This window comes from Manis pentadactyla, chromosome 4 (assembly GCF_030020395.1).
Source record: "Manis pentadactyla isolate mManPen7 chromosome 4, mManPen7.hap1, whole genome shotgun sequence".
NCBI lineage: Eukaryota > Metazoa > Chordata > Mammalia > Pholidota > Manidae > Manis > Manis pentadactyla.
This window is the reverse complement of record NC_080022.1, coordinates 74341715-74412500: the sequence shown is the minus strand read 5'-3', so window position 1 is coordinate 74412500 and position 70786 is coordinate 74341715. Positions and strand designations below refer to the sequence as shown.

Here is a 70786-nt window from a genome sequence, read left to right as displayed (position 1 = left end):
CAAGACTTGAAGACCCAGTTTGCAAATGTTCATGATCTTCGCCTGCCCTCCCTGCAAAGGCCACGAGCAAATTCAGAAGAGACTTGTATTTGTCCAAAGCAACATGAAGAAAAGTGGGTCAAACGAAATTAAAATATGTTCCAGCCAAAGGTTTCTCTCATAGAAAATGGGAAAAAAATAAATGCTACAGATATAGTGAGCCTCCTTTGATAAATGAGAGGGACTCACAATTGTGGCCATTTTTAGAAAATGTAAAGAAAAAATATGCTAACCAACCCAGGGCTCAGCTCACATTATTTTAACAGTGGTTAATAAGATTTGATAAATCTCTAGATGGTGAAGGAAAAAAAGTGCTCCTAAAGACCTCTAAGATCGAGGACACAAACAGTCCAAGTTTTAGACATTTCCCCACAGTTTATTCTATAAATGAGCAACACAGGTTCAATAGAGTTGACCAAAGGCAACACGGTTCTGGGTCACACACAGGTTCTTGAACCAAGCAGGTAGACATGTTCGCAGGACATCACACAAACCCTCAGAACATCCACTTGCATACCTATAAAATGGCAATAATGTCACCTTCTTTGATGGTGCTGTCACAAAATTCAACAGTGCCGGCACCTGAAAGCACATTTCAGACAGACCTAGGTTCAACTGTCAGTTTTCTACATACTAACCATATGCGGCAAGTTACCCAACCATCTTCAGCCTCAGTTTCCACATGTGTAAAATAGATTCATAAAAATGATTTTGTAGGTTTCTTATGAGAATTAAATGAGCTTTTGCATGTGGAATGCTGAGCTTAATAACAGTTAGCTCTAATTGAATTATTAGACAAATAGCAAATGATAACTCCTTCTCTTTCCACAAAAAACAGTGGGAAATAAAGGTTATTATCCTGTCTAAGCAAAGTGTACAGTCAAGAGCACGCTATGGTTATTTTTACATGTAAATGATGATATCTGGATCAATGTCTCCTTCCAAAGGCAATCAAACATTTTTAATATTCACAAGCTTGCTATGGTTTTAAGTGAATAGTGTCAACTCCATTATCTGATGGTAGACTAGCCAAACAAAGGATTAGCTGTGTAAAGCTTTAATCCTAACGTGCTTTACCCTGCAGGAGGCCATGGGACCCTATTGATAAGGCTCTGGGGTCAGATTCACCTTTTTCAAGTAACTCTAGCTCTGTGACCTTGACTGAGTTACTTCACCTATATCCCTGCTTTCTCAACTGCAAACATAGGAGTGGTAACATCTGCCTCCAAGTTGCATGTTGGGGATGACATATGAAAAAAATGCCCAGACTGTGTAACTGTTTAACAAATATTTATTCCTCTCCTGAGCTATCTTCTACCACCATTTGGTCTGAGTTTGTAGAACTGCAGATTTTGTGTAATATTTGTAATATTTGCCTACCAAAAAGCCTTATTATCTTGCTTCTAAAAATAACATAATTGAAAACTTACATCCACACAAAAAACCTGAACATGGATAATTATGGCAGTTTTATTCATAACTGCTAAAACCTGGAAGCAACCAAGATGCCCTTCAGTGAGTGCATAGAAAAATAAACTGTGGTACACCCAGATAATGGAATATTATTCAGCACTGAAAGACATAGAGGAACCTTAAATGAATATTACTAAGTGAAAGAAGCCAATCTGAATGGGGTACATACTGTGTGATTCCAACTTTATGACATTCTGGAAAAGGCAAGATGGAAAGAGTAAAAAGATCAATGGTTGTCAGGGTTGGTAGGATGGGGGAGGTTGAATAGGTGGAGCACAGAGGATTTTCAGGGTGGCAAAAACACTCTGCATGACACCATAAATGACGGATACATGTCATTATGCACTTGTCCAGACTCACAGACGGTCTAACAGTAAGAGTGAACCCTAATGCACACCATGGACTCTGGGTGATAATGATGTGTCAGTGCAGGTTCGTAACTGGTAACCACTGAACCCCTCTGGTGGGGCATGTAGAGGCTATGCAAATGGAGGGTCATGGGAAGTCTCTGTACTTCCCTCTCTATTTTTCTGTAAACCTAAAACTAGTCGAAAAAATAACTTTTAAAAAATTGAGAAATATTGCTTATTACATTTTAAACCAAAAATGAATTGTGTGTTATCCGTTGTTTGTATTAGTCTGCATCACCACTCCCCTCCATTAGAGAAGACAGGCAAGAATCAGCTACAATAATTTTCAAAGTAAACTTAAGACTTTGTAATTCACCCTTAATTGGAGAAGCCACTGTATTTTCCATTGTTTCAAATGTGTTAACAACCCAAAAGAGCACCACCCTCAGTACACAGAGCCCTTTTACCTTCTAATGACTCACCTAATCCATTGGCAAGTACAGCTGAGCTGTTCCTAGTACACTCCCATTTGACAGATGGGCAAAATGAGGTATTGAAAATAAATGATCAGCCCATGGCTAAAAGTTGATTGGAGAGATACACTTAATCATAGGTTCCATCTGACTTCCCTTTAGGACTACAATTAAATTCTAAGTGTTTCCTGACTCCCAATTTGGTGCTTATTCATACTACAGTGTAATATGTGCTTTATTACATGCCGTAAAATAAATGGGAAGGGGTGGGCATGAGTATCCTCATCCTAAAGATCACGAAGCAGAGATTACAAAGTAAATAATCTGCCCTTCACTTTCATAGCATTCCCCTTAAGACAACAGTGAGTGAGTGCCATCTCTTCCTTGGCTAGTGCAGAAACCTAAGCAAAAAGAGGTTACAAGACGCCCATAGATGCCGAAGGAATCAAAAAGAAAGCCCAGAATTGCCTAATTTCAGAATGGAATTGGACTTCACACCTTCTAGAAGGCACACAGTGCTATAAGTCTTTGGGACTGTGGGGGAATTAGAGAGCCTTTTTCGAGGGGAGGGGAAAGGCAAGGATAGTTTTATAGAATGTTTAGCGGCAACCTGAGCAGGTTGATAGTGTTTGGGGAAATATTTTTTTAACTTAGTCACCCAATTCTCTTCAGGCCCAACCAACCAACTGCCTAACCCCATCTTGTTTTGAAAAATAATGTCACAAATCTGTCCAGAGCTGGATAAAATGCACAGTAATGAGTTCATTAACATGCCATCTGCATGCAAAACAAGGGGATTCCAGAAGCAGAATCCTTTGGTGGGCCTGTTGGAAATCAAATTCTGGACTAAAAAAATACAAAACACAACTTAAGGGAAAAAATAGTACAGCCACACCTTTCACTTGGCCCACAGCAAAGACTGTCTGGCTTTCTAGAGCACCAAGCCAGCCGGAACCTTTCCTTCCCACTTCGTTTTAATTTACACATTTTACTACCTAAAGAGGGTAAAAAAAAAATTTTTTTTAATTGCATACAGCATGAGATAACCAGTGAATTATACACCTCCTCTGGAAGAAAGACTGAGCTAAAAGCCTCAGTGTCAGAAATCCATTTAGGATTGCCTGTCCTTTGAAAATCAAGCCTGTTTATCCACCTGATTCACTTAGTAACAAATCAGAAAACTCAAACCTGGCCTCTCCATCTCTTCTGGCCCCCCCTGCCTCCACTCCACTCTCAGAGAAGGGAAGGATTAGGTTTCCAGGGGCTGCAGCTTTAACAGACCAGAGGCAATGTTTTGTGCTGCAGTGGTACCCTGCCCCGAACTTCATCAAAAACACTGGAGTCTGCTTTATTTCTGTTGCAATTTTCATTTCACCTCAGCTCTCCCTGACACACCTGTGAAGTGTCACCAAGTGCTGTGTCATATCAACTTAAAAACTGCCGACACTGCTAATGTCTGCAACCTCCTGACGTCACAGCCTTGTGTGGGCTCGCAGCACACAGAAGCATATAGTTTGCCCTGCATGGTGACGGCATCCTGTACGGATAGGGCAGAAGGTCTTGCTGACAGTAGTGAAACAGGACAAACAAAACCACGTTAATGGGGCGTGTGGCAAACAAAACCACGTTAATGGGGCGTGTGGCAAAGGTGTTTGGGGAGCCCATAGTCTTCTTCCCAATCTGCAGCGAGACTCCAGCCCCTTGATCCTCCCTCAAAGAGCAATTTACTCAGGTAATTGTGCCTTCCATTCTCTCTACTCCCTTTTTCTCATGATAGAAATTTTCCCATAGCCTAAAATTTTAAGAGAAAGTATTTTATTTATTATAAATTCCATAAACATCTATTCCCATACCCTGCTGAAAACAAAAAACAAAGCAAAACTGATGAACACTATTTAGGCTACTTCTTGTACTGGTTAGGCAGCTCTAGGTATGGACGGCATTTGATGAATAACTGGAATGGGTGGTGGGTTTTGCTCACACTAGAGGGTAGTGTAACTAAGTGGTTGAGTGTATGGGTCCTGCTGCCTCACTAGCTGGTGCAGATACTGCCTAACCCTTGGCGATGTTACCAGACTTAATTTACTGATTTTATCATAATATATGCATAACAAATAGTGTCTTATTCTTTGCAATCAATATTCTGTAGTTCTTGAATCTATAGTGTGTTAAATCTATGCATATATTTCAGGCCTTAAAACCTAAAGAGGATGTGTGTGTGTGTGTGTGTGTGTATATATATATATATATATATATATCCATTCATATGCAATAAGGGTAATTTAGTCTGTAGTGGAAAAACATATATTGGCTAACCTAAGTTTCATTTTGCACATAGCAGAATAAAAGATTAAAAGATAAGTTGCAAAGAGTCATCAGGCTGAAATACTCCATGAAATAACATGCAGACATTACGGGCTTTGAGAAACTGGTACTTTGGCACCAAAATCCACTACACGTAGGAATCCAACCCCCCAAAAAATGTCTTTTTTTGCTTAGCCTTTCTATCAACATCAAAATAATGTTTTATTAAACTGAATAGAAAATTTTCCTTATTCTTCTCTTTGTAATAAAGGCACTTGGATTTAATGCTGTTATAGTAATTTACAAATTTTAGTATCTTTTTGGATTCTGGCAATTAATGGGAAATACTAAGTATAGCTGACAAAATTTGAAAAATCAGCTCAGAATCATGTCACATTTGGACGTGATTAAAGGTATCATATGTTCCATTTGAATACTTCAGTGCTCCCCATCTTAAAGGCACAAATACGAATTAGTTCTTTTGTGGTATGTCTGCTTTTTACATCATGCTAGAACATGTAAACATTTTCTATAAAAATTGTGTTGCATGTGTATTACCTTTTATATTTGTAAAAGCATGTATTTATTTATACAGTTGAATCCATTGCCACAAAGAGCCACAAATATTATCTGCAGACTCAAGCCACAGCATATTCAAACATTTTCAGCACACCACTTACTACTTTGTATGGGACATAGTTTAACCATTTTGCTTTCTGGGCTAATATGATGACTGAAGTCTTGCTCTTTTTCCTCAGAGATAACAACTTATAGACAGAGTTGTTATCAAGTATACTTAATTATTCATCAGGAAGTAGTTGAGATTTGTGAAAACTCAAAGAAATTTTTTAGAGCAGGCTACAGTTTGCGTGCCATCTAAATGAGTGGTCATTCTAGGTTGGATAAAAAACTACTTCAGTTTTTTAAGGGAGGAGAAAAAAACTAATCATAGCTCATAGAATAAAGTATATCATTGTTGCTGTCTGACAACTTATAAGGCAATTCTACCAAAATGCCCCAAATGCCATGGCTCACATAGCAGTTCTGGCATTTAGGGCCTTAATTAATGACAGGGCCCAGCCATGTTGGAGCCTGAGGTGAAAGGAAAGATAAGTGATCCTGCCTTTATGTAAAATTGTGATATTTTATTCATCATGGATGTTTTTGGTTTAACTTTTTAAAAAAATATGGCATTAAGATGTTATCTTGACTACTGATCTTTTTTGACACCCTCTTAAATTTTGTATCCAGAATCCCCCTTCACCTCACTCTAGCCCTGGCCCTGCTAAGTCACCTCCCTAAACTGTCCTGACCTCGCCTGTCCAAGTGAGACAATAATCATAATTAAGAAGCTAATTATGAGGACTAGGATAACATGTGTAAGTACTTATTAATTGTAAATGTTAACACATAAATACATTTACAAAGCCCTTATACAATTCCAAGATAAAGTTACTGTATTAAACATTACATTTAAAGATGTAAGGTTGATGGAAAGTGTTAAGTCCCATGAATGATGACAGAAACTCCATCTAAGGCCTTAGAGGGAAATGCAGAATTCAAGGCACACCCATCTCTACCTCTCCTTATTTAAATAAAGAAAAAGTTTACAATTGCAGCCAAACAAGCAATTTCCTTTCCAGCTTTCATGATTAATCTTCATTGGTAAATTCAGTTTGTCTTCGGATTTTCTCTTTTCAGTTCCTAAAAGCATTCAATTCACAGAAGTGAAAAATTAATTTAGGAAGAAACAATTTAATGTTTTCCTCTTTAAAAAAAAACCACAGCACAAACAACACAGGTGGAAAGCCTACAAATAGATGCACTGCACATGAAAATTGTTTTTGAAAAAGTTGAGGATATAAATCTTTTGATTCAAGGTAAGGGAAACTTTCTCGGCCGAAGGAGGTGAGATGCCTCCTGTTCTCCTGAGCTAATGATTGTTTCCAAGCTGGTTAGAATTCAGTGCTAATTGCATTTTAAAACACCACCTCTGAAATCCTTTCCTTTCAGGATCTTACACCAATGTTTCACATTTTCAGCAAAACCTTTGCACTTCACCTTTTCTCACTCATCAAATCCTGAACTTTAGATCTTCGGGAAGAATTCAGTTTCAGATCCTTTCTTTCCCCAGCAGGTTCTTCTCTGGTGATAGTGATGCGAATACCCAGGAAAGGCTGGCCTGCCCTGTTTCTGAGGAGAGAGAAATGATTAAAATAGGTATTTTGGGGGCCAAATTGAGGCTTGTCCATCCCGGCAGTCATTAAACAACTTTCCAGTGTCATTCAAAGAACTTATAACAGAATCAATTGATTTTCATCCCCTGCTTTACTAGTTGTGATTTAGGAGATAGAATGGCCCTGTTTACACAGCTGTAACATGTCAGGACCTGTAGTACATTATTGGCTTGAGGCCTCCGAGTTGCAGTCCATTCTCAGCAGAGTCAATCTGAACTTGAAAACATTCCCTCTAGGAAACAGGCACATATCTACTAGCATAAAGCACTTGTACAACTGAAAATAGTATTCACTTGAAGTAAGTTTCAAGTTCACCTTCCAAAAATCAGCCCCGACTTGTCATTGCTCTCAGCATGTTCACGATGGGAGCAGAGGGCTACAAATGCCTCTTAACTAGATACCCAACATGGGTGAATGTTGCACTTCACTGCTAGTCAGATCTCAGGCTCTGCAAGTGGGAGTTGCTATTTAACATGCGTTCAGAGCATTGCCAATCTAAAATGGCTGCTCAGTAATACTTTAATTGCAGTTTCATGGAAACAAATTGCTATTTAACTGCAATAAGCATTTCTGTGACTTGGCTGGACTGACAATAGGTGTCTTAGTAACAAAGCAACAAGTAACATCAACCTGTAAACGGTCTTCTTCCAAGGGCCTCTCAAGCCGAGTCAGGTGCGCAGGCAGGCACCCAGGATAGGATGTCCAGGGGAAGGAGTCTTCAGACAACCTCTTCGCAATTTTAACATAATTATTTAGGCTACGTGGAAACTCTTCACTAGTGTCTTGATATACAGCGCTTGGATTCACTACTCGTTAAATAGTTTATTGGCCCGAAGAAGTATCTTACATAAAAATAGGAGTGCATGTTAGAATCTTACTATATGGACATTTAAGGCCATTTAAATTAAAAGCTTCATTTCAGACGATTACTTGTTTCAAATATCAGTGATAAGGGCAAAATAAAGAATTTAAATACTGTTAAGAGGATGACAATTTCACAGGCTTCATTTTGGTGCAACAGTTCTCTCCTTTGATATTTTACATAACACAGTCCATGTCAAACTATTTCCTAATAAATCATCAACAGCTGGAAATAGTTTCTTGTGGCAAACAATTTGGTGTGGGAAGCTTCATTTGGGCTCTCCTGCCTTTTGGGGTGGGTAAATCTACCAAGACAGAAAAAAAAAAAAAACATTAAACTCTTTCAGAGAACAATCTTTTTACAAAATTGTTTCATTAGCAAGAGTGACAATTTGCATGATTGAGACATTTATATGTATCATAAACATTTTTTTTTAAATCAGGAGTTCAGGAGGGCTCACTAACATTTGCTTTTATCTAATTGCACTTGCTTGTAGGGACAGGGGGCCATCTTGCTCTATGATGTGGTTAATGTTAAATAAGTCCTTTCAAGAGAGTGGAGTACATCTCACTATCACAAATGCAACGGATGAAAGGTGAACGAGATCATGAATTTTTTTTTCCCTACAGGAAGTTGGGGTTGGGGGTTGGAACACAATCACTACTTACATCAGAATAAACTTGAGTGTGTTTAGCAGCTTTCCATACACATAGAGCATCCCCATTAGAGCAAGGTTTTATTTTTTGAAATACCTCTGGTTTCAAGAAAGTGTTTTACCTAAAGCAAGACTACTACTTAAATATGTTCTATTGTATATTCATAGCTCCATTAGTACTTCTCCAATTTAGCACATCAAAGAGAAGTCTTACCACTTGCATGTGGATTATACTAACATGAGTGACATTTGTAATCTTATAGGTCTGCAACTTAAGAAATGCTTTTAGAAGCTAGTTATTAAATATGCAGAGTGCTTGAGGAGCCAGTCTATAATAGTTCATTAAAAGTCTTTAATGACCTTAGCCCTCCACATCACTAAATGCCACACTGTATTACTTACTAAGTTATTAACTGTCTCCTTTGAATTTCTACTGTATGGGACATGAGCGCTTATGCCAAAAAGAATATGAAAGATGCTTGCATTCTTATTAACACATTTTCTTCTGTCTTGAAGCATCCAGAGGAAAAAATCATTAAGAACAGAAACTAGTTTGTAGAAATTCAAACATATAGCTCAAAGCAGGTATTTGTGATTTCATTATTTTTTTCTTGCATTTCCTTTTTATAACCCTCTTAACGACTCACTTTAACTCTCTGCCTTTAAATTCTCCTGCAGGTTTGCGCAGTTTGAGCAACCGGCTTTTCCTCCAGGCCTGGACTCTTAGAAATCAGGAGACCCCAAAGGAAAGCTGACTGCTAGCTGAGATGTGCTGAGCTAGACCTCTCTATATAACCTACTCCTAGTCTTGGAGAGAGGGTTTGTATCAGGACCTTTGTTGGAACAAGAGAAATGAAAACGTGCCATTTTAGGAAGAAAATTAAAAATAGTATTAGAAACACACCTGGTTTCACTAATCCATGATTTATCTCCAGGTAACAAGCCAGTACAGCCTCTCTGGTTTTTCCTCCTTCCAGCCTCAGCCCCAGGTCCGGAGTCCTTGGCCTGCCTACACATGCCTTCCAGCAGTGCCTCTGCAGCCTTACAGGCGCTATGAGGATACCCTGCCAGAACTAGTTAACTATCTCAAGGCTACTACTAAATGAAATCCAAATCCTCCCCCCAACATATGGAAAGGCAGAGTCAAGTCGAAGAGTGTAAGAGCAAACCAAAATAAACAAATCACACAGCAAACCACAGGAGTCTAAAAAGCTCACCAGGGCATAGCTGCTTCACCCAGTGCAGGTGACAGTAGAAGAACTCTAGGGCCCTAACCACAACCACAAATGGAACTTCAAAATACATCCAGGTATGGTTTAGAAATGTTATTTCCTTCCAAAGCTATAAACTTGGTAACAGAACAAGATGGTTATGCCACATTTTTTAACATGCTTTTCATTAATATTCAAGGCTCCCCAATTTAGAAAAGAGAATAAACGAAATAGCTGAAGAATCAAACATTTATATATAAACACAAAGATCCACTGTGATATAGAAATGTAATCAAGTGCTGTTAACAGAATATTCTGAACTTATAAAAAGGGCTCCAACATTGCTTTATACCCCTGCCCAAAAAAGCATGGTTAAGTAACTGAATACCTTATTGGCCCAGAGCTAAACAAATATACATCCCATCTCCCTCCCCCACTAAGATTTAAAGTGAGCTTGGTATCAAATGAGAAAACTGAATTTTCCCAAAACACAGACGAGATAAAGCGGTGTTTAAACCCAAACTCCAGTGAATATTTTTCTTTTAAGTTTTTATTATTTAAATACACCATACTAGAGCAAATGTCTCTGAAAATATCACAAATAAAAGATTTTTTTCTTCATTCAGCAAATTAGAAGTGGGGGAAATTTCTACACAGTAGCTGCTATGAGCCCGGTTTTTTTCCAATTTTTTTGTTTTTGTTTTTGTTTTTTTTGTCTTTGCCATGGGAATAGCAACATTAGGACGAAAACACTTACATGCATACATACATTGTATTTTACAGAGATACAATAAAAGTGTTTGTGATAGAATATCACAAAAGCCACATCTCTTTTCTTTATCTCATGTTCAGTTTTGATTGAAACACATTTCCTTACGACACTTAAATATACAAAGAGCAAATAGAATGTTGTTAAGGTAAAACACAGGGTACAAACTGGCCAGTGCCCTGCTAATTGTTAATGAGGGTAGAAAGCAGATTTGAATGCTTCTTTTAATTAGCTTCATTAGTCATCTCCCTCCTCCCAAGCTCCCTCCCCCCACAAAACAAAATGTCCTCCGGTGGATCTTTTTTCATTTTCTCTACAGTCTCCCATTAGCCCAGGTTCATGGAGTCCTTAATGTTCATATTCAGTCATTTTAATACACCAATAAATGCGGGAAGGGCAATCAAGACTAAAGAAGGTGCGCAGTGGCATGGAGCTGGCACTGGTGCTAGCTACAAAGGTGACTTGTCTACTGAAGACACATGGGATCCACCTGTGATGAACAAAATCTGAGATGAAGGCACGCATTCTGCATTACTCTGACCTTTTAGCAGACCTGCAAGAAATAAAAATGGGCATCTTAGCTAAAATACTAAATTCGAGTAATATTAATCTCAAACATGACAGTTTTTGTCCTCTCTATATTCACTAATCTTCCTTTATTAGATTACTTTCCAACTGTGACTTGGAGGCTTTCTACACTACTTCAGCAGTGAAGAACTAAAGCATAATATTTTCTGCAGTTTTACTAGCAGAGAAAATTCAACAATAAATGGACTTTCAGAAAGTTTCCAGTATAGTTTTACAATGAATTGCTTAACTCTGTTAAAAGCCAAGTTTCTTTCTGAAAAGAATGAATTATAACATTGGGCCTGGTAGTCATATCTTGAAGGCACATTCAGAGCCAAGTCCTTCCCTAGGAAGTTCTGGTTTAATATGCCCAACTGTGAAACACCTAGTGAGTTATTTAACCTGTGTGTGTCTCAGTTTCCCCATCCCCTAAAGGGGGCATAGTAAGGCTGTTATAAGGATTACATAATACATATGGAGCACTTTCAACAGTGCCTGGCACTTAATGAAAGCTAAACAAATATTAGCAATTATCATTATTCTGATTTCCCCATGTGACACTCACCCATATGTGAGTGCATGCATGTGTGTGTGTGTCCGTGTGTATACACATATACATGTATATTATATTCATAAAAAATTCAGATACTACTTTTCACTTAGTATTTCCTATAGTACATACATATTATAAATATATAAATCAAACCTATGTAATGTGTTAATGATGTGCTCAATTTAAGAATGTAGTTCAATGGAAGTCTAACTTTAATGTCTAAGTTAGAAATGACAATCCACAGTCATCAAATACAATCTGTTTGCAATTACCAAAATGAAATAATATATATTAGGTTTTTACGGTTTTAAATGACATTTTGAGCTTCCCAGTAAGTTTTTGTTTCCCTCTTTTCCTAACTTACTAAAAGCCTGAAGTCTATTAGAAACTGCAACCCCCCACTTCCAAGCTAATTAAAGTGGTGGAGGCTTAATTCCCTAGAGTGGAAGCTCAGTGTGAGAAAGGTAATTTGTCTGTCCAGAACAAAGATGCAGCAGCAGCCAGAGACAATATTTAATAAATGAGCATCAAATGTCCTTTAGGATGGACACATACAACACCAATTATGTAACTACGGGGAAATTGCAAAGTGATATATAAACTAGAACACTCAATAAATTTTTCTCCAACTAAAGAGATGTGGTATTTTATTTTACTGAAAAGCACAGATAATTCTAGATGGAACCCATCACTCTTAAAGCAAAGAAAGAATTCCAGATCAAAGATTTACCAGGGAAAAAAAAAAACAAAAACAAAACCGCCACAACTCCTGATTGTATATACAAAACTCTCCAGAAGGCAATATTCTCCTGAGGATACCCCAAGCCTTCTTTAAATGCTATAGGCTATAAAACTGTGTAGATCTTTCAACATCAGTATCTGAGATTTCAGTCAAGAGATTATATGATTTAAAAGCTTAAAATTATACTTTTCAGAAGATACAAAAACCAGAACATACTAAAACCAATTATGCAGAACAACTGAACTACACATCCCAGATGCTGAGAACAAATTTCAGAGATAAAAAGTTTATATGGACCAGAAGATGGTGGCCTATACTTCCCATACAATTAGGTGCCTTTAAAGAAGGGATATTCAAATAATTGACTCATTACTTTTAAGCCAGAGGATGCTTGGATATATTTATTATGCATCATGCACTAAAAACATAATTGGGTGTTCTGTGAATAGAAGGAAAATGGCCAAAATTAATGTCCAATTTTCCCTACCAAAAATATGGAGAAGAGAGAAGAAAATAATAAAATGGAGCTATTTGTCATTTCTCCACATCTCATCACCTCTTGAAAAGAAACACCACAGGGTTTGGGGAAGATAATTTCAAGGCATTCTTTGGGTCCCAAAAGCAGTTTATGTTCCACCAGGAAGTATGTTTTCATTACCTCTTCCCCCTTGCCATCTCATTAATATTTCTCAGGACCACGTTTAGCTTGCCCAAAACCTTTATTTACAAAAATTACCTTGTGAATTGACTGTGCTCCTGGTGAGCTGAGCACCAAGGGAAAAAATGTGAGACACTTATACCAACAGGGACATGTTCTTAACTAACATCACCCCCAAAACGCAGCTTCTCACCAATGCCTGACATGAACATATCCTTAAGTTCTACTTCCTTATGCTTTTTAAGAGCTCTTCAATTTTGAAGACCACCTGTCTCTTTTTGGCTTCCAACATTAAGAAAATACTACATTAGTAGGTCTTCTTTGTTACCTAATATATTTCGTGTTCCAAAATGAACACCCTACACCTCTCCCATCCAAGAAAAGGTGTGGAAAACAAGACTTACATGAAAGGCACAACACACACAATCTTGTAAACACGTAAACTAGGTTTGTCTCTAGTTTTCCTCCCTAACACCTCTCAAGTTACCTAGTCTTATACTCAGTAAGTGGGTACTTTTAAGATCCTGCTCATATTTCTAGCATGTCCTTTGCACTTAGTCCATAGCTAGCATTGCTATTGCCTATATTCAGTGCTTCACGATCTGGCTATATTTTCCAACTGGTCTCTACATCCTTCAGTTCTCACCATGCGTGTCAGTGGGCTGTAACAATCATTTCTTGTACTTTAGTAAGTCAGGGAAAGAAATGGTATAAAACCAGCAACAAGCTTAAGATGTATTTGTGGAAAAACTAAGCTTTTACATCACAGGCAGTGGAGAAAAGAGCAACCATTTCACTCCCAGCACTTTTTTTTTTGGCTACCAAGGAAAATTGCCAATGACTTTGTCTCTGAATTGAAATGGACATCAAAAAATATTTATGTGCCTCATTCACTGTTCTTAACTCTGCCCTGCAGATTCACTTAATTATAATTCAAACCATAAAAATATGCAAGTATTTATACATATTGGCACTCCCTAGAGAAGCCTGAAGTACCTCATCAATGCTGACTGGTTAATTTGCAATAAAAAATTAAACTTCTATCTTTAAAATGGGTGACCAATGTAGCTTCCCATATTAGTAAATTAAATAAAGAAAAGTGTGCATATTCTGATTAACACTTACTTAAAGAAATAGAAAATACATTTTTAATTATCCCATAAACTTGAGTAAGGGAAAGCAATAAAAATAAGCATTACAATATGGCAGTATAATTTTAAATGATTAAAAGTTTTCAAATATTAGTCATCTTCCCCCCACAGCATTAAGAAAATGCATTACAGAAGACAAAGACGCCTAATATTTTTTCCTGAGACTTCTGAAGCTTGCTAAATTCCTATTTGCAGATAAATGTTGTTTTTTTGTGATCCTTACAACAGACATTAATGAAGTTCCTATTGTAAATCCATAAAGAATTACCAAGTGAAGTGTGCACTTTTTGTTTCAATGCAATAACTCAGTGCTGTGTGATTGCCTGGGTTAATGATGAAAAAGTCAAACATACTATCAAAGCTGATGGAAAAATCTATCACCAATTTGAAATTAAAATTCATCTGTGGTCAATAAGATTTAATATCCATGCAAGTGGCGCTGTAAAGAGTAAATGAATCAATGTCATCAATACATAATCAGTATGAAATATGATGTGAATAAAATTATGTGCACGAGTCATACATTTCACTCTTTTCTGGGCCAGCGTGGAATGAACAGTCTCTTAACTGAAGGTTGACAGTAATTGTTACAAATTAGGCACAGCAGTTATCAAAATGCACTCACTTGCATAGCTACAGAACTTATTAAGGAGATTAAAATAGATCTGAAACTATGCAGTACTGGGGGTGCTGGACAACTGTTGATCACCAATTTTCCTTCTGAAGTGCCTTCTAATACTATGTGAGTTGTACACTTGTATATTTTCTCACTTCGAAGTCTGGTCCAAAAACTTTCCAGTTGTGGATCAAGAATCAAGATACATAATCTTTCAATGGAGCTTTTGGTGGCCCAAAGAGCTGGAACTTTGTTTTAAAAGTCATAATTTGGTTTAAATTTTCTAGGACTACCAATCATCAAAAATGCCCTCTCTCCTCTGGAACTACAGAACATTTTGTAGAACTGCCCTTCTAAAAAATAAAAGCACCATAAATTAGGTTTGGAAATAGGTGTCTGGATTACTATTACTAATACAGAATTTATTCTTTTATGGCAAGACATTTATTCCCTTTTCCTACCATAAGTATCCTGTTTCCTCCCACAATAACCTATTCACATCACATTCTGAATCTCAAAATTGTCAAGTGGGATTAAACAACTGGTTATATGGAAATTTTACATTGTTTGACTTTGTATGTGATAATCCTATGTTCAATATCAGTGAAGCTGCAGATATAATTAAATCAGGTTTTTTTTTTTTAAACTACAAAAGAGTCACAGTTTAATCAATCATTCTCCTATTTCTGATGTCTGCATTTCTTTAAAAGGGCACGCAGAAATACTACCACCCAGGAAAATTCCCTTGCTAGGTTCAAAGAGGTTGGACCTTCCAAATTGTACTAATCAAGCTTATTAGGAACTGCTGGGTATTCACCTTCTGGTCTGGCAGTAGTGGATTGCTCTGAAGTGAATTCAAATGGCCATTGATGAGAGCTGTAGGTCTATCATGTTCACAAAATAAACTGCCATTGATGTAGTGAAACCGATCTCCTGGGACCAGGCGATTCCGGCAGGTAGAGCATGTAAAACACTGAAAGGGAAAAAAAGCAAGACCACTGAAAACAAGTACAAATTAAGTCTTTTTTGTCACAAGTTTATAAACTGCTTTTAAGCAAGTATCTGTCAAGTACAGAACCACTTAGGGTTTAATGTTTTTCTTCCTTCGACATGATTCCAGAAAATAGTCGGCCAAAATACAATAAACTAGATTCAGCTAAAGGAGGAAAGAGACAAATACATGTGTGCTTATGTGGTATAGGGGGAGTGTGGTGGGGGGGGGTGTCTGTAGTAATCACTGCCATGCTCCAATTTCAAGAAATTCCTTTAGCGTTTGTGGCTTGAAAAAACAGACTTCATACTAAAGAGAAATGCTTTGTCTCCCCATAGGAAGGTTGAGTTCTTTTAAGGAGAGGAGGAAATGCTACCTTGAGATGATACACGTTGCCTTGGGCCCTCATGACGAGTTCGCTGGCAGGAATCGACTGTCCACAAGCACTGCAAGCACCACTATTCCCAAATAGCCTGAAACAAAGATGATGGGGACACCCATGAATCACCCTAAACCCCAGAAAAAGCGAAGAAATCTCCTGGCTTCTGGCCCTCCTTTTGGAATGCATTTGACAGAGGCTAAATTCTTTGGCTCAGGCCTCAAATTTTATGAGTGATTTACATAATATGGGAAAAATCCTTTATGGGGTCACAGCTAACTTCTGCCTACCACAGAGGAAGAGGATGCCCCCTGATTTAATCAAAATATTGACTTACTCCTCTAGCAAATACAAAACAATTCTGTTCTACACACATTTTATCAGATTACTGGGTTCATCATAAAAAAAAGATACAATTCATGACTGGAGTTTAAATGCATTGTGTCCTTGAAATTATATGAAGAACTCTTTTGTACTTTAATCATATCTTGAGATATGAGTCATCAAAAGGGTTAAGAGGATTTGATTGTATATCTAAGAAGACATCATGCTCAGTGTATTGAAACTCCCGTAAACCTCCATCAGTGCAGACTTTCCATTAGAAACTCTCTGCTATCCAGGTTGATATATAATGTGTATGGGTTAACCTTTTCAATCATGGTGTCAACACTTAAGATTTGCCTCTGCTCATCTCTTTCATCCTAACCTTCTCTCTCTCTTGATAATGAAATGCTTGCTCCAACTTCCCTCTATCTGCTCCTGAGTCCACAATTTAGATTACTTCATCTCTGCTAGCAACAAACTGAATGAAATTTCGATTTGAGCAGAAAGTAATTTACCGGGATCTGGACCCATTTGTCATCATATCTCTCTGGGTGTTTGCTGTATCACTGCAGTTTTCCTATGCAATCAAATGAGACCACAACATCTGCCATAGGGGGAGGAGGGGGAGAAGGAATAGGCTGCAAGGAGGGGAAGGCTCAAGAAAGTGTGGTGTACTGAAGAAAAATACATACATAATTCCTTGTATCGTTCTAAAGGCACAACAAAATGTTTTCACGGATACCAAAAACTCTGGCTTTAATGGAATCTGTAGACTCAAGCTGGGAAGCTTTATTTGCTTTTGGGCTTCCCTCTTTAATATCCACAAATATTTATTAAACAGACCAAAATGATTTCACATTGAAAGGTGATACTGGAACAAGTCAGCAGTCAGAGAGGCACTTTTTCAACAACGAAAAGCAGAGCAACAGGACTTACAAATTAACATATTAGTGTCATAACAAATATTAATATTTGCATTTCCTCCTTGTCCAGATGAAGTCATAAAATTCAGTTTGTGTCAAACCAGGAGACATATTCCTATAGAATACCCCGTAATCTGAATGATTGCGGCATGCCTCTATATAAAAATAATTGCTTTGTGTTTTCAGAATCTGGTCTTGCAGAAGAGGCTTGTCATGTTCAAACTACTAATTTGCTGTCGCCACTTTATTGAAAATAGCCTGTAAGTTGTTATTAAATGTATCGACTGAACGACAGGGAGAGTAGTAAAACTGCCCCTTAAGATGGCTTTTAATAGGAAGCCCGAGAAACAAATTTTGCAGCAGCATCGATTTGAAGAGTTCAATCAAAACTCCATTTCAAAACTAATTAGTCTGAGATCCACGACACATTGACACGTTTTTGCAGAATCAGAACAGTTACAGAGAGAAAGCTGAAATAATACACTGTCAGGACCTCTAGCCGCAGGACCGCGCTGTGTGGGAGCTTGGGCCACTGGCCTGCCATCTCCTAAAGCTGGACCGCTTCGGAAGCACTGATGAGGACCTCCTGGCATCTCACCTATAGCATCCTGCAATTGGCTGTTGAAACCACCTCCTCAGGAGGGTAGCATGGCCAGTGAGAGCGCAGAGGGGTAGGGTGGCCAGCAAACAGTACGGCCTCAGGGAAAGAATTTAAGGTCAACGGCAGGGCTATTCTAATTCCCAAGAGGGATACCAAATTCAAACGATTTGGGTAAAAATAATAAAATTAAAAACCTATCAATGTGGCCAAACACATGCTGAGGATGAAGCGGGGGAGGGTGTAGATAATGGCAAGGGTGAACAGAATCCCGCCAGAGCTCACCACCAAATATCCTTACAGCAAAACCAGAAGTATTTTAACGGACAAGAGTCTATATAATTACAGCTGCCACTACCTACAGGTACAGTGTGACACTCCATCTCAAAAATACCCTTTCACAGCACCAATCTGATTACCCAGCCTAAGGGTTCATTTATTTAACAATTCACCCTGAGTAAAGTCAATTGTATGTCTTCAAGATCCCAGTGTATTTTAATGATCGGGGCAGTCACATGTAATCCAAAAGCTTTTCTTACACCCTATTTCCTCCAATGCCACTACTTCCATAACCTTTCAGGGAACTTTCAACCACAAAATCATGGTATTCCTAAAGTGTCAGAAATTACAGTTCCAAAGTTTGAAAATGACCACGATCTACCCAGGATTGATGTGCTATTGAACAACATCATTAATGGGTTTAAGATCTTTCCACATCTACAGCTTTCAGGCTGCCTCAGAGCAGAACAACTTACATGTCTATACACATTTAAATCCCCTTTTACCAGAGTCGAAGGCTACCATTAGAATTCCACCCTTTTTCTGAAAAGTTGTGGGGGTTTTTTTTCCGTTTCTGTGCTCTGGAGAGTTAATTATCTAACCAGGGGGACTGTCCAGGACAGTGTTTGATTTAAAAGGCTCGAGGCTTTAGGTGCTCAATTAAGTAGCTATCGGTCTCAGACTGGACTATAATGGGCTCTTTTCTCTTTAACTCAAGTATCGGGGAGATATACCCCAGGTCAGGCTAATTAAAGCCAGGGGAGTCTTTAATTGTGATGACAGACTCGGTTTCAGTTTCCTTTCTTTGGGTCCTCAGACCAAGAAGGTCGTTAATATTTCAGCATTTGGGCAATGCAATCAATCAGAAACATCAAGCGGTTCCTTATATGGGAAAAAGGAAGAAGGTAAGAAATCCCACCAAACCTCTGTACTTTAAAGGTGTTTTGCTCCTTATTAGAAAATCAGGATGCAGTGCTAGTACTGTTTGCCCGTCCAGCTCCAACTCTCCTTTCTGACAGAGAGATGGACAGTAAGTAGTATTTTTAGCTTAGTAATGATGCTTAGCATCTCTCAGTAACTTCAGTGACCAATAGGTGGGTTTATTTTCAACTGGGTTACTACTTCAAGCAAAATACAGGAAATAACACAGTACTACCTGGCTGTTTTCGAAACTGCTTTCAGGCAAGGAGAGGTACGTTTCTAAGAGTGTGGCTGAAAGGTATACATTTGTACCTGAAAGTAAATATCAGCAACCTATCTGAGGAGAAAAATGTACATCCACAACTACTGATCCAGAAGCAATTGGTTTTCCAGCAGGTTCTTATATTTAATCTAAATTCTGCACCAGCTATATTAAATGTAACAAAGACATGCAACCCAGAAATTATGCCTGGAGCCAAGTCCATTAAAGGTACTTCGGAATAACTAGAGACCAAGAACCTTAAAAGCACCAGAAGCTATTGATACTTAAGAGGGGGGCTGTGAAAAATCTCAACTGCTGCATTAGAGAGGGGATGGAAAAAAAAAAAATCAGCCAAATTACGCTTGGTTAATTCAGAGTAACAGATCTGCCCCCAAGTGAATTGGAGGCCTTGAATTAATTCTGTTATGACAAATCAAGATAAACGTTCCCCCTAAATTGCATGCGATTTAATTAATTTTTGAGATCCTGGGTTTTTTTTTTCCTAGCTAATAGTTCACATGCTCCTGTGCTGTCATTGTGCTTGAGTGGGCAGACTTCAAAGTGATATTAAATAACCAACTATTAGATTTACCTAGCACGTCCTATTGGAAAAGTGCCATTTAATTACCTAGCCTGTTCAATTAAAGGGACAGCATTCTCCGAACAGAGCAGCTTGCTGTTGATTACCAGGGAAATGAACTCGCTGTCTGGAGGCGCCTACATCCCTAACGCTACCCCACTCCCCAAACACACCCTCCACCCCCACCCCCGCGCTCACTGCGGCTACAGGCGCCACGTGAACCGCCGGAGTGGAGCCCCGGGAAAGGAAGCACGACCCGTTCGCCCGGCTCCCGCCCTGCGCTCGCCCCCTCGTGGGCCCGACGTTGCTGGCCGGTTGGGCGCCACGATTGCGGCCTCGCACGGCGCCGGACCCCAGCCCTACCGGCGAGAAAAAGCTCGCCAGGGAGCGCCACCCAGGCTTCCGGCGCGTTTCCTCGTCCTCCCCGGACCTGGAGCCCCACCCGTCGGTCTCCGAACTTCCTCCTCTCGCTGCACTTTCCGCTCCAGTCTTAGGGCCGAGGTGGGAGGTGTGGGAAGAAGGGTTCCAGGAAAGAGAAACGGAGTTTCTCAAGCTACTCGGTGGCGCCTGGATTGAGCGGGGGTTTCGAGAGCTGGGGGTGGAGTGACGGACAATTCCAAGGTTCGCCGACTTTTGAAGGGGACGGGAGTCGGGCGTTGGCCCCTTTAAGATCCACCCTCCCCCTATTCCCCATTCCCCCTCCCCCAGTCTTTCCCTCCCTCTCTTAGAGGCCAATTTTGTTAATTAAATGTTTTGTTTGCGACGCAGCTCTCATTCATTGCGGACACGTCATTCGGAGCAGATCTAAGCCAGAGACCAGATCTCATTAGATAAAGCCCATCAGAACTAAGAAAATGGAGGAGCCACTAATTAAAGCTTTTAATTGTGCGGATTCGCTGCAGCAAGGCAGCCGCTTTATCTGAAATCTTGGAGAGAGAGGAGGCAAAAGCCCAACTCTGCCCAATCTGTACTTGGTCGCGCAGGGGGAAGGGGGCAGCGTCCCTTCCTCTACCAACCACCACACCGGCCTTTTCCCAGCTCTGCCGCAGCTTTTTAGCCAGATCTTGGTTGTTTAAAAAAAACACAACCTCAAAGTCAGATCGTTTAGAAGCCCCCTAATAAATCGCTCTGGGGCCCCAGATGCCAAAGGGTTCCCTTCACCTGGTGGCCCTCAATCCGATTACTCCGGTCTTCCGTGGCTGTCCTTGCAAACTGATAGGTCCTCCAGCAAGTGGACTGGGAGGGTGGGAGGGTGGGGTGGTGGGGGACTGGGGAGGAGTAACCGAGGTAAAGCAACGCGCCTTGCCACCTTCCCACACTTTGGTATCTTGATGGGCAGAGGGAGAAAACACTGAAAGAAGGCTTAAGAGATCCCTTAAAAACTGGGGCAGGGGCTCAGCTACTAAGGAACCCTGAGCAGAGTGTGAAGCGATTATTAGGTTGGTACTGAGTTAGACTGAACTTAGCTCTCCCCAGAGATCTAAGGTTCTCAAGGTAGCACGTAGTTCAAGAACAAAGCCTGCCTCCGATTTTCAAAATCAGAAGTAAAAAGAAAAGAAGTGAGAATATGGACCCAATTAATTAAGGCTCAGGGCTGGGCACACATTTCCCATTGCTGCATCAAGCTGCAAGAAAACGCCAAATGGGCATTTATTTTTGTCCCAAGAATAGAAAGGTTAATGGAGGCGATTCCCAGGAAGCCTAAACTTGTCCTGAGGGAGTACATGTGGACCCATCTTCTTTTTAATTAGTGATAACCAGAAGCGAAGGTTTTTTGAAGGCACTTGGAGAAGAGATGAATCTGTACCATTTGTTCACCGCATCTGAACAGCACTGTCAATTTTTCCATTTTAAACCACCCTCCCTTTCTTAACAGTTTTGCTCTCTATTTTAATTACAATACTGTCAAAGCTCCTGACATTGCTTGGAAGGAGGAGCAGAAAGCATTACACCCCTGTTCGTGCTGATTTTCCAACATTTACTTCTAAAAGAACACTTTAAGTGAAATTAATGCTGCCATCTTAATTTAAAAATAAAAGCCCTCTCCCTTTCTATATTTATTTTACTTGGCTGATATAGGATGCCAGCAGAGTAGACATAGGGTGCATTATTGGAAAAACCAAGTGTCATTACTCCATTTTATACTAATGATATCACTGGGGTAAGCACACACATACTCAGCTCTGAAGTGCACTGAGATCTTTTGCACTTTTAACTTTTAGATGGAGGGTGAATCACCGTGGAGCTAAACTTTATACAAGATACCTCATCCATTTATTCACCCGCATTGAAGAGCAAAATTTTTTACTAATCACTATAAAGAAAAGGTTTCAGGCAGTAATTTAAACAAAATGAAACTCTTCTTAAAAGTGAGCTGTTCTCTTGTACCACCGGTGTGCGTGTGGTTTTTTTTTTTAATTACTGGATGTTGAAACAGAACACCTCCTAGAAGCATTCATGTGCATCAGTCTATCAAACCATTTACTCAAATTAAATGTGTAATCCTTCAAATGCCTCCTTTCAAATTAATGAGTTTAAGTAGCTTGAGTTCACCTGAAAAGATCCTATAGGCACCTGACCTCCTGAATTCTTTCCATTAATTGCACTGAAACTTGTTGGAAAAGACTGCTAACACGGGTATATGAATGTTCTATACATTGCTTTTAAAATCCAAGATTAGTATAATTCTACAGCCTCTTTTCCTAAATCTCTTTTGGGGATCAAGGGTGGTGATACAAATTACAACAACAACAAAAAAACAAATCTGAACATTCCTCAATCAAAAGAATTGCAAATTCTTCATCGCAATCCACACAGACATTGAACACTGTAAGCCTCCAAATAATGGTATGTGAAAGGAAACATTACCACTAAGTATTTTTGGTGTTTTGGGTTTTCTGCTTCAAGAAGAATGACAAGTCTTTTAAATTGACAAGTAATCATTTTTTACAAAAAGCACAAAGAATGAGTCAGTTTTCCACTTGAAAAAATGTAAAGGTGCTCATGTAAATATCATAATTAATCATACCACAGGCAAAGTATTTTTTACTAACTACACTTATTTTTAAGTCAATCTTCTGTCTCCGGGACCCTGTGCAGGTCCCTACCTTGCTTTAAGATAGCAGCCTAACGCCCACTTGAAATGTTTATTTTCAGCCAAGGGTCCAGTTGAGGCTGACCACATAAAATTTTGGTCCTAAGAGTGCTCAGTGTCTGCATACCTAGCGGCCCAGTCCCACCAGATGATCAGAGTTTTTACTTAGTATGGCTCTGCTATTAATTTGTCATTAAAAATAGGATGATTAACACACGCTTTCTGAACCCCTTAAATCTGGCCGACCAGAAGGTTCGACGTGAAGGCTACAGTACTCTCATACTCCTTTCCTTCAAACCCTTGGTAACTTTTGGCCTTGCCACCGCTCTGCTCACCCATCTCAGGGAAAGGCAGCCACGGCTTACCTAATGTAGTCGTTTCTGCAAAGGATCATGCCACTCTTGGTGTAACAGGACGTGCCGATGTCGCCCAGCTGCGCCTGACAGCAGGAGCACTTGAGGCACCGGCTGTGCCAGTAGCTGTCCATGGCGTAGAGCAGAAAGCGGTCCGCAATCTTGCCCCCACAGCCTGCGCACCGCTTCCAGGAGAGGGAGCCGGCCGTCACCGGGGGCGGCTGGGAGCTGCTGCCCGGATTCACCATGGTCTGCAGAGGGCGGGAAGGGGACAGGGAGAGAAAAGACAAAACAGAGCCGATGCAAAAGTTAGTAATCACCGCGCGGGGGGGCGAGCCTGTCCCCCGCCCCAGAGTGGTTGGGAGGAAGCAGCAGGACGGCGGCGCGAAGGAGGGTGAGGGGAAGAGGGACGCAGGGAGGTTTGCCGGCAGCAGCCGCCTGTTTACTTTTCTCAAGCTTTGTTCTGGGGCCACGAGCTCCTCTCAACTTTCCAGCGCCCGCCGCCGCTGACAATTTCAGCTTGGGTACTGTCAAAACTCCGAGAGCGAGCTCCGCGGCGCGCTCCACCCCTCGCGGAACCTCCTCCCAGCCCCGCCTCCGCCCACGGCCCCCTCCGCGCAGCTCCGCCGCCCGCCTCCAGCAAATGAGGGTCAAACCCACCCACCGCCGCGCCCGGCCCCTCCCCAAGCCCCGCCGAGCCCCGAGAGCGAGCCGAGGGGAGTGGAGGCCCCCTCCTGAGCCACGTTCCCTCCCGAGCTCTGCCCTGGAAAGTGCAGCCGCAGTTCACAAGTTGGAAATAGTTCGGTTTTCTGAAAGGAAAGGAGGGAGGGAAGAAAGAGCGTGGTGGTGGAAGGGGAGGTGAGGGGACGGGAGGGGGGTGCGGTGTGTAAAGTTGCGAAACTGGTTTTTCGTATTTTAAACAGCACCTTTCACATGCCATTGTGATGACCGCCATCTCCCATTATTGTTCCAAATCTCATTTCATTTTGAAGATCAATGAGTGTTTTCTCTGGGTTTTCAGGACACAGGCAAGAATAATAGATCATTGAACTTTAGGATGCCTGTTAACTTCCTATACAAACACTCTCCACTTTGGTCTCAGTAATCTGCCCTTGATCAGCAATTTAAATGCTAAAGCTTTGTTCCTCCAAGGGGGAATTGGGGGGGGAAGGGGGGCGTTACAGATAATATGCGAGAAGGCTCTATTAAAGGAGGCACAAGTTATATTCGAGCCAGTCCTGCTGTCACCAAAACCTGCTTTTAAAAATTCCTCACTTTTTCTAATGCATGTCATGAGAGAAGCAACTGGGGTATAATATAGGAATCAATTTATAAAGCTTAGCCTAAACCGATTAATTTGTTGCCTCCAATCCTGAGTCGAATAAAGTCCTAGTGTTCCTCCAGTCACTTATTCTATAAAAAGATCAAGTTATTTACTGCCAATTAAGCAGCCTGTTTTGTCTTTGTCCTCTGTAAGCCGAGAGTGTGGGCTACCCCCCCCTACACCCCCCCCACCCCCCGGCTCCCGGCTATCTGCTCGACATTCAGCTGATACCTCAGAAGGGAGAGGGCGAACTTCGCCTGTCCCCGACCCAACTTGGCTGCTGCAAAAATATGAGAGGAAGGGAACGAAACAAGGACTCACGTTCCTTAAATAGGCCGATTTTAAACACATTTCCTCCGAAAGAGTCTCGGAACGTGTGTCCAGTGACCGCACAATAAACCAGAACTAAGAACTGCACCAATTAAGCTGTAACAAAACCCTCAGACTTTGGAAACAGTACCACTCTAAAACCCATTAGCATTGCATTTATCCGAATGCATCATACCTTTATGTAAATTGATTTATCTGATGCATTTACTCGAGGAATTGCTTTTTTGTTAAAATTTCAGCCCTAACCCAAATGAATCTGCATTTCCTGCCCCAGGTCTTTAAACTGTTTCCCCCAACGTTTTAATCGCTCCGAATTCCTTTTTAAAAGGGGAGAGGGAGGGAGGAGATTCCAAGCTCTTCCCCGCCCCCATCTTTGGTGAGAGGTAAATATATATGTATATTTTTTTTGAAAAGGAAACATTACACTGAGAAAAGCATCCAGTAACCCCATTAGCTAAAGCTCTTAAGGACAAGCAATACCTTAATGCTGATTAAATCTAAAAGAGATGAATCAAGAGGACTGACCAGAAACTGACTCCCCTGATAACTAAGGACGGGCCCTCATCAAGTTTCATTTAGAGTTGGAAAAAAAAGAAAGCTTTTAAGTTAAATAGGCTTATACTCTAGTAATTACATAGCCAAGCAATTTAGGTCCTGGGATAGTCAGTGAAATAGAAAGTAGAACTGGCAGCTAGAGGCAAAATCTGCCCCCCTTTAACAACGTCTTTGGTGTTTTTTAATGGAGACCAAGGGAGGGACAAACGTAGCGCTAGCAATTTGTAGTACAAAAATGGATGCTTAATTCATGTCTTGATTTTAATTAGGTGATTCACCGGATTTCTCCTGGATTGGAACAAAAGACTTACAAGCCAAGAGGAATTTTTAAAAGAACCAGCAATACCGAATCCTGCTCACTTGGATCCTTTCTGCCACTGTTTCAAAAATAGTGGTGGGGGTTGGGGGGGGTCATGGCTATTTCCCCCACACTACTTCTCATACTCAAAGCCTCATTTAAGAACCTCCGGCCTTTCCCTCATCAACTGAAAATATCCCCACCCCCTCTTCAAGGTGCCCACCAGCCCCTTCTCCAAGAACCCTTTTGTAAGCAGGAACCGCTACAAAGCTGGCGGCCCAGGGCTGCCCTCCGTGTGAGCTCGCAGGCCGGCCTCGGTAGTTTCAGACTCTCGCATTATCTAAGCCGACGTATTGTTTACTTGCAATTTGGGACGGTCAAGGGAAGAAGCCAACGAAAACAGCCCTGGCCCAAATCGTCCCCCTCCTCCCTCTCCCCCCTCCCAGCCCGCGGCTCCCCAGCCGTCCCCTTACCTGCTTTTCCCCTATATTGCAATATTGCGAGAGGCGGCGGCGGCGAAATGTGAGCGAAGCCGCTCGGCTTCCCAGGAAGGGGCGCCTTGGCTGGAGGAGCTGGAGGGAGGGGGGATGTTCTCGCAGAAGCAGGGAAAGGGAGGAGGGGGCTAAGGGCTGCTTTTTTTTTAACGCGTTGCTCGGAGGCTGGGTTGGGGGGCCGCGCGTTAAGTGGCAGCGGCCGGGAGCAGAAGTGCCAGTCTCAGTCCTCGTCGTGCTCCTCCGCCTCCGGCTCGGCGTGAGGCGGCTGCGGGAGCCCTCGGCCCGCGCGGCGCGGCTTCAGTCAACGCGCAGCGGCAGCAACTGCTGCAATCGCTGCTGCAAGTTTGGCAATGTGGCTTCACTTTGTATATTCCCCCGCCCCCGCCCGCGCTCCTCCCGCTCCTCCTCCTCCTCCTCCGCCTTCCTCCCTCCCGCGCGCTCGCTCGCTCGGGGCTGGCGGCGGCGGCGGCCGCTCTGCCGAGCTTCCTGCACCTCGGGCCCGAGCAGCCGCAGAAACAACAGCCCCGAGAGCGGCGGCGGACGGAGCGCAGGCCGGGAGGCGGGTGCGCCCCGGGGTCGGGAAGCTGCGGGCGGCCGGGGCCCGGTGCGCCGATGCCCGGGCGACTGCAGGGGCTGGGGCTGCCCGGCTCGGAGGCGGCGGCGGCGGCGGGGCGGCGCGGGCCTCTGGCCGGCTCGCTCGCTCCCTCCGCGGCTCTTACACATGTGTTACTGACAGAGCAAAATCCCAACTACTCCCCGGCTCTGCCGCCGACGTCAGCCACCCTCAGCCACTGGGCGGCCGGATTGTTCAGGCGGAATAATAAAACCTGCCAATCCGGGGGAGGACAAAGGGATGACTGAAACGAGACTCCAGGGCGGGGGAGAGAGTGAGGCGGCGGGGCGGCCGGGAAGGGGAAGGGGGGTGCCCGGACCCCGGTGGGGGCGAGGGGCCGCGGCGCCGGGGACCCCACGGGGCTGCCCCGCGGCCGGGATCGGCACCTGCCTTTTCTGTTCGACGGGCCTCCTGGGGACCCGTACTGCTCGCCCCTCAGGAGTTGCCGTCCCCTCGCCAAGACGAGCCCCTTAGGAAACTTGCTTCACGTCTTTCTCAGAAATGCGATTCTTCCTGTTTGGGAAGAGAAGTCTTCCCGAAATCTTAACGGAGGTGAAATTCACACACCGGAGAAGAGGTTTTTGGGGGTTTCAGTTAATTTTTCTTTTAACTCACGGTGTTAGAGATTTATGACCCTTAGTGGAAGTTTAGTTAACAAGGTAAAAACAAGGGAATCAGTAGTTCCTAAACACTGCCTACTTACCCGCTCTTATCCCCGGTAACCCGAGTATAGAACTAAGGGCTTGGTAAGTAGGCATTTCATAGATACTGGGCAATTGTTGGTAATAAAAAAAAATCACGATTGTTACTTTTGAAGTTGAGAACACGGAGAAAGCCTTGCCCTCTGTCCACCCCACTGTGGAGGGTGAAAGGCTGAATTTCTCATAGCCCCCAAAAGCAATGGAAGTAATTTCATGACTCGCAATCTCACAGCCTCTGGAGAGTAAGAAAGGTCATTTCTCGTATATAAGTTGAGTGTTGAGGAATCCTTTTAGGGTGCTAGCCTGAGAGTCTCTTTCCAGGGCCCGAGCTAAGCCTAGATGCTTGAAGAGCTAGTCATTCAACTTTACTCTGCCAAACAGGTTTAATAAATCTCCGATCTGAGGCTAATATTAGGTCTGATTATTATTAGTAAGTTCCAGAGAGGTTTTTCTGGGGAAATTATCATGATAGTGCAAAGCCCTTCTGCTAAGTATCATTAAGTAAAACCAGCCTTGTGGGAAAAGTTTTCATATTATATTACATACAGTACTGCTAGATGGAGGAAAGAAACCTGCAGAAGAATCTGGCTAGACAATGCAGATGTTAAAAGCCTATGGTATCAGTGTCTGTTTGGGGGATTTCTGTCTCTCAAACCATCTAAATTAAGGCTGGAAAAGAAACAATAATCATTGCGTATACATCAAGCAGAGGACTTTTAAAATACCAGTTAGAATACTTATTTCTTCATTCTATATTTTCAACACCTCAAAATTAAATGACTTACTTTTATTGATTGGTATTTAAAATTACATTTTTTATGAAGTCACTTTGTGCACATATAAAAGATTTTTTTTTAAATCATTAAAACTGGAATAGTAATTAAAATGTCCTGAACGGAAAACAGCTACAGATGGGTGTGATTAAAGAAGGCCATCTTAAAAAGATGTAATGTTCCTTGAAGGTTAGTAAAGAAAACTCAATTAGACCAAATAAGGAAAGGAATCCCATAAACAAATAATATACACATTTTAATTCTGTTCAGTTTCAATTTGTTAATAATTTATAATAATCAAAATGAGACGACAGAAGATCTTAGTGGGCTACAGTTAAGTTATGATTTGTCACAAGTAAATTTCCTGTCCTGGCCCTTAATTTTCTCAACTACAAATGAAAGAATTATGCCAAATGGTCTTTATTTCTCCTTTTCTTAAAATGATTTTCTTAATTAGAACATACTATGCATAGGCCAGTAATGAATTGTGGTACTTTGGGATTTCCTGAAGTATGTACACTATGATGAAGTCTTTATTTTAAAACGAAACATTGAAGATTTAAGACATCCGATTATCACTGAGTGGTTGGTTATCCAAAGGGTCCACGTAGTTCTTGGGGAAGGAAGGCGAGAGGCACGGATAAAACTTCTAATAAAGGTCTCTAGGAGAGAGGCCAGGAGTTGTTTAGTGTTTTGGCTCTAGCCTATGTGGAGTGAGCCCTTTACACATTTCCCTGTAGATTTGAGTGGGTGGGAGTATATTATCAGAGAGCATTATTTGCTAATGTTGTGGTTATAGAAATACAAAAGCAATAATGGCTAACAGTGTCTCTTCCAAGGGGTAAAAGTAAATACATCACTGTAATCAAAATTCAGGTGTACTTTAACCACAGCGCCACCTCTGGGTAGTCTTTATTTCTGCATTCTGTGCCTCTAGCAGTCCGTTTCTCACCTGGGGAGCAAGATTTGTGTCTTCAAGCGTCTGCTTGAATGAGGTAGCGATGTCAATCTTTTCCACTGATGCTAAACTCACAAAAACTGTAAACACACACAAGTTCATTATGGGTAAGGGGGTTCTGTATTCAGAGCAGGTTCTGTTCTGTAAACAGTGCTCAAAGAAATGATCCTAGTATTTAGTATAATTGCCTAAATTCAAAATAATAACGTTTTATTGTGCCAGCAGTTCAAGAAACACTTTCCTGACATCATACACACATTTGGCCTACTCACCTGCAAAGAGAAGTAAGAATACAGTGCTTTGAAAAAGAAAGAGAAATTCAAATTTTTTCTTGAATCATAATTAAATGTAGGGACCAAATTGATCCTAGATCAAGCCCTCATTTCCCCCACTTTCTCCAAAATTATTTGTCCATACCTTCCCTTCTTCTCATTTAACTCCTGCAATCAGAATCATTTTCCCATTCTCCCAATGACAGTTCTCTGAGAATATCCCAAGAATAGCCAAAGTTTCCATACAGACCCAATCCTAAAATGTAAAAAATGTGGAGGGAAGGAGGAATGGCAGCGGGGGTTGATGGTGGTGGTGTTGGCTGGGGGGCAGGGGGATACTGTGCAGTAAGGAGAGTCCGAGAAACTGCTCCAGCCCTTAAGAAGAGGGGTTTATAGAGAACTCAATTTATCTAAAAAACTACATTTCAAAGAACCATATCTTGGTTTTAAGTATTGATAATAATACTTTAACTGACTGCCTTTTTGTTCATATTTCTAAAATCCCTTATAAATATCTCACTGTTTCATGTGATAAAGGGCTAGACTGTTGATTTATTAGAACATTCTTTTTCTTGTGTTATTTTTAAACAAGCCTAATGTCTACATTTGGTAAATGTCCCACCAAATTATGTTAATCAGTATTTAAGATGTTCTATCCTAACCTGTCTTTTATAAGATAATGTAAAAGTACAGTGAAGAAGTTGATTTTATCACAATAAAATAATTAAAAGATCACTGAAGAAAATGAAACATCAATATTGTTGTGATTGGAAATATAATTAAAGCTATAGATTTTGATTTTAATTACTCCACTTAATTAGGACATTTGAAGCTCCTGGAGATGACGGGAAAGATGAAAAAGATGATGGGAAAGAAGAAAATCCATCTGTGATGCATTATTTTGCCTGGTGAAGCAAACCCACTTTTATTATAGCAGCAAGAAGTAACTCACTTTCTTCATGCATGTTTATTAGGGTACAAACAAAACCTTAAAAATTCCCCAAATCTGCCTCTGAACTATCAGCAAATCTTAGTACATGAGTATATTTCATAGAGATGATATCGTAGGAAAAATTATTTGGCTTACTCATACTACCTACTTGTAAGGACTAAATCTGTCAACAATATTCAAGCATAACTGATATTTTGTATATATCATTGCAAATATATGATCAGACTACATACATGAGTATATTATATGTTCATTAGAGTCTTCTAAGTGGTCGAATCAACAGGCAATGCTTATTAAAGTCAAGTTAAATCTTATCACTGATTAATTTAATGTTGTAATAGTTATGAAACAAGGTATGTAGATGGCTGGGCCATTTGTATATATGTAAGGTGGTTATTGCTAAGAATATATGTTAAAATATAAATCCAGTAGAAAATAGCAATCCCATTTAACATTAATTACTCTTCCTCTTCAAGACAATAGAAATAAGCATTTACTGATAGAGGAACTAAAGCATTAAAACATAATTTATTTCTCTTTATGTTCCCACTAACTATTCTTAGAAAGAGAAAGACTAGTAATTCAGAAATTTCAAGTGCCCCAAATCACAGCTTCTTTAGTGTCACTTTTAATTATAGTATTGATATAATTAAGCTTTATCTCCATGTAGATTTATAATAAAATGTAATATTTTACAGTACAATACTGGTCTCTATTTGCTCCCACAAAGTTGATGAAAATATGATAATATTTATTCATCTAATTGTAATGAATGATCTTGGTAGAACTAGGGGAGCTCAATCCATAGCTGTCCGTAGGTTTGAAAAACACATATTTCTACTCTATACAGTGCCATAAATTTTTTAGAATAAAAAGAACAACCATATATGGATTTTTTTTAAATAATAAAATTGGATAACTCAATTGACTAAAATGTGTTCCCTCCATGCAGAGGTACACATTATAACGTCATCATTTATATTTCTCACCATAAATCAAATTTCATAATAAAATTGTTTTTGATGAATCACCACTTCTTTTCTAGCTTCAAAACATTCTGACAGAGAAAGCAAATTTGTTGATTTCACTGTATGATAAGAAATCACTGAAAATATATTTAAGACCTTTAGTCTAAGATGATAATTTGAGGGGGAAAATTTCCTTTAAAAGGAAAATATTCAAGTAAGCCATTTTAAAATTTAAGAAAACAACTCAAGGATAAAATAGATCCCTTTCCAGCATTTTTTCAGAGCCATCTGTTGTAGTCTCTGACAATAAGGCCAGAAGAAGTCATCACAGAACAATAGTCTGGTAACAATTTGCTTCCAAGAAAGAATGAAAATTTAAACAACACTACCTTTGTACATGTTTGCTCTAATTAGAGGGTTAAAACATCCAAGCATTGTACCCAGATGCCTCTTTCTGTCCTGTTTTATTGCTTTTTTCCACTGAGATAACATTTAACACTGCATTGAAATTTCTACTTACTGCTTGTGTCCAGTAGTAAATCCTGGCACATTATTAGAATATCTGCCTGTTATCAGCTCAGTCAGGGAATGAATTATTGACTATAACTCATTGCTGGGAAGACTACATATGACACTCCAGTGAAGTTTTGATAATTTCTAGAAGTCATGGTAATTTATGGAAGGGGGTTTTGATTGATCTCCCACCACCTATTTTGCACCTATCAGTAAATAGGACACATATTGATTGCCTACTTGAACTACATTAACAATATGGGAAATTCACAACTTACGCATTTCTCCTTTTTTTCCAGTACAATTTCTATTAAGACAGTAACTCAGTTTCTATTAATTTTCTTCTGGGTGGTTTACCCACAGGAGTGGGGAATCACAGATCTAGACTACTGAATGTATAGTATCACTATTCTAATAATTATGTAGATATATTCCTCATTTGTAGTTATACCAGCCTCTGCCTTCTGAAAACAAAGTCCTGAGACTATTGGAACAGATGAAGGTAGAGCAAAACATATACTGAAAATTTTTAAAGAGTGTTTCCAAGTATCAGGATACAGCTGATAGAATAAAAGAGAATTTTTTTAATTAACAGATAGAAGTCAAGTTACTTATTTGAAAAAATGTTTGTAACATATTTGATATAAAATGTACAGATAACATTTAATATGATGCAACTATCACTTTAAAGTCCATTTGTCAGAACATTAAATAATAATCACTAACAATCATGACTTCCTTTTAATTTAGGTTTATTTTCCTCCTGTCTCATTTTTGCTGCATTCTCCAAATCCAATTATTTCTCAGAGGAAACTCTACTAGACAAATGTTTCCTTTATTTCTTTACTGAGTTTTTATCATTGCAAATTTCATTATTGTTTTATTTACTACAATTGCTTCTAGGAAAATAACCAGCATTTTCAATTCTTAGTATATACCACGTTTTACAGCAAACCATATAAATAATAATTTAAAGTTTAATGGTTATTTCCTAGATGACATTTAAAGCATTGTCAAGATTTCTAGAAATTTCAACTTATACCCAAAGAATATTTAGTAATCTAATACAAAAATAATGGTATCTCTCTTGCCAGTGCATTCAAGATTGGGGGACAGGTAACTTGACTGAACACTTGGCTTAAAGAAAATAATTCCTTCTTCATTTTATCTTAATTTAGTAGCTTCTAGCAGTCATCTAAACAATCTTAAAATTAAAAGATAATGTTAATGGGAGAGACTGTTGTCATAGGATAATGGTTTCCTGCTGATAGATTAATGCAGTGGCAATAATACTGGAGCATTTATTGAAAATAAAGGGGAAGACAAAGCCAGGAGATTTATTTTTAAGCAGGTGTCACGGATCCTATGACACTGTTGTGTTACAATTACTTTGTTTCGATTTTGCCAAATGGCTGAAGGAGAATGATTCTTTTTCCTAATGGATGCACGGTGGCAGAATGACATTGGCTGCTACCCCTGTGACTGAAGAATGCATTCTTTCTGACTAGAAAAACAGATTGGTTGTAATTCTGATCAGAAGACATGTTCTAAAAGCTGTGCCACTTAAAGAAATAAACACCAAAAATGCGCAAATAAATGTATATTTTACCAAAAAAAAAAAAGTGAGCACTTACTTGACACTGTTATCAACCATTCTAGAAGCATTAAGATGCCCCCCACATCAGCACTCCAAATACGCTGCTCTCCAGCAAGCCACAGGAAAGGCCTATGGGACAAAATCTGTATTGTGGATGCTAGCCACCATAGACAACTGCCCTGGACTTATTTTTGAATATATATGATAACATTGGACTACATAATAGACTTCTCCAAGTGGCAACCTCATAGGGATGCTGTGGTAGTCAGAATTCTAAGCTGTTTCCCAAGATTTCCAGCCCCTGGGGTGCACACCCTGTATACTACTCCCTTCTCCTGGAGTGTGACCAGGCCTGACTTAATCAGGTGAGCACTTTCAGAATTGGATCTAGAGGTCAGCGAATGGAAGAAGTCAGAGAGACCCAAAGTTGCAAAGTTTCCTGTTAACTTGGAAAGAGCAAACTCATATATGAGAGTCATTGTGGAGGGGACACATGGCCAGGACTTGAAGGTAGTCTCTAGGAGCTGAGAGCAGTCCCTAGTTGACAGCTAGCAAGGAGACAGGGATCCCAGTCCCAGGGCTCTAAGGACAGACACCCTGCTGACAACCAATGAGCTTAGAAGAGGATCTTGAACCTCAGAAGGGATGGCAGTCCTGGCTGACACCTTGATTTCAGCCTGGTGAGACCCCAAGCAGAGGAGCCAGCTATCCATACCCAAATGTCTGTTCCACAGAAATTCTGAGATAATAAATATGTATTGTTTAAACCACTAAATGTATAGTACATTGTTATGCAATAACAGAAAACTAATACAAATGCTGAGAGAAAAAGCCAAATAAGATATTTTGTCACTACCTCTTGTTTCCCTCCACTAGGAATTACTCTGTTGGCTACTTGTTGTCCAGTCCTCCTCCCCAGCAGATCCTAAGGCAAAAAACTGGAGTGTCCTCACCACAATCAAGGTGTGTATTAGTCAGGATTTTGGCTCATACATATCAAAAACCAATAACTAAGCCATGCACAGGAGAGTATATAGAAAGGTATCAGGGGTTCTTAGAATTGACATGAAGCCTGAGGGCCAATCTGGGAAAAAGCAAGAACCAATGGACTCCAAAGAGTCATGAAGTTAGAATTTCAATAGTGGTCTGCTAGTAGGGATAGTGTTGACTGGACAAATGACCTCTGGCCTCCCATTTTTCCTTGGGCCACCCACTCAAGTTGCAAAGTCCTGGAAGAGAGCCTCTTATTGGGCATTCTCAGGTCATGCGCCTGTGTCCTTGAGGACAGGAAGGAGAGGCCTCTTAAACTTCCACAGTGGGGGCAAAAGCCCTGGATATCCCCTCCTTCAAGGACCTGTAGAGTGGGGGAGAGAGGTAATACCCCAGAAGGCAATAGGTTCTAGACAGTAAAAAAAAAAAAAAGAAAGAAAGAAAAGTGACAAATGTCAAATGGCTGCCAGATTGCATGTGGCCAGAGGGTGAATGCTAGAATCATGTATGAGGAAGAATGGAGAGCTCATCAAAAAAGCACATTCAAAACAGGTCCAAAAACAAGAAGAGAGAAAGAGTGTGTCGGGCCACCGATCTCACAGTGAACCTGAGGAGCCGACCTCTGCAGCATGTGCGGGAGGCACAGGAGCAAATTCCAGATCCAAGAACCCAACTGGCTTGGATATGTCCTGTATGTGGGCACGCTAGACCTATGTAGTGTGTCCAGAATGAGACAGATATCAATGTCTTTTGTGCCCAATATTAATCAATTTCTTACCTGACATCTTATCATAGGCACCATATTTCTCACCTTTAAAGATTCTCATGTTTTAGAGGGCAGGGCAGGAGACATTACTTACAAATGTTCAGGAAGGCAGTGGGAGAGCCAGCCTGGTAGATACAGGGCATTGAAGTATCTACATTACTTGGCTTATATAAATGGGCTCATGATTTTCTTTGTTTTTATTTTTACCTTGAGGAAAATTTTGCTATCTTCTGTTCATTTGATCATCAGAAAACATTTATTGAGCACCAGTGTTCCGTGTGCTGGAGGTAGAGCAGCAAAGAAAGCATAGCCCCTGCCCTTGTGATGTTTGTGCATCATTGTATGTTACATGGTGGTGCCTGCTATGAAGAAAAATGGGGCCAGGGAAGAATGACAGGGATCAGTGGGCCCCGGGTGGAAGGGGTCTGAGGGCAGATTACAATTTTCCGTAGGTGAGTCCAGGGAGGTCTCAGTGATAACAGCTGTGCAGAGACCTAAAGGAAATAAAGGAACCATGAATCTGAGCAAAAGGCAGTTATGGATAGAAGCCTGTGCAGAGCAAATGCCCCAAGGAGATACGTGCTGGGTCTGGTTCAGAAGCAGGAAGGAGGCTAGGGGGCCTGGGTATAGCAGGAGATGAGAACAGAGTTTAGATTTGGGCAGGTAAAAACATGGATTGAAAAAGGGTGCTATAGTAGGGGTCAAGCAGAAAACAGACATATCTGATTTACATTTTAAAAAATTGAAAAGCATCACTCCAGTTCTTGTATTGAGAACAAACTATGGAAGGATAAGGCCAAGGGAGCAACAGACAGGAGGCTCTTGCAGTCATCAGGCAGGGGGTAACGCAAGCTTGAACCACAGTGACAGCAGAGGGGATGTGAAAAGTGATCAAATTCTGGATATATTTGGACTATCCGAATAGAACCATGGTTCTATTTCAAAATTTACATTCATGAGTTCAGGTGACTTTGACAGTTCTTTTGGGTTTTCATGTGTCATGATAGCTATAAATTCCCTTCTGTTTCTGAGAAGTTGGGCAGGGCACCCCACCCCCCGTCCTACCACTGTCACCATCTTTCACACCACATGATTCCCATTCCCACACACTGAGTTTATGTCAGAAACAGCCATATTATTTTTCACTCAGGTCTTTCCATTGTAACTCAGAAGGCAGAGATAATACTGAACCTCTCAGTGTGTGCCAGACACTGGGCTAGGTTCTTTCCAGGTAGCAACTCATTTAATCTTATTAACAACCTGATAGGATAGGTGTCATTGCCTCCATTTTAAAAGAGAAGAAACTCAAATCATAAAAGTTGACTGACTGCTCTGTCAAAGCTGAGGTTCAGAACTTGAAATTCTGAGAAGCTTTACAGGTTGAAGAAACCTTCTGTGATCCACTCTTATCTGCTAACAAATCAGTAGATGGGCTTCATTTAATAGGTTTGTGCAACTCTAGTTTCAAAACCCATGGTTCTTTCTCAGCTGTAGGTGATTTTGTCCCCCACTGGACATTTGGCAATGTCTGGAGACACTGTCAGCTGTCACAACTAGGCTGAAGGGATTGCCACTGGCTTGAGTGGGTAGAGGCCAAAAATAGAGATGTTACTAAAACATCATATAAGGCATATGAGAGTCCCCTACAACAAAGAGCTATCTTACCCAAAATGCCAGTAGTGCCAGGATTGAAAAACTTCATGCTAAACCATTGTTAGATAATTGAATTGTCATAGTAGGAGTAACATCAGTTGTAAAATTTTTATTAATAATCTTTTTATTAAGATGCTTTAAAAATGAGGAAGCTGCTGTAGCCAGAACAATTTCAGTTTGCTGGCTGGGGTAAAATTTATAGCCATCCGGGAAGTTTGACCAAGTATGCCCTATGGCACAATGCTCAGTGCATGTAAGTTTTTGAGCTTATTGAAAAATAACTTTGATACCTGGAGTACAAAATTTAGTGGCTTGGAAGTACAAAAGCAAAACCGCAAAAATTAAAATTAATGAATGTCCAAGTAAATGTCTACAAAGGTAACTAACTTGACACTTGCAATGTTATTCAATTCTTATATAGGCACACTCAGATTGTATTTAGTGTGGGATGTATTTGATGAGATTTTGGTAGATATTCCAAAAGTAATATTTTCTAGGCCCAAAGGAAGTTTCATCATAGCTCTGCAGTCTTCACTTTAACGAGTGACATCAGGAAATGAGGCAAGACTGTACCTGAATGAATTGTGGTGCTGAGTCATGTCAAGATTTGACAGAAACCCATTTCAGGCAGCAGAAACAGCAAATGCAAAGGCCCTGGGGTGAGAATAACTTTGGCATGCTCAATGTAAACTGGTGTGACTAGAATAGAGTAATAGAGGCAGAATGTGTAACAGATGATGTTGGAGAGAGAGAGACAGTCTTAGGTTTTAATCTGAGCACAATGGGAAGCCATTGGAGAGTGTTAACAGGGTGATGTCATAATCAGATTTATCTATTAATTTTTTAAAATTAACTGGCCCTCAGGGAAGGATTGATGAAAGGGATGTGTGACAGAAATTGCTGCAAACTTACCGCAGGATCCATTCTCTCCTTCCTTTTAGAAATAGGAGCCCAATTTAAGCTAGGTGTATTACCCCCTGGAATAAAAGACTATAGTTCCCAAACTTCCCTTGCAGCTCCATAAGCCATGAGATTAGGTTGTAGCCAATATATAATATATAAAGGGAAAGGTTGATAGGACTTTTAGAAAAGTGCTTTAAAAAGCTGATTCAGCTATTTTTAGCCCACCATAGCTTACCCTCCATGATTTCCTCCTTCCTTAGACCTGAAAGGTGGACTTAATAGCTAAGGTTTCACCATGAGATGAACTTGAGGATGGAAACGATATACCAAAATGGAGACTTGTACAGAGATGATGGGGCAGAAAGATAAAAGTCCTGGTGAAAGATGGGTCTGTGGTGAAACTATAAAGTTGCCAAAACAACGCTGGAATAGTTATTTCCAAAATATGTGAGAGAGAAATAAATTCATCTTGTTTAGATCATTGTTAATCTCTTAAAATAGAGAGTTGGAATCAATTCTAACTGACACAGGAGGCAAAAGTGGAAGCAGAAGAATATTAAAGAAATTGTTGTGAACATTGAAGTTGGAGTGGTAAATGGTGAGAGTGGTGAGAAGTGTAAAATTCCAGATATACCTGGGAGGTAGTATGAAGAGCATGTGCAAGTGCATTGTGTGGGGGGACTGGAGAGAGAGAACAAAATTAAGGTTGGTCTCTAGTTTTCTGGTATGAACTAGAATGGCAGTTTTCCTTTCCTGAAATGGGGAAACCTGCAGAAGAAGAAGGATTATGGAGTATAAAATCAAGATTTTATTTTGGACTTAATAAGCTTGCAATCCCCTTTTAATATCCATGTGATGAAGTTGAGAAGTCAGATATCAAAGTCAGAAGAAGCTCATGGGAAAGGTCTGAACTGCAGAGATAAATTTGGAAGTTGTCAGGAAATGAAAGGTACTAAAACCATGAATGAGCACCTCTAGGGTAAATTTCAATAGAAAAAAAGCCAATGGTTGTGCCCTAGGGTGCCCCAACTGTAGAGGTCAGGAAGAGGAGAAAGAACCAGTTCAGGACCTTCGAAGGAGAAGACAATAGAGTGGGAGGAAAACAAGAAACCATATGAAGAATATGTTCCAAAGGAGGACACTGGTCAAATCTTTAAATGCTACTAAAACGCTAATGTGATGACTGAAAAATAGATCTAGATTTGGCAAGATGACCTTATTGGGAAGAGGAGTTCCAGTGGACTTCTTCCATGTTATGTTTCATTAGCTAAAATGAGGTCATATGCTCAGGCGTAGACCAATCATGATTAAATCCCTGGGCTGGGAGAAAGAAATCACTTCCCTGGAATCAATAGATCACTGCCTTGAAAAAAATCAGGAGTTGATTAGCAGAGAAATGGGGGTAGGGAAATGGTTGTTGTTCGGGCAATAAAGAACATCTGTCATAATACTTTTTATTTTTACATAAATATTCCAAACCTTATCAGTTAGAGCCAATACTACCGTGGCACAGATAGTAAAGTGGTCTGTGCTCTTCTTGCTGTTGCATTGATCTTATGCCGAGCCGATTGCCAGCCATCTGTATGCTTCTAATCGCAAACTGATCACTCTCATCTTCAAGAAGTCCACCACACCAGCACTTCTAAAACTAAATAAACATGCTGCTCAGTGAAAAAGGACTGGACTGTGTGGATTTTTTTTCAGTATACTACTGCCACCTTTGTCAATTCAGATGAGCAACCACAGTTTGGTCACATGCACAAAAGCTAGAAGTTCCTACTGACCAAATTTTGAGGAAAAATGATGTTAAAGATTAAAAAAAATTTTGTTCAAGAGAATTATCCATATGAACCTTAAGATCCTGGGTCCTTCTGCTCCTGCTTCTCCTTCTCATGTAAAAGTCCTCTCACTTGCATTTACAAAGTTCCTTAAAGTTGAATATACCATTGTCATTTGTTTCAAAGACCAAAGTGGGTTACCGGAACTAGCCTCTCTTACTTCCTCCCATTTGTGTGCTATATATGGCAATTGTGCTAATGAAATGAGCAGGTGGCTTTGGGAGGCAGGGAATGCTGCCTTATTAACAGAAATTGTGATCTTGTGGGACTAGGCCTGGCCTCATCTTCATTATACTAATAAACTAAACATATAATACCACTGCCTTAGGAAAACTACTTGGCCTCTCTTAAGAAAATCTGAAGACACTAAAAACATCTGGAGCAAAACCAATAAGGAAATAATGACAAAGTGCCAATTATGTGTGAATCAAGCATCCCACACCATGCATTGCATTGAGTGGGTCCTCAGTAAATAATAGCTCAATGGTCACAAGATACTGCAAAGTATGCAGAGCTATCTTGCCTGTAGGGCTCTTATAATCCAGTCTGAGAAGAAAAAGTTAACAGATAAGAAAGATCTAAAGGCAGGGAGAGAATTTTGGCAGGTCATTTGTATCAGCTGGAGAGTAAAGAGACAAAGCAGACTGCTGGATGGCAGTGAGTCGAGTGAAAAACTAACCAATTCCAAAATGAGTTGAGATATTAAGGATCCTTGTCCCACCCTCTGTGCACAGTCTGTGAGGGGCACTGAGGTCCAGGATGCAGCAGACATCACCCAACAAGTTAATGGCAGAGCCTACTCTGGTCCCCAGGTCCCACACCCCCCACCTCATCACTGGGCCATCTCCAACCCCTTCCAATGCCTGAACAGCCTCCCCCTTCCAGAAGGGTGGTCTGTCAGGAGAGCAAGCATGAGAGCCACAACCGACCACACCGCATACTCAAGTTTGTGTTCTGGATTCATGTTTTTATTCACCCTTCACTTTTTTCTTAAGGTATCATTGATATACACTCTTATGAAGGTATCACAAGAAAAACAATGTGGTTATTACATTCACCCTTATTATCGAGTCCCCCACCACACCCCATTGCAGTCACTGTCCATCAGTGTAGTAAGATGCCACAGAGTCCCTATTTGTCTTCTCTGAGCTACACTGTCCTCCCTGTGACCCCACACACACCATGTGCACCAATCAAGATACCCCACAATCCCCTTCTCCCCCCCTCTCCACCCACCATCCCACACCCCTCCCCTTTGGTAACCACTAGTCCCTTCTTGGAGTCTGTGAATCTGCTGCTATTTTGTTACTTCAGTTTTGCTTTGTTGTTATGCTCCACAAATGAGGGAAATCATTTGGTATTTGTCTTTCCCTATCTGACTTATTTCACATAGCATAATACCCTCTAGCTCCATCCATGTTGTTGCAAATGGTAGGATTTGTTTCTTACGGCTGAATAGTATTGCATTGTATATATGTACCACATCTTCTTTATCCATTCGTCTACTGATGGACACTTAGGTTGCTTCCATACCTTGGCTATTGTAAATAGTGCTGTGATAAACATAGGGGTGCATATGTCTTTTTGAATCTGAGAAGTTGTTTTCTTTGGGTAAATTCCTAGAAGTGGAGTTCCTGGATCAAATGGTATTTGTATTTATAGTTTTTTGAGGAACCTCCATATTGCTTTCCACAATGGTTGAACTAGTTTACATTCCCAGCAGCAGCGTAGGAGGGTTCCCCTTTCTCTGCATCCTCACCAGCATTTGCTGTTGCTAGTCTTTTCTATGTTGTCCATCCTAACTGGTGTGTGGTGATATCTCACTGTGGTTTTAATTTGCATTTCCTTGATAATCATCAAAGTGGAGCATCTTTTCATGTGCCTGCTGGCCATATGAATTTCTTCTTTGGAGAAGTGTCTGTTCATATTCTCTGCCCATTTTTTAATCGGGTTATTTGCTTTTTGGTCGTTGAGGCATTGAGTTCTTTATATATTTTTGGATGTTAACCCTGTCTGATATGCCATTTACAAATATATTCTCCCATACTGTAGGATGCCTTTTTGTTCTGCTGATGTTGTCGTTTGCTGTACAGAAGCTTTTTATCATGATGTAGTCCCATTTATTCATTTTTTATTTTGTTTCCCTTGCCTGAGGAGATGCATTCAGGAAAAAGTTGCTCATGTTTATATTCAAGAGAGTTTTGCCTAGGTTTTCTTTTAAGAGTTTTATGGTTTCATGACTTACATTCAGATCTTTGATCCATTTTGAGTTTACTTTTGTATATGGGGATAGACAATAATCCAGTTTCATTCTCTTGCATGTAGCTGTCCAGTTTTGCCAAGAACAGTTGTTGAAGAAGCTGTCATTTTGCCATTTTATATCCATGGCTCTTTTATCATCTATTATTTGACCATATATGCTTGGGTTTATATCTGGACTCTCTAGTCTGTTCCATTGGTCTATGGGTCTGTTCTTGTTCCAGTACCAAATTGTCTTGATTACTGTGGTTTTGAAGTAGAGCTTGAAATCAGGGAGCATAATCCCCCCAGCTTTATTCTTCCTTCTCAGGATTGCTTTGGCTATTTATGGTCTTTTGTGGTTCCATATGAATTTTAGAACTATTTGCTCTAGTTCATTGAAGAATTCTCTTGGTATTTTGATAGGGATTGCATTGAATCTGTAGATTGCTCTAGGCAGGATGGCCATTTTGACAGTATTAATTCTTCCTATCCATGAGCATGGATGTGTTTCCATATATTGGTTTCTTCTTTAATTTCTCTCATGAGTGTCTTGTAGTTTTCAGAGTATAGGTCTTTCACTTCTTTGGTTAGGTTTATTCCTAGGTATTTTATTCTTTTTGATGCAATTGTGAAAGAAATTGTTTTCCTGATTTCTCTTTCTGCTAGTTCATCATTAGTGTATAGGAATGCAACAGATTTCTGTGTATTAATTTTGTATCCTGTAACTTTGCTGAATTCAGATATTAGATCTAGTAGTTTTGGAGTGGATTCTTTAGGGTTTTTTTATGTATAGTATCATGTCATCTGCAAACAGGGACAGTTTGACTTCTTTCTTGGCAGTCTGGATGCCTTTTATTTCTTTGTGTTGTCTGATTGCTGTGGCTAGGCCCTTCAGAACTATGTTGAATGAAAGTGGGGAGAGTGGACATCCTAGTCTTATTCCCGATCTTAAAGGAAAAGCTTTCCACTTCTCCCTGTTAAGTATGATGTTGCCTGTGGGTTTGTCATGTATGGCCATTATTATGTTGAGTACTTACCCTCCATACCCATTTTGTTAAGAGTTTTTATCATGAATGGATGCTGAATTTTGTCAAATGCGTTTTCAGCATCTATGAAGATGATCATGTGGTTTTTGTCCTTATTTTTGTTGATGTGGTGGATGATTTAGATGGATTTTCAAATATTGTACCATCTTTGCATCCCTGGAATAAATCCTACTTGATTATAATAGATGATCTTTTTGATGTATTTTTGAATTTTGTTTGCTAACATTTTTTTGAGTATTTTTGCATCTATGTTCATCAGGGATATTGGTCTGTAATTTTCTTTTTTGTGTGGTGTCTTTGCCTGGTTTTGCTATTAGAGTGATGCTGGCCTCATAGAAGGAGTTTGGAAGTATTTCTTCCTCTTCTACTTTTTTGAAAATTTTTGGAAAATTTTAAGAAGAATGGGTATTAGGTCTTCACTAAATGTTTGATAATGTCTTGTACAAGTACTGCAACTCCTGCTTTTTTCTCCCTATTAGTTGCATGAAATATCTTTTTCCATTCCTTTACTTTCAGTCTGTGTATATCTTTGGGTTTAAAGTGAGTTTCTTGTGGGCAGCATATAGATGGGTCTTGTTTTTTTATCCATTCAGTAACTCCATGTCTTTTGATTGGTGCATTCAGATCATTTGCATTTAGGGTGATTATTGATAGGTATGTTCTTATTGCCATTGCAGGCTTTAGATTCATGGTTACCAAAGGTTCAAGGGTAATTCTCTTACTATCTAACAGTCTAATTTAACTCACTTTGTGTGTCATTACAAACACAACTTAAGAGTTCTTTTTTCTTCCTTTTTCTTCATACACCCTTCACTTTTGACTGGAATAATAATTTCTTTAATCATGACAGATGCTGTTGTTTACTTTGCCCACAGATCATTCTCTGACATCCCCTTTCTCCTCTCTAGTCCAGGAATCCAGGTGTCAAAGCTTTACAGGAACCTGGGATCTGCACATCCTCTAGAGGTGAACTGTGATTGGTCTAAGCCTGAGGCAGTTCTTGCCAGTGATTTGTTCAGGATTGAGCATGTGACTCTGTTCTGGCCAATAAGATGTAAGAGGAAGTTAGCTGGGGTATTCAAGGAAACCTTTCCTTGCTCTTAATTGAAAAAGTGGTGCAAGAAATAGCTGCATCTTGCAGCAATCAAGTATGAGAAAGATCAGTGCACCCCTATGTTTATCGCAGCACTATTTACAATAGCCAAGAATTGGAAGCAACCTAAATGTCCATCGTAGATGAATGGATAAAGAAGATGTGGTACATATACACAATGGAATACTACTCAGCCATAAGAAAAGGGCAAATCCAACCATTTGCAGCAACATGGATGGAGCTGGAGGGTATTATGCTCAGTGAAACAAGCCAAGCGGAGAAAGAGAAATACCAAATGATTTCACTTATCTGTGGAATATAAGAACAAAGGAAAAACTGAAGGAACAAAACAGCAGCAGAATCACAGAACTCAAGAATGGACTAACAGGTACCAAAGGGAAAGGGACAGGGGTGGATGGGTGGGTAGGGAGGGATAAGGGGGGGAGAAGTAGGGGGGTATTAAGATTAGCATGCATGGGGGGGTAGGAGAAAAGGGAGGGCTGTACAACACAGAGAAGGCAAGAAGTGATTCTACAACATTTTGCTATGCTGATGGACAGTGACTGTAAAGGGGTTTATAGGGGGGACGTGGTATAGGGGAGAGCCTAGTAAACATAATATTCATCATGAAGTGTAGATTAGTGATACCAAAAAAAAACACAGCAGTTTCTGTGTGGTAACCTCCAATGAGTTCTACACAAGAGTATAAAGGGCATATAAAAGTGTAGGCAAAGGGTCTGTTTGTGTTTATACAGAGGATCAAAGCCTAATTGGGCTACCCTGAAAATGATCTAAGATACGATATGAAAAAGAACTTCCAACATCAGCACTCTCTGGAAGACTCATGCCAGAAGATGATCATCAAAAGACCCCAACAAAGATCCACGCACTGCTACAGCTGTAGATGCACTCATCCCACCAGTTCCTGGACTTGCCATGGGGATGAGGAAGGAGATATCTAAGCTGGCCTGTGCATACAGTAAAACAACAAATTTGACTGGATCTATACTGTTGGAACTCAATCAAGAATTAAGAGAAGTGCAAATTGTAGCACTCCAAAATCTTACAACTACAGACTATTTACTGTTAAAAGAACATAAGGGATGTGAACATTCCCCAGGAATGGGTTGTTTTAATTTGTCTGATTTCTCTCAGACTGTTCAAGTTCAGTTGGACAATATCCACCATATCATAGATAAGTTTTCACAAATGCCTAAGGTGCCTAACTGGTTTTCTTGGTTTCACTGGAGATGGCTGGTAATTACAGGTATGCTTTGGTTATGTAACTATACTCCTATTATGTTAATGTGTCTGCGCAATTTAAGTAGTAGCTTAAAACCTATACATGCTGAAGTTACTCTACAAGAAGATAGGTCAAAGAAATAATCAATCTTCCCATGTTTTCTTCCGCCTGCTACTTCTATAGCTTTTCTTCTTCCTTCCTAATTACAACCCTTAAATAGAATTCGTGCCTCATATCAAATTTACTGAGTATCATAATTCTTCCAAGTGGTAAAGATACCTCAAGACAAATGATGGGCATAGAAGCTACAGGGCATAAATATGCAAAGAAATAAAAAGCTAACCATTTCAAACAATAAGACTTCTCTCTCACTTACCAACTTTACATTTCCCTGTATGGCCCCGGAAGATGACCGGTTAGCCAGAGACGGGTAAGATTCCTCAAGGGAGGAACAGCCTAAGACAGGCACAGTCGCAGGGGGGTCATCAGGTGAGAAATTGGGGATCAACAGAGGTGAGGCTTAGAACCTCACACCTCCGGTTCTGAGAGAAATCTTCTGCATACGTGGATGTTTTATTGCCCTTGTCTAGCTTGGATTAACACATAGTCTACAGGCACACATCTGATCATCTACATTTGCTCTCTTACAACACTAAACTACGTTTTCTACCTTTTTCTTGTATCTACCTACCACTTCAGCATTTTATTAAAAATAATAATAATAAAGAGAGAAATGTGGTATCCACATATAAATCAAGTATAAAAATCAAATGAGTATTCATATTTGAACTGACTGTTTATAGTTCATAATGTATGAGCAAAACCGAAGGTTTCTGTGATGGCTGCCCTTGTACTGTTCACCATGTAAGAACTTATTCACTATGTAAGAATTTGTTCTCCATGTAAGAACTTGTTTGTTATGCCTCCTCAGAAGATTGGAGACTGACGAAAATTAGGCTTGGGGTGGATTAATGATTGTGCATTGAGCATTGACTCCCCTATACAGAATTTTATTGTTGTTAACAACCATTTGATCAATAAATATGAGAGATGCCCTCACAAAAAGAAAAAAAAAAAAGAATACACAGAAATAGAAAAATCAAAAAAAAAAAAAAAAGTAATAGCTGCATCTCTTCTGCCTTTAGGAAGTTCTTATGTGAAGATGCTTAGACCTGCCTCAGCTGTCTTGTGACCCTGAAGAGAGCCACCAACACATAAGGAAAGTAGAAGAGCCTGTGTCTTGAATAATGTTGGTAGAATGGGTTCCTGAACTAGACAAAGTGCTGGTCTCTGACTTCTTGCTATGGGAAGAAATAAATAACCCTGTTGTTCTACCCACTTTTAACTGAGTTTCTGATCATTCCAGCCAAAAGCATCCTGACTATTATACAGTGGGGACTGATCTTCAAAATTTCCAATAATCCTGAAGAGGTTTACTTTGTTTTCTGAAAACAACAACAAAGAGAGCTATCTTATCACAATCAGGCATTTGCAGTGGCAAGGCCTCCCTGGCCGCATGATTCCACCATGCACTATCTCTTAACACTCTTATTTCCAGATTGTCTACTCTTTTTAATCTGGGATTTTAGCCTGGGCCAAGCTTTGTTTATACTATTAGGATTTAATGTGCCTCGTGACTGTTGGGTTTCTCCTGTTTCTTACTGCCTGTTTCAGAAGGCTGGGGATAGTTTGAAAAAATAATTAGACATTGAAAGAGGAAACAAATTCTCAGTATCAGTCTTATGGGTACTAATATCTATTTCCCACCAGACGGATAGGATTTCAGGGTCTGGTAAGTTCATGATGTATACATTTAAAATTTATAAAACTTTCCCTTTGTTTCATCTGTTTGAATGAGGGCAGTAATGATATTCCTTCACTGTATATAGTTATTAAGAGTCCTTTGCTTATGTTAAGGGGGCTTATGGAAGACTTCAGCCAAACACAAAACCACTTATTAGGACAAATAGAGCTTTTAAAAGAATACTATACTCTCATGAATAAACTAGTTTCTGATTGGCTAGAGTTTCAATTTAGCTTTTATCAGTAATTAAGGGCAAGCCATGGAGCAAAGTTTTTAGTTGACACCAATTACAATTGGTAGACGAACTAATGAGTCCAAGAAAAAAGTTATTTATTTCTAAACTTTTGAAGCGTAATTGTTGTGTAAATCGGATAGTGCACAAATCTTTTCCATACGTGTAGGTTGGTAATTGAGAAATAAAATGGTTACCAAATGTACTCTTTGTCCAGTTTTGTTCTGAAGTTGATCTCTCTTGGGACTTTTTAAAGTGCAAGGAAAAGGTGATGTCAGCAGCAACGTACTCTGGGCAAATGGAGCCAGGATTAATTAATAGAGATGAAAGGGAAACACTAGGCCTTTCTTAGCCATCGCCTTACAGTCTCCGTAGTTAGATACTTGCTGCTCTGCAGATGACCAAAGACAGTGCCGAGGATGAGGGCCAGGGCCCAGAGACTGCCTCATATTTAAAAACAAAACAAAATGGGAGAATGAGACTTGTCTCCATCTCAGTTCCAGCCTGTACTCTCTAAACTGAGGAACTCTCAAGAGCTTTCCTCTTTGAAGTTTAATATGTGGGGCTTTACATCAATAGAACATTTTAAATGTGTTAAACAAATTAGTCTCTGGTTACAAAAGTTTTGAGGCATTTGCAAGTTGCTGTTTAACTAAATTTAATATGTGCTGGCGAAGTTGATCATGCAGTTGTTCATTTAGAAGAATGCACATTTGGAATGATTAATAAATAAACCAGGCTCCCATTGCTTCAACCTCTGTGTTTATTTGAAGTCAATCTACTTTAAAAAGACATTAATATTCTTAGAATTATTATTAGAATAATTGCTTCTACTCTCAGAACACACATTTTTTCTCATTTCCCTTCAGCATAGACAGCTTTTCACTCAGATATAAACTTCCCATTATTATTCCCCACCCCCAAAAATGAAGAATAGGAATTATACACTTTTCACTAAGGAATAATTAATTTGTCTCAAGTATTAGAACAGAGAATTGTAGAGTGACTTTGAACGGTAGTCTCTGAGGAGTAGCATTGTTTGTTCTCTCCAGTCTTTAATGAGCTTTAGTAAATGGCCAGGAAAAATTACCTTCTTTCTGTAATATGAGAGAAGCGAAGAATGAAGGAAGCTATAGAATCCCTAAGAGAAAAGGGAACAGACAGACAGACACACACACACACACACATGCATGCCTGCGCGCACGCACACGTGCACACACACACACACACCCCTCCTCCACAACAGTACTCCAATCAGTTAGGAGGACACAATTCTCCTTTAGACTGATTTGAGGACAAGAGATCTGGTTACTAAGTGCATTAAAACAGAAGCATGTCCCTAATTTGTATTGATTATTGTTATCATTACCATTGCTGAATCTACTGGGATAACTATCCATCTTATAATTCCATGGAGCTGGATATTTGTTACACCCGCCATGTTAAATTTCTTTCCTCTTTAATGAGTGGAAGAGAATTAGAACAAAATGAGCTGTAAAGGACCTGCCCTTCCCCCACAGGCCACTGAACTCCTGAAAAGAGACCCCGGATTATAAAGCCCCTATCCTGAAGGAGACTCCCCCAGCCAAATGACTTTTACAAAGAGCCAAATCATTTTCCCAGGTTGTCATAGACTGCCGGGCTTGCATAGGGAGCTCCCTCTCCTTGTCTTCAAGAAATGGATCTTTTCAGTCCTAAAGGTTTGATTAAAGGGAGATTTCACACTCATTTAAAGGTGGACTGCCCAGGAGACACCCAAAGCCAAAGACGACTGAGCTCTTCCATCCCCTCAATCTTGTGCTGTGGCTTCCGGGAACCATGAGAGAGCACCCCACTTCTTTGCCTGAGTTCCGAACCAACTGAGAAATAACACAAAGGAATGAGCCAGGAAGGCGTCCAAATATCACTCTCAGACTGATGAAGCCAGTATATGCAAATATGGCTTTAACTGTGGGCAAGTAAGCTACCCAGTGGCACAACTAGCCTGACTTCCCCCCAGAGGTCCAGCAGCTCAGGCTCTTTCAGCTCAGCTGAGTGCACAGCAGACAGCAGGGCAGAGCTTGGCCTGGCGCAGCTGGCTCCCAAGAGGAAGTGGCAGGCACATCAGAGCTCTCACTTCTCTTCTCAAGCAACTAGCATCCCCATGCCCAGCGTGGGGCTCAGTCCAGCTCTGTGCCTGCCTGTGTGCCCAGGATTGTGCACCTCTTCCTTTCCTCATCAGTACTTGCTGACCTTAAGCTTTATGCTAGCAGGATCCTAAGCTGTCCCTTTGACAAATTTTATAAACTAAAAGTGGAGTGCCTGCTGGAAACTTAATAAATTATGTGCTGTCATTGAGAGGGGAAAAACAACCATGGGTTTTGGAGTCAAACCAACCTACGTAAATTGCAGTTGCACTTCTTACTAGTTTTGCATCCTTGGGCAATTTCCATAACCTCTCTGAGTCTCAGGGTTCTCATCCATACAATGGGGGCAATGCCATTGCTGAGAAGATTCTGTGGATCACCGTGTTGGCACAAGGTCTCACACTTAGTAAATGTGCATGTCCTTCTGTTCATATTCAGGTGTAAGGAGATGACAGTAACAACAGTAGTTTCTAATTACATAATGCTCAGAGTTTGCAAAAGGCTTTTTAAATGTCACAAGAAGCTATGAAGATGTTGTGAATCTCATAATATTCTCCTACGGCAGGAATTATCTCTGTTCTTTGGGTAAGTGAACAGAAGCTCAGAGAGAATGGAAGTGACTTGCTCAAGGTCATTCAGCTGGAGGCTGATAGAATTTAAATGTGAATATTAATGAGTTCTCTGCCTCCAACTCCTGGTTTCTTCGTACTCATCCAATTACTTATTGATAGTAGATTTTCTAAAACTGAAAAACTAGAGTCAGGATCCCTTAAGTCAAAGGAGGCAAACCGGCAGTCCAAGGGCTTAATCCAGCCAGCTGCCAATACCAGATGTATTTTGTTTAGCTGACAGAGTCTCTTAAAAATTTCAATTTTTTGCTAATATTTAAAAATTGGGATATTATTTATAAATATTTGGATTTACAGCTTCTCTTAAAAACCATGAGGCCTGGAACCTCCACGCCCATGTGTCTCTACCACCTACTGATTCTGTGACCTTGAGAAAACTACTTCTTTGCTCTCTCACATGTGTAAAATGTGGATAGTGGAGAGCATCAGTTACCTATCTCAGAAGGTGATTGAGAATTAAGTAAGATGAAACATTCACAATGTTTAGAACGGTCCTTGGTACATAGGTAGAACTCAGTCAACTTTACATGTTATTTTTATTCTGTTTACTATTGTCTGCCAGCAAAATGGAGGCTGAGGATTTTCCCAGAGACCTGAAAACTGTTCTTCTATTTAACGAAATACAAGACGGCAGTGTCGTTTTAGTCTGACATATAAAGCCAAAGTTGGTTCTTAAGCAGAAAGTACAGCTTAACTTGGCATTAATGCCTGAGCTATTTCAGCTGAGGTTCCGAAGAAAAGATTTGTCATATCTCACATTTATGATGCCTAACATAAACAAGGGGAAAAAAACCTGGCTCTTGAGCTGGCATTTTGCATGGCTTTCCTAGGAAGCAAGAAACTAGGAAAGAAAGGGAGGAAAGGTAAGAGGGGTGGAAAACACTTTTGCATGGTTTTGCTTACCCTAAAGAAGGATGGAAAGAAGAATGAGGAGAGCAGAAATCTGAAAAGGAGAAGGAAAAGAATAGAAAGTCCGAGAAGGCTGTCCTGAGTGTCGGGGAAGGTGACTTAGCCGTGCTGCTGGAGCACTTCAGATGTGCTAGTGCCCTCTGGTAGCAACTGGCATTTTGCTTTGTTTTGTTTTCAAAAACTTCAAAGTTTCTCCAGGCTTCATCCTCAATTAGAACAAATGTCAGTAACATGCTTGAAGAAAATTTGTTTAGAAATGTGTGTATGGTTGAAAATTGCACATTACACATGCCCCATGCCTGATTTTCCACTAAATTTTTAACGATGAGCGGAGGTACATGGCTCCAGATAGATGAGTGAATCTGAATGTATATATCTGGTGCTTTGCACGTTGACATAAACACAGCTGCTTTTATACATTTGAGAACATTTGTGTTTATTTGAATGTGTGATGGGGAGGTCATCAAAATGAATGCACTCGTTGTGTTTATTTGAATCTCACATTGCTCATAAGAATACATGCCGTGTTTGAACATGCAGTCAAACACCAGCTTCTCTAAAAGGCAAATCAAACCCCAAAAGGCAATTCAGTGCAAAACCCCACTAATGCTGCATTAGAGTTGAAATTCCATTCCCATGAAAGCCAAAGAATTTGGAGTTAAAGGTTTTCAACAGCTATCTTACTAGTACTAGCTCAAGAGAAGTACACGGTTTTTTCCCATTACTTTATCACAGTACATAAAATTTGTATTTAGTAATACAAAAAGAAAGAGAGAGAGAAAGAAAGAAAAAGAAAGAAAAGGAAGGAATGAAGGAAGGGAAGGAGGGAAGGAGGGAGGGAGGGAAGGAAGGAAGGAGAGATGCAGGGAGGGAGGAAGAAAGAAAACAAACCCAAACCCTAGCACTGAAGTGTCAAAAATGTTTGCAGGGTACTAAGGAATACTAGGCTATTATAATATCAATACCATAAACAGTAGGAAAGCCTTTTTTGCTTTGTATCTGGGGGATGCTGCTGGCTGTGTGAGTGAAGTCAGGATCCTCTATCAGAAGGCCTGGGATTTGAGGATTTGGGTGACAGTGACGGTGATGCTGATGATTTGAATGCACACTTCAGTCTTGTTCCTACTCGACAGGGATGTTCTGATGCCGTCAACAACAACAAAAGGCAGGTAGGTACAGATATGGTCCATGAGGAGAGCCACTTAGCTATAAGTATGTTTGGTTTGGTCCTTAAACAGAGGTGGCTGCCAAGCACAGCAGTCCATGACACACACAGTCTTTTGTACACTCCAAGAGGCAGAACAGCATTAAAATTCAACCTTGGCACTTTGGAGCAATGTCAGGGTAGCTTTTTGAATTCTTCATTCCACCCCCCCGCCCACCATACACCACAATTTGGAAAAAGCATTTAGGATGTCATAAACTGAGGCACTGCCATTAGAATCCTCAGTATAAATTTGCATAGCTCATTACCTATGGTTTTCTTTGAAAAACAATATGAAAAGCAAATAAATAAACAAAAGGGAAGGAAGGGGCACACAGAAAAGCAAGATGATGTTCCTCTGGAAATAGCAGATGCAGGTGATTGAACAACAAGAAAAAGTGTGTGTTTCTGTGTGGCTTATAAGAGCTGACAAGAGTACAGCCAATGGTAGTTTGGTGAACAGTAGGAGTATTACTGTACGGTATTAAGTAAAGCTGGAGGGAGTTGGGGTTCCAGGAACAGGACGTGAGCCTGAGTTTCCACAGAGTCACAGAACACGAGGTTTGGGCCATCAGGCAAGACTTCAAATATGTGGAAAACTTTCAAAATAAAAGAGAAAAAATCTTAGAAGGTCCACGTTGTCATAACAGAACATGCTTAGAATAACATAATGTCTCCACTAGTCCCCTATTAGAGCAATTACAAAATCCGAAACTGCTTAACTTTTTTAATTAGATAAGATCAGATTGATTGAGACCAGAAGCGACACTTCTTCCTCGTTTTCATCGACATTGACTGTAGCTATGTCTTTGTTTTCCCACAAGGATGTATTTTTGTCTACCTAAAATATTATTACTACATTGCAGTTTGTTACTCCATTAGTTTTAACACTTTTTAAAAAATGTCTCAGAAATGACAAATGGAAAAGAGGAGAGGAGTTGCATTCTAAATCAAGCAATTTTCTTAGTTTTATGTGGAAAACAAGCTAGACTCTCTCAAACCTGCCCCTTTGATGCTGCCCCAAATATACAAAGGGATCAAACTCTGCATAGACAAAAGGATTTTTTCTCTGACTTTGGAGTGATATCTTGTTACACTAATGGCTCTTGACAGCTATCATGACACCCTTCATTTACAATCTTCAGAGCTAGGGGAGCTGGAGTCTGCCATTTTAAATCTCATTGTCTCCCAATCAGAAATACGCAAGTTTCTCTCTCAGAAAGAGATATGGACCAAGGTAAGAAAAAATAAAATCCACATAAGTGGAAACAGAAGTTTAAAAACAGTATATGTGATATGATCTCCTTTTCATTTTTAAAAATGCAGTGTGTGTTTATGTGTATGTGTATGTGTGTGGTGTGTGTCTCAGAAAGGAATTAGGCCAAGGTGTTGGTGGGTATAGTTCATTAATTATATTTAGTACTTATCTGTAATAAAACACAAGTTACATTTATAATGTGAAAACTATTTTCCAAATGTAGAGATTTTCAGTTAATGACATGATGCCATTTAGTTTCACTTCTGAAAATAATTCACTGAAAGATACAGTTCATTGATCCTAAAGGTTCTTGAAAAGGATATAGAATAAATCTCCTTGATATCAGTACCATTTTAATCCCTGTTTCACACATAGGACAAGTGAGACTCCCAAAGGAGACACCCTCAGGGCCTCACAATAGTGGATGAAGAAGGCCATGTGTGAACTAGGTCCTCTGTCTGCAGATATCATATCCTTTCCTCTATTTAGAGGAAAATCAGAAAACGTTCTGTGATTTGCCAAAGTCACACTCATCCTCCAATAGCCCAGCAAGGTAGATACTGCTGTTAGCCTCTGTGTTAAAGATGAGGAAACAAGAACTCAGAGAGAGAACGATTTGACTGTGGTCTTCTGGCTGGGGTGTGGTCACCTGGACTTGACCATGGCCTGATTCCAGAGTGCATCCTGCCTAAGGGAGGCAACACAGGCAGGATACGCAGGGCATTTCATGAGTGGCCACTGACTGGAGGGTCAGGATGGCATGTGACTGATCGTACCCTACAATTCATCTTCTTACGCCAGAATGCCTAAATTGGAATCCTGGCTTCCTACTTACTAACTGGGTGAACTAGGCAGGCTATTTACACTTTCTCTACCTCAGTTCCCACATCTGTAAAATGGGGGTAATAATCACTCTATCTTACAGGGTTGTTTCAAGGGTTAGATGGGTAAATATACATTAAACATTTAAAACAGTTCTTGGCCCCTAGTAAATATTGCATAACTCCTGACTATTATTATTACTAACACAAGAGGATAATCTATGTCATTTGCTTTAAATAAGAGGGATTTATTATATTATTAAATAAAAATAAAAGTGAAAACATGTTATGAAATTATCACTATATACCACGGCTAACTGAAGCTTCTGAGTATGAGGCCTACCCTCTGTGAAAAAGAGGGACTAAGTTACTAAAAAATGTGTTAAAAGACAAATAGCATCAATTGAGACCACCTAGTGAATTAATTAGAAGGATTGAAAGAGAATTTTAAATAGAACAGTTTTTCACTAAATGAAGCAATATACATTGATATCTGTGTCCATGAACCACCCTAAGTTACCTTAAATATAATTGTTCCACCCTTAGGACACACAATAAACTGTCCTAGATAATATGAAAACCAGACCAATGTGTGGATTATCTAAAGGACAGGAGTACTAAATTTCTTAGTCAGATATATGATACTGGGTCTCATTTTTCCTGTTTCAAGGGGTTAAAAATTCAGGCATCTGGGTAAAATCTTGTGCCCTCCAGCAGTGCAGCAGAGCGTTGTGTACCTGTGCGGCGACCTCCTGTATCCCTCTTCTTCTGCCTTTCCTTAAATGCTCTCTGCTTCCCACAGGGCTTCCAGGCCCAGGACTAATGCCCAGGACAAGGCGAGCCAGCTCCCTGCTCTGCCCTGAAAACAAACTCACTTTGTCTCCCTGATCCCCTTATTATTGCTCACTGTGCAGGGATCACCCTTTGCAGCATCCTAACAGTAGGCTCCCAAACAGGAGCCAGGGTGCTGAGGGCCAGAAGAGCAAACCCCAAACCCACTGAAGGTTGAGGCTACTTGGACCTGGACAGATGAGAGGGGTCAGCCTTCCTGTGGCCCAGCCCAGCATTCCAGATTTCTCATACTAAGGCATAGAAGCCACAGCACCAGCTCATAATAAAGCATGAGCTCCCATTCCATTTCTTCTCTCATTCTCTATCTCTCTTCAGAGTTAACTTCAAACAATAACCAAATGGCACTTTGGGGGGAATTTCCAGAGGCAGTGGGTGGCCCAAAGGCCTGTTAGTGACAATGGGAGCATCAGGCCACTAGCAGGTTGCTCTAGAGATATTTGTGACAGGCCCTGGCTCTGGGGGTGGCTTCATCCCCAAGAGTGAGTCTTGGTGTGATTATTGTGGAAGGCTCCCTGCAGAGGCATTTATGGTCCATTTTTTGCTTTTGTTACCCACTCTGTGACTCAGATGGGAGGACAATCAAAATTAGGACAGAGCACGATCTGGAAAAAGAGCCCGGACCTAATACCTGCCTGGCCAGTACACTTTGAAAGTCTTTGTTGGTGATGAGAAACCAATTTCCTTTTTGTAAAAATTGACATGACTTTTTTTCTATTCAAAATGAAAATAGCTTTACTGAGTTTACAATCTAGATTATGTATTAAGAATGTCAAAAGTATTGGGGCTGTTTTAGCAGACACGTCTGGGCATATCTGAGAACAACATGTCTCTGCTGATTTGAAACCTGCTCATGCCTTCCCATTGTCCTTGGGTTGAAGACCCAAATGAACCCATGTCAGGCCTTCCCCTCCAGCCTTGACTCCACTCTTCCCCTCTGCCCTGGGTTACTGCCAGAGCTGAAGCCAGGGCGAGTTCATTCCCTTCAAAGCGGTGTCCAGGGGGTGCCTGTCCATTTCCTGGTGGGCACTGGTGTGGGTTCTTCATTTTGAGCCTCCTTTCCCAATGCTGACGAACCTTCATCTGCTTAGCTGGGCAGGCCTGGAAGTCCTACAGTCTGAAAAGCCCATTTCTGGCCAATTTCCTGGATAAACCTATAGCCAGGGTGATGCTACATTCAGATGGCTCTTGTACCAGATCTGTCACTGGTGTTTCTGGAAAGTTCCCTCTCTGTATTTGCCCTCCAAATGTCTATGCTACACCTGAGCTTAAGTCACTAGAAAAGCAGGAGGGCTGAAGCTGTTGACAGGCGACTTTGTGCCACTCCAGGGACTTGGAAGCTGCTCACACCCAACTCTGTCCCTCTGCCTGTGCTTGTTAACTTCCAGACCAACAAAGAGACAAAGGCAAGAGCTTCCACCTTAACTATTGCCCACCTTTTCACTAGAAACTTTTCTCCAAGATGAGCAGAGTACCACAGAGCCTTGCTCCCCAGAAATAGAACCCAACCAGTGTCCCAGGCTACCATAGATGTGCTATTAAATAAAATACTTGGGCTGCCTGCCCAACGTCTGTCTCCCCTCAACCTTTTGTTATCCAACTGGTGGATGCAGTCACCACAAGGAAATGCATTTCTGAAAAGTCTGAAAATCTAATTTGTGCTCCTGTTGTTAAATGATGGTAACTTATAACCACTGAATTGGAACTCATTAACAGGGCAGCATTAAGGAGTCGCTGCCATGTTTGAAATCCATTTCTAGGGGGAGTCTGAGTGCCATCAGGGACTTTCTCATGGGGTCATTGAAGTCACTACCTTTACAAAACAAAGTATTCTGTACAACACCTCGAGGTCCCTGCCTGCTTTCTTTTAGGTATTTAACAGAGGATTATATAAGCTCCAATAACTCAATTAATTAAGAGTAAAATGATAACAGTGACTTCCTATTTCTTTGGTCAGTGAGAATTTCCACATTCTCATACCCTTTTCATTTTCTCCTCTCTTTGTGAATGCTAATAGAAAAATCCTTTTCAAACGGCATTTGGTTAGCAGGGGATATGCCTACAACTCTGCAGTATCTTCCCACAGATCACTGCTCACATCATTCAGATGCTGAAAATTTTAAATGAAATCAATACTGGCCTATTCACGTCAACAGCACTATCCCTGGCGATGTAAGAATATATAGAGAAATTGCAACCCAAGCGACTTACCCAGCGCTCTTTTCATTACAGGTTGCCAATTAAATTATTTCTACAATATTGTATCCATCCACAGAATGTTGTGCAATATCCATGCACATTACTTCAGCTACACAAAATCTCTGGAAAATAAATGAGGGTGGGTAGAACTTAAGAGATCTAGTATAATAGGAAGGCATTTACAAGTCCAGTTAAAATTGTCCCCAGGATGATGCTTTCATTATCATGTAAGAGACAGCAATGTCTTCATTCTTACGGTTCCAAGTTATTTCACATTATAGGAAAGAGGATTTCTGGAAAGATGTCTTGTCAAAGTGCAGATGCAGGTCTGGAGGCACTCTGGACCTGGAGCTGGAGAGTCAAGTCTGCCTCTTTTGCAGTGGTTCCAGCGGGCAGGCCATGCCTTGGCAGAAGCTGGTCATGTCACTGCTACCCTAGATTCAGTAACAGCAGTCAGACGGAGAACCAGAGCCCATTACCAGTCATGTCCTCGGTCTTCATTGATGACTCCCCAGGAGTTTCTGCAGCTGGCACCGAGCAGAGGAAACCAGTGGACTGTGTGGAGGCTTGGCCCTGGAATCAGTGATCCAGCCAAGTTGCATCGCAGCAGGAGGATAAATGGATTGAATCAATAATTTCAATCACTGACTGTCCCTGATAGGAGCCAGGGAAGGCAGAGGAGCTTGGAGGAAGGGAAACCCCACAAGCCCAGAGCAGGGAGACGGGAGCTAAGCCCAGCCTGAGGAGAACACAAGGAAAATGCCAACATAAGGAAATGAGGATCAGGAAAAAGAAAGATGGGCTAAGGTCGCTAAGAGCCTAGGAGTTGTCCTCATCTAGAGGGCCAACCAGCAATCTGCAATCTAAGGCCTTCTCCCTCTGTGGAGCATGGAATTATCAGGCTTTTTGTCTGAAGACGGTCATTGCTACGGGCTGGGAAATGGCCCAGACCTTCCTCACAAAGCCTGCTGCCCACTACCTCGTGGAGCACTGGCCCTGAGCCGCAGGCACTGGTTGGAAGCCCAGCTCTGGGGCTTCCCCACCATGTGGCCATAGCTATATGGCTAGGTCAAGCCAGTAATCTCTTCAGGCCTATGTCCTCCTCAAGGCAGGGACAGATCAGATGACACGTCAGATCAGACCCTCCTGGGACTAACATCGAGAGTCCTGCAGGCTGGAGTCAGGGCCTGCAGGCTCCTGCGGCTGGTCTAGTACTTCCCACAGGAGAACCCAGTCATGGATGTTGAGAGTAGCTGGGCTGCCTCTCTGAACCAGACTGGCTTTTCTAGAGTGCTTACATCCAGGATCTCCTTTTTTCCTCCCAAGCACTTCATGGGGCATTATTATTGTTTTAGAGAAAAGGAAAGTGAGGTAGAGAGGTGTTCGCTATCTCTGCAGGATCACCGAGTGAGTCCCTAGCAGAGTTGGAAATCTGGTTCTATGTGGCCCCAAAGCCAGAGCTTCTGCAGCCAGAGTACATTGCCTCTCCATCTACGCCCATGAACAGAAAGATTCAGTTTCTTCCTTTGCAGGGCAACCTTCAGCCACCAGCAGGACACCCGGCAGGGGCCATCCCCTAGTTTACTCCAGGCACAGTCAGGAAGCAGATCTCTGGGGACACCCATCCTCACCACCCATCTTTATCCTCCATTCCCTTGCCCTCCCCTCCCATTCTGCTTCATCCCAGGTGACCATGCCCCGCCTTCTTTGCTGACACAACTCTCTCCCCACACACCACCCACATCTACCCCTAGTCAAAAGATGCTCCTTCCAGGTCCCAGTCCCCCTGGGTCTTGCTCTCTGCCATGAAGCCGTCATCACAGCATGCCAAGGGACACTGGGACAGTGCATAGAGCCTTTGACAATGTATCCCAGGCATCCATCAATCTGGAACTTTTTGGAAGACAATGCTCTTAGTCTAAGATTGTAGGTCAGATTTCTGAGCAGGTCATATGAAGGAGACTTGGGAGAGAAGCAAGCCTGGTACAACTGTCACCATCTCAGGCAATAACAGAGGGCTACTCCAGTCACCCACAGGACTCATGTGGCCCAACCCAAGCATTTCAGGGCACATTGCAGCAGTGGAAACACACCAAGTAGAAGCACACTCAATCAAGAAAGCTCTTGGTGGTTTGAGTGGTGGAGGGTAAAGAACAGCAACGGATGAATCAGGAGGTGGCCTGGCTCCTTTTCTAAATCCCCACAGTGGGAATGACCCTTAGCTTCCTGAGAGACCCACTTGGAGCAGGTCATTAACGGAGCCCTTAATACTGTCACATTGTGTTTCAATACAATTCAAAATATTTTCAAGAATTTGTATGTACGAGGTCCTAGTCTTGTACCTGGAGACATGGAGATGAATATGACATAGTCTCTGACCCTATAAACCTCAAAGTCTAGTGGGAGAGTCAGACACACATGGAAGTAACCATGATACAAGGCAATGGTGGTTCTTGTTAAACAGAGATATATACAGAGAGGGCTGGAGGGGGCTCAAGGCCAGCTGATTACACTGTCTGCAGAAGGAATTTGCAGAAGGAACCTGAATGGGGCTTTGAGAACAAGAAATGTAAAGGTTGTTATTCTTGAACATTTGATGCATAACCAGCTTTTGACATGCATTGCCAGAAAATCCCCATATTGCTATCAAGGGGGAAGGACTCCCACTTTACACCTGAGAAAGCTAAGCCTCAGAGAGTGGGAGCAGCTCAGCTGAGGAGCAGCACAGGCAGAAGCCAAACCCTGTCTGCCTCCTGAGCCAAGAGACCTTCACAGGCCACAGGAACAGGCAGAGCAAAGGCCCCGGGGCTGGAAAGTGTAAGTGGGTTTGGAGCGGGGAAGGGGAGCCGGTTCACTATGGCTGAAGTTCCCAAGGTGGGACCTGAGATGGGACAGGGAGGGTGAGACAGTGTCACCTGGGGAAGAACCAGGACTCTGCAGTCCACTGCTCATGTCCTGGCTCTACCACTTACCAGCTGTGGAAGCTCAGGGAAGCTGCTTAACTTTTCTCTATCTTAGTTTCCTTATCTATAAAAGAGGTATAATAAATAGCATCACCCCTCCACAGAGTTGTTACAAAAATAAATGAACTAACATTTATATTATCACAGGAAGGACAGAGCTGGGAGCATAGAGAACACTGCATGTATTTGCTGCTGTTGTTCATTGAAGGAGACTTAGGGCCTTAGAGACTGGCTTTGAGCATGCATTTTGGAACCAGAAGGCCTGGTTCAAACCCTGTCTCTGCTGCTTAGTGGCTATGTGACCTCGGTCAAGTTACATCACATTTCTGTGCCTCAGTTTACTCATTTACAAAATAGGGACAACAGTGCCTATGTAATAGGTTGGTTGTAAGGCCTCAAGGAGACACCATTTGCAAAAACAGGGAGCCTGGCTCCACACATGAAGTTATTTCCTAAATCATATTCTCATTGCTACTCTGTGGCTTGCTGGCTAGAGGCTAAAAAGTTTCTTTGCAATCAGTTGTGCAAATGTTCTCATGGGAAATTCAATAAAAAGTTCAGCAAAAGAACCATAAATTCTTAATTGTAGGGGATTAATAAGGCTTTATTATGGTAAATTTACCTCACACGTGATTTAATAGGTCAAAGCTACAGTTTGTAATTAAAAACCTAAGAAATCATGCACGCTGAGACTTATAACACACAAATTTTAGTCTGAAACAACTAACTCAGGAAACCATAAAAGAAGAAGCAGTGTATATAAATCATGGCTTGAGAAGAGGCAGGGCTGTAGGAGGCAGGTAGATCAGTTTGGGGATTGGTATCAGGCTGTGCCCCTTGAGCTCAGCCCTGGAAACAGCCAATGACGTTTGAACTGCTGAACCAGCCTCATTTTACAGATAATGAATCTGAGGCAAAAGAAAAACAAATACACAAAATAGTGGCCCCACCAACAATGACACCCAGTTTTGAGTCTGGTGCCCAGCCTCCTGCCCTCCCACCAACAGTCACTTGGGCAAAGCCTTCAAAACAGATGCTAACCCTACATGCTTTCATTTGAACCTGCAAATCGGGTGTTCATTTGTCTTAGATCTCTGGATTTTTTCTTTCTTTCCTTTTTTTGTTTGCTTAAATGGTAAGAAAGGAAAAACGGAAAATCTGTGGAGATGTTCTAGAAGATTCTCAAGGTGCCATAGAGTATATTTCAACTGGAAGAAAGCACTGCACAGTAGTAGACAGACAGAGCTGGGGCAGGGGCTGAACTGCTCAGGTGGGACCTGGAGCCCATCCCCTCAGCAATGAGGTAGGTGCCATGGTGTCTTCTTTTGTAAACGAAAATAATAATAGTCCCTACCTCTTAAGAGTTATTCTGAAGACTATCTGCTTCTGTGAAGCACCCTGTCTGGCACCCAGAAAGCATTTAATATTTATAATCATTATTATTATTATTGTATTTAGACAAAAAGGATCAGGAGGAGGGGAAACCCCTAAAACCTGCAACCCTCTTGTCCTGAATCACAGAGACTTTTTCTTCTGAAAAAGGAATGCCTTTCTGAGTTAGAAAACAATAATTTAAAAATTCAACACGTTATCTAATAAGTTTTGCCCTTTGGCATGAAGGTTGCAATTTCACTTAACATCGTGCCTGGCATTTCTTTTCCGAATTAAGTAAATTGGAAAAGTCTGTGTCAAAGTTATTTTGAAAAGAAAAACAAAGCAAGGAGTTAATTGATTCAAAAGCTTTGGTAGTAAAACACTACAGGTTGAATTTCTAGTTGCTTTAGTTTAAAATCACATTTAGAAGCAAATATTTATGTGTGTATATAGTTCTACATTTTAGATGTATTTGTATATGTGGTTTGATGTCATAGAGTTTAAAGCTCTTTGTTCATATGAGAACAAAGAAGAGAAACCCTTTCTGTAATTGGCCTGGGGTCAGGAGCATGAAGACCCCTCGGAAGTCTGCCCTGGGTCCCTGGGAACAGCCGTGTCTAGTGGTTGGTGGCTAAACAGGTCTCCACTTGTTTGACAAGGTTTCTTAGCTGGGGTGTCATCAAGTGCTGCTCCGTGGAGCATTGCTCTCTCCCCAATCCTCCTTACTTTTGGTCCCTAGAAGAAGAGGTTGAAACCACCCCAACTCACAGTGGACCTTCATTCACAGCTCTCCTCCCCTGAGCTGGGGTCCTGCCTTCCCTTGGAAGGGCAACTGCACCACTGCCTCTGTTTCTTGTTGTCCTGGCAAGGTGCCCTGGTGGGCCCTCACCTTCTGCCCTGGTTCCTGGGTGGTAGGGAACTGAACATCCAGTTCACCATTCGGCAGACAGCTCTACTCGGCACTGCCAGCCGCACACGTGTGATAGTTAGAACTTCCATTCCAAAGTAAACAGATATTTTTTTTTACCTCTTAGGCATTCTGCAAGTGGTTATGTGAGACTGGCCAGATGGGCTCCAACCATGGCCTCAGGTTTGGGGGGTTCTGCCACCCAGGAGTTAATGAAATCGGGTCAATTAATAAGCTGGAAGACTCAGAAAACTAAAACTTATTAATAGGAAAAAGAACTTGGGGCTGAATGGGCTTCCCGCAGCAGTATCCTTGCTAAATAATGCTAGCCTCATTCATTTTTCTTCCTAAGGGATGGGAAAATATTTTCAACAAAGGGTGAGAAGGGAGTCCTTGTCATTAGGACCATCCCTGAGGAGGTCTGTGTGCACTGACTCCTTCTATTAAAGATTCAGACCTGAGTACCACACAGGTAACTCTCCTCCCAGAGCCCACCACCTCCCGTCTGTCTCCACCTCCCACCCGGCTCCTGCCTCCAACGTTCACTCGGGTTTGGACTGGAATCTAGTTAGCTCTTCTGCAGTGCCGTGACTGTGTTGGTCAAGGCCTGTGTTCTTGACAAAGAAAACATTCCTCTAACTCCACCTGAGTAATCCTTAATGAGTCCTTGTATCTTGTGATAAATTTCATAATTATTCAGCCCCTACCACTAACACCGAAATTCATCAGTCAAAGCAAATTAGCCGAGATTCATTAGAATGAGACATCTAGTAGGCACATGTACTTTATTAGCCTCTTACACCAATAGTTTTAATTAGGTACATATTTCACAGCTCTCAAGCTACTCCAGTGAAGGGCTGCCTTTATCTCTTTTATTTACAGTAACAAGCTATCAAACAAACACCGCCATAATTAAACTTGGATATAAAAAAAAACTTGTTTTATTAATGGCAGCCTATTCGAGCCTTGGATTTCTGAAACCTGTACTCGACAGATATTTTTATTAATTAAATAAATACTATTCAATTAAGCTGAAAAGATGAGGTGAGGTATGAGGGGGCCGCGAGCTTGAGTTAACAGTGAGATTCTCGTCCTCCTTGCTTGTTGATGGTTTCCTCTATCTCACCTTCAGCAGGGGAAAAAAACATCTCTTCATCAGGTATTTTAGTGATGCGAAAAGTGATTAAAATCCAGAACATTTTTAAATTATTAATAAGGAATTTAAATGATGTTATAAAAAACGGAAATACAGGAGAAAATGTTACACATTCATGGAATTTGGGCTCATGCATAATAAACAGTCGAAAACACTTATAATACGACCCAAGTTAAAAGAGGCAAGAAGCCGAGCCACACACTTTCCCATGCGGGTGTCAAGAAATGACAAATGGCGCCATCTGCTGGTCCTCAAGTTAAACACTTACTTCACAGCCCGGTTGTCAGAGCCATCAGTTCTCAGGGTGTCAAGAAAAGGTATGATAAAACTCTGTATGCCTACTGGTACTTCCATATGGTTAGGCAAAGTATAACCTTATAATTATGAAAGGCAAATTTGATGTTAACTATGAAAGTCTCATCCAGAGGCTTCAGGCAAAATGATGTTTGGGGAAGGATTGCTAGCCTTTCTGGTCTCTCAAGAGTCAATACGAGTCCTCTTTTCAGGTGTACACAGGAAGACATAGCCAGATCCACACAAAGTAAGAGTAGGACAAAAAAAAAACCTGCAAAGAGCACACTCAGTTGATGGATGGCTATTGTCTGATGCCTTTGAACCCTGAGTTCCTCCATCACTAGACCCCAGAGACCCACAGAATTCTGGGGAGTTACCAGGGGGCTCTCTCCTGCAGATACTCTGACACCACCTCTAGCATCCTCAAGCCCTTCTCTGGAATGTTAAGTTCTTTTGTTTCCATTCCCACCTCGCTCTTAGTTGTTTGTGTCTCTTTGTGTGAATATGAAATTCCTTACTCTTCAGACCTCCCAGGGGCTTGTGCAAAACCAATGAAATTACATCATTTTAATATAAATGAGCTATATTGATTAACTAAACCAGTAACCAGTTTATACAAATCATTGAGCAAAAGTAAATGTTCAAAACCTTTGAATACATCATTTGAAATTCAAGCCTCTAAAAGAGAAAACCTATCCATGATCCCAACTTCTGCAAAGAGACTCCTTTTTAGCCTGACCAACTAAATCAGTCCTTCAGAGGTCATCATTACTTGCAAATTGAAAATGTACATTTCCAGACAGCACAGACACTGGGACCTTTATCCCTGGCCACATTTTGGAGTAAAATGTGAAATTAGATCATTTTTAAGATTCCTTTTTTGTTGTTGTAATATTGCTCACAAGTAACAGGTAGCAGAGGAAATCATTTACATTTTTATAGGATATCATTTAGAGGTTATTGCAAATAAAAATGTTATTAACAAAATTTGAGTTAACTTGCATTGCTTCTGCTCTTCCTTTGAGGTAGGACTCAGAAAGTCTCTACCAATGAGACTGTCGTGAGTAAGAAGACATTATCCCAGTACAGGCTGCAAGGCTATAATGCAGGTTACCCACATGGTGTGGTGTGAGTGTATATGTGTCTGAATGAATTTCCCCAAGTTCATCTTAAATCTCCTATGAAAACAGAAAAAAGCCCAGAAAAATCTCTCTGCTAGAGAGAATCACTCACCCCGAAAATATTCCTTTATAGTGGTCAGTCGTTTTATTTATTTTTTATTCTTTTTTTATTGAGGCATAAATTGATACACAGCATTGTATCTTTTCAGGTATAACATAAGGATTAGATATTTGCATATATTGCAAAATGATCACCACAATAAGCTAACATCTGTCACCATGCATGGTTATAGAATTTTTTTTCTTGTGATAAGAACTTTTAAGATTTACTCTCTTAGAAACTTTCAAATATGAAATGCAGTACTATTAACTATAATCACCATGTGGTACCATACATCCCCAAAACTTACTTATTTTACAACTGAAAGTCTGTACCTTTTGACTCCCTCCACTCATTTTGCCCACCCACCCCCCCCCGACCTCCCAGCAAATAGTCCATTTTAATTTCACGATTTCCCTGCCAGGGCTCTGCTTCCTGAATGGCCTTCTGCCTTGGGTAGGATCTGTGTTGATGGGCTGCCCGTGACCCACTGTTTCATAGCCTTGGCCCCGGCACACAGTCAGAGTTCTTTCTGCTTTGCTTAGCCTGCCCTTTGGAGTCATGGATAATTCACAGCGGGAGAATGGAGGAGCTCGTGCCTCCCATCTTCACTCAACAAGATCCCTACATCCCATTTTTTTCTCCCTTCCTTATGTCCCTCCCTGCTTACTGACCTCTATACTACCCTTAGTTTAATTCTTATGTGAGCAAGAGGGGGGCTTAAGATTCAGCCTCTGCCCAGACACTTGAAAGTGTTCCTGCAAGTCTCCAGCTGGAAAAAATAGACTGAACAAGCTCAGGGGTAGCACTGGTAAGGAGGAAACGAGGAGGGGAGGAGGCTGCATGTTGCATGCCTGTTATGTGCCAGGCTCTGGATTCAGTGCTTTATCAATGTTCATGGAAGCCTCACAACAATCCTACATCAGTGGGATATTATCTGCATTCTGTAGATTTGGGGACTGAGGCTCAGAGAGATTAGACTGGGGCAGTTGCCCAACATCACACCAGCACTGCAGGGCAGTGGGGCAGGGTGGGGGGATTCAATTTCAAAGCCTTCAGTGTTTTCATGGTACCACATTGCCTCCTCAAAGCAAAAACTGTTTCCAGCACAGAACCTGCCCAGCAGCCCAGGAGATGCTGCCCCCCGCCCCCTGCCCTCCAACCCCATTCCTGTCCAGCCTCCCTGACTGGCTTCTCCATCATCCTTGGCATGGCTAAATACTTGCTCCTCACAACACTCTCCCTGCCTCCGCCTAGCTCTCTGCCAGCTCTAACTCTAGCTCTGCCTTCCAATGGTCTTTAAAACATGAATGTCCCAGAGTTCCTACCTTGGTCTCTGCTCCTGTATTCTGCACATTGTCCCCAAGTCCCATCATCCACCCCCATGACTCTAAAAGCCAGACAGCACCTCTCAGATGTATACGGCTCTAGCATTGATCTTTCACCTGACCTTCTAATCCAGTCCTCAATTTCCTGCTATGCCTCTCTATCACCTCCAGCTCAACATGTTCCCAATAGCTTATCTTTCCCCAAAACCCCACCTCCCTGCAGATTGCTCATCTCAGTCAATAACATCCACATCCCCAGACCCCGCGGCCAGAAAGTTAATTCATATGGCTGCTTCTTGAGCTCCCCACCCAGTCACACCCTCCGGATCATCCCACCTCCTAAATATATCCTAGATTCTATGTCTTTCTCCGTGCGCCTGCTCACGCTGCCCCCACTTCATACTGTTGCCATCTCCTTCTCTGCCTGTTGCATTAACTTCCTAACTTGATCTCTAGCTTCAGATTTGCCTTCTCAAAGCTTCCCTTCACAGAATCATCAAACAAATTTTCTACAATGACAACCTTTCTGTATCAGTCTATATTTTACAGGACTCTTTTGATTACCGGTATCAGGAACCAATTCCAAACTGACTTAGGCAACAGAGAGAATTTATTGGTTCTTGTAACTTGGAAAGTGGACTCAGGTGTTCAGAAGGGGAAGCTGAGGCTCCATCTGTCTTTGCCACTCAGTGCTGATCTCCTTTAGGATGGTGTTGGCTTATTCTTCGGCAGGTTCTCCTGGTGACAAGATGGCCACTAGCAGTTCCAGGTGTGTATTCTAGTAGCCTTGCAATTTCATCAGAGAGAACCTTGTTCCCATGAGTTCTGTTGTAATCCTGGATTGAATCGGATACAGTCCCTCATTTTTCACATGCTAACTTCTGAGCCATTCCCAGGGCCTGGCAGAGGAAGTGCTGCTTGCTCAGGTGCACATCACATGCCTAGCCCCACTGTGCTTCACCTGGTCCACACGAAATCAGAGGGTGGGGACAGGATTCCCTAAAGGGAACTAAGGGCTCTTACCAGAAAAGGGGAAATAAAACTGGGTGGGTAAATAGCACCTGCCACATCTTCCAGCCAGCAAAACCAGAACCTAAAACTTCCATCCTCATTTTCCATCTACGTCCCCCTCTTTGAAAAGAGTTGCTCTAGATGAACTAGATAAACTTAAGAAAATAGAAGGATAGATGAGGGAGAGAGGAGAGAAGAGAAAAATCAGTGAGGGTCTGAGATGAGGAGAGTTTCCAGGAATCCTGCAGAGGAATTTCCGGGACAGCTATGGGATGTAATGGAAATGAACAATAGAGGAAAGGGAGTTATGTTCTTCTCTGAGTCTTACTCATGATTTTTAAGAAATCTGAATAAAGAAGTTGGGCTCTTCAGAAGTTCCTTTGTTAGATGGGTGCATTTCTTTGTGTCACTGCTCTGATACTGCACCACATGGACCCAAACTCTGTAAGGGTAATATTTTATTTGTAGCTGACATTTGCAGCCATCCCTTCTTGACTTTGTATTATGCCATCTTCTAACTCAGTCTTTTGATCTTAAACCCATGTGAGGGAACAACAATACACTTCTCTAACTGAATCTTTTTCAGAAAACCTTTTCTCCTTTTTCTTCAAAAACACCACAAAAGACTGACACCATTTAGATTACTAACTAAAACACTGTACATTATCTGCAGAGAGATTTCAGATACCCTCAGTTGTCCTCCAAGGACAACGGGTAGACCCGACATTTGTGACCCAAGAACGCATCTTAGCGAACTTCCCAAAACAAAGGAAGTTAGAGAACCAAATGGTTAGCAAACAACACCTTACTACGCATAGCTATATCTTTAATAACATTAAAAGTAATAATAATACAACAAAATTCACCTCCTCTAGAAAACTAACAAGAAGATTCTGGTATGTTTATTTGAAACATCACTTTCATTCCTGGGAGCCATCCCTTACATATATACACTCACTTGTAGGAATACACGTGCCTATACACACTGTGTTAGTTAGGATTCTTCTGGGAGTTAGTTAGTTCTTCTGGGAGTAGGAGGAAACCCAAAAGGTAGAAATTTTTCTCTGTCTCACATAACATACAGGCAGTCATGTCAGTCCAGGGTTTCTATGGAGCTCTACAATGGTAGGAACCAGGGCTCTTATCTTATTGCACCATTAGGCATGGTCTCCAGTCCCAAGGCCATCTTCTTGTTGAAGATGGCCACTCCAGCTCTAGCCTTAATGCCACATTCAGCAAACACAGGGAAGGAAAGAAAGAAGTGGTACATGTCACTCTGGCTGATAAACCATTGGCTAGAATTTAATCAGACAGTCATAGCTAGCTGCAAAGGACTTTGGGAAGTGTAGTCTCATTCATGACAACCATTTACCCAGCTGAACACTGGGGGCTTATTACTATAAAAGAATGGAACAACAAAATAAATGAAATAATACTGGATTTGAACCCAAGCTATAAAAAAGTATTTGTTTGTCCATACTCATATAAATAAGTGATGGAATAAATAAATAGGAGAGAGCAGGCAAATCTCCAGGCAGAAAAAATCCAGATAATTTATTTGGATACTCCACTCCTCAAGTGTGCTACAAATAGTGACTTTCTTCCAAAGAGTACAGTATGGAAAAGGAGGAAAAAGAAGAGTAATTCCATAATGGAGAAACCTGACTTACACTATCTCAAGTCAGATAATCGAAGCTAACACATCCGCAGTGATAAATCATGTTGATAGTATGTACTCTTGATATGATGCAATAAGAATGGCTCTTCACCTCTGTGGGTCTCCCAAAAAGACATTACCTCAAACTAATCATGAGAAAAACATCAGACGGATCACAGCTGGGGGGCGTTCTACAAAATATCTGACCAGCACTCTTAAAAACTGTCAAGGTCACGGAAAAAAAGGAGAGCCTGAGAAACTTCACAGCAGGAGGAGCCAAAGGAGACACAACGAGTTGGTGTGACGCGAGCGATGTCCCAGGGAGGATCCCAGAATCTGAAAAAACATGCATTCGGGAAAAACTGAGGAAATCTGCAAAGAAAATATGGACTGTAGTTAATAATGATGCATCAATATTGGCTTATTAATTGTGACAAATGTACTCTATTAAATAAGGTGTAGTAGTAGAGGAGACTGGGCATGGGATGTATGGATACTCTCTGTGCTATATCTTTGCAAAATTCTTTGTGAATCCAAACCTGATCTAAATGAAAAGTTTATTCTAAAAAAAGAAAAATAAACTAGGTATTGTAAGAAAACTAAGTAGCCGTCTTTCCACTTACCTCATACATGAACCCTTTTCTCTTTGTAACCCCAAATCCAAGAGGTGTTCATGCTAGAAAAGGGCATTTGAGGCCATTTGGCTTATCCTCCAAAATGGAGGGAAAGAAACCCCTAAAGAGGGCTAGCCTGCCATTCCCCAGTCAGCTGGCAGAGGAGCTAGAACCAGGGGCCACATCTCCTGCCAGACGCTCAGGTGCCCTCCACACAATCCCACCCTGGGGAAGGAGATAACTCAGCACAGAGGGAAGAGCTCTGCCATGAACTGTCCTTTTAACAATGGTGAGTCACCACGTCCCTCTGAGCAATGGTTTCCTCACCTTTAAAATGGAGACAGTGCTAACTGCCCTGCTTATCTTAACAGGACTGTTGTGAGGAGTGAAACCTTTATAAACATCTGGCATTTCTGTTGTAATAGTCCAGTGCAGGCCTTTTGACATACTGAAAATCTGTGACACAGAGCTGACCCAAACATCACATCTGTTTACGCAACACGCAGACAGTGTTGTCCGTCCTTCAAAACGGGAATATGAAACCTGGTGGAGGCACTTTTTTTTTCTGCTTAATTCTCTCTATTGGCAGGTCAAACCAGCATCTCTCTCACTCCACTCAGCTCCCTAACCAACCATCCAGGAAGGGATTCCCGCACAGGCCACCAGAAGAACCCAGAAGCTTGCTCACACCACCATTCCTCTGCATCTCCTAGCCATCCAGTGTCAGGCCTGCGTGGTCCTGAGG

General features: G+C 41.1%; 1 protein-coding gene across 2 annotated transcripts; it reads right to left on the bottom strand.

Annotated features, from left to right (window-relative positions):
- Positions 1–10136: 10136 nt before the first annotated feature.
- LMO4 (LIM domain only 4) lies at positions 10137–26732 on the bottom strand. 2 transcript variants are annotated; one of them, XM_036890179.2, is made up of 5 exons: positions 26345–26732; positions 23377–23615; positions 16028–16124; positions 15478–15633; positions 10137–10926 (listed from the first exon to the last, which is right to left on the bottom strand). In XM_036890179.2, the coding sequence occupies exons 2-5, from the start codon at positions 23610–23612 to the stop codon at positions 10918–10920; spliced, it is 498 nt and encodes a 165-aa protein (XP_036746074.1). In that variant the 5' UTR covers positions 23613–23615; positions 26345–26732; the 3' UTR covers positions 10137–10917. The 2 variants fall into 2 exon arrangements, with proteins under 2 accessions (XP_036746074.1, XP_036746075.1); XM_036890180.2 differs by lacking the exon at positions 26345–26732 and adding an exon at positions 23811–23965.
- Positions 26733–70786: the final 44054 nt, after the last annotated feature.

What these genes read in the sequence shown, in the direction of transcription:
- LMO4 (XM_036890179.2), bottom strand. Translation starts at nt 23,612, where the DNA reads ATGGTGAATCCGGGCAGCAGCTCCCAGCCGCCCCCGGTGACGGCCGGC. An exon ending in TGCAGAAACGACTACATTAG is followed by an intron (nt 16,125 to 23,376) that starts GTAAGCCGTGGC and finishes TCTTTGTTTCAG; the next exon opens with GCTATTTGGGAATAGTGGTG. An exon ending in GCAACGTGTATCATCTCAAG is followed by an intron (nt 15,634 to 16,027) that starts GTAGCATTTCCT and finishes TTTCCCTTTCAG; the next exon opens with TGTTTTACATGCTCTACCTG.